The sequence below is a fragment of the Rhea americana genome, unplaced genomic scaffold (genome assembly GCF_003343005.1).
Source record: "Rhea americana isolate MKP2758 unplaced genomic scaffold, rheAme1 scaffold_120, whole genome shotgun sequence".
NCBI lineage: Eukaryota > Metazoa > Chordata > Aves > Rheiformes > Rheidae > Rhea > Rhea americana.
Window position 1 is genome coordinate 2644478 of NW_028185262.1, and position 71828 is coordinate 2716305.

The 71828-nt window shown below is 42.4% G+C and overlaps 1 protein-coding gene across 1 annotated transcript; it reads left to right on the forward strand.

Moving 5' to 3' along the window:
* The first annotated feature begins 21824 nt into the window (after positions 1-21824).
* Positions 21825-41247, forward strand: LOC146600474 (uncharacterized). The gene is made up of 6 exons (XM_085324736.1): positions 21825-21914; positions 27912-27990; positions 34149-34184; positions 39220-39291; positions 39396-39937; positions 41123-41247. Exons 1-6 carry the CDS (start codon positions 21825-21827, stop codon positions 41213-41215), a joined length of 912 nt encoding a protein of 303 aa, XP_085180862.1. The 3' UTR covers positions 41216-41247.
* The last annotated feature ends 30581 nt before the right edge of the window (positions 41248-71828 follow it).

Here is a 71828-nt window from a genome sequence, read left to right on the forward strand (position 1 = left end):
AATTACTGTTTCCTAAATGGGACGTGCTTAGAGCTATTGACAGAGCTGTCTGTGTCCTCCCAAACTGTGTGTACCTCTGTCATCTTTTAGAGTAAATGATGGTCTATGGCAAATGTGATATGGCTTCCAGAAAACTTGTGTTTCCTTTGGCTCTGCCTTTAATATGAAAGATGAGATTTCCGTTTTTCTGCTCATGGTGGTTGGGACTTGAGGATGGTAGCTTCCTTAGTCTTCTCAACACCTGAAATTGTACAACTTTGTTCTCTTTGGATGTCATCCTATATTTTATTGTCCAAAACTCTGGGACAGATGGCCTCTCCAACCCAGCATGCCTCGCTGTAATGCAAAGGCTGTTTACCTAAAGACAACCTCTGAAGAGGGAAAACAGGATGTGCTCTCGGATTATTTGAATGGCGCTGGCTGAGAAATGTAGTCTTTGTGGAAACTGTTTTGAAGAGGGCTATTTTTTCTCCTGTGTCATGACAAGAAGAAAGAAAGTGTCTCTGGAGCACATTTAAAATGATCACTTCTTTTAGGAAAGAAGAATGTGATTCTGAGAGAGAAACAGAGAAAGTACCTTTTTAATGACCCACCAAACTCCCAGTGTTAAAGCTGAGGCACATTTAAATGAGATCTCCAACTCAGTTTGCCATAGTGGTTTCACTCTATCTAAAATGGCATGTGTTGTCTCATTTTGCATGGGTTGCTGAGCAACATCCCAAACACTCACCTAATTCTCTTGGTTCTTCACCTGCACAGATCCATTAATGGAGACAGAAATCTTTTGTTTCCTCAGCCAGGATAGAAGAAGGCAAAAGATTTGTGAAAGGGAAGGGAGAGTTGAGAAAGATTTTGCTGGCGGATGACTGTACAGTGAATCTTATAGCCCCATTTAATATGTCAGTCTCCCAGAGTAGCTGATGGCATATGCGAACTGCAGCAAGTCCTTGAGCTATTGTGTAACTTGGTGGATGCATGCAGCCCCTGTTCATAATTAATCATTTAAGCAACAGAAAAATCAAGTGACTTTACTGACAGTATCCAAACTGCTGACCTCAATGCATTTTAAAAGTTTGCTGGATATTGAACCTCAAATGACCCATGGATGGATCTGGAATAATAATTTTCATAATCCTCAAGTCATTATCTTAAGAGGGAACGTATTGTTCTCCTAATTAAGTCCGTCCACATGCTGTGCATCTTCCCATGCAAATGCACTGTGCATAAACTAATTAAAAGAAACATACAGCCACAAGGACTTAAACTGTCTTTTATGCAATCTCTTTAAATTATAAGGAGTCTCCCTCCTCCCCCCTACTCTCTAACAAGAGATTCAGCACCATATTTAGCAGGGAAAACCACGGAGCAAATTTGGATCAGAAGGTGGATTTCCCCAAAATTTGTTAGAATGTTTTATGACATTTTTGTGAGGGCCCTGGCTGTATAGAAGACCTTAATTAAGAAAGAGTTATGATTGCTTAATAGGAGACAGTCCCTGCCCTGAAGAGCTTACAGTCTAAACAGACAAGACAGCCAAGAGCTGAAAGAGCCTTGTTTTGCTGTTAAACAGCTCAGGCATAGAAGAGCTGAATGACTTTTTCAAGGTCATACATGCAGCACTGGAAATGAGAGCCAGTCCTATGTCAGCACTGTAAGTAGAGGACTCTCTTACCTTCAGCAGTACGCCCAAAAGACCTAATGTGTGGAAAGGTATTAGATGCTATAGCTCAAGAAAGCAGTTTCTCAGTGAAAACCACTGGTACTTGGTTAAATGAGAAGTGACTGTGAAGCTGCTTGATTGTTTTCAGTAGATGTTTCGTTTTCTGTCATTGTCACTTTTAGGTAGAAACAGGATGCAACCATGCCATCTTTTAAAACACACCTTTCCTCTTAGTAAAGTAATAAGTATGTGACAATACATGCTGAACTGGCACCTGGTTTGAGTGCATGCAAGCTCTTCTGAGTTGGGGCTTGTAAACTGAGTTTGAGTGTCTGATTCTGGAGCATCTCACTGTTTTCAGTAGTCTGAATTGTCTTCAGTGGATTTGTAGAGAGTGGCATTTGCAAATCATGGACAGTTGTGGACATGTTCTGCAGAAAGGCTGTCAGTGACAGAACATAACAAATGGGAGAGCCAACAAAGGAATGGTTTGTGAGTAGAATGACCTAAACAAAATAGACAAAGTAGTTTGTATTTGCACTGAGGTGAACAGTCACAGTATGACCATGCCCATCCTTGAGAGAGTACACAAAAGCAATCTTTGTATAAATTGGCTCTTCTGAGGTGGGTGAAAGATTACCATCTAGTAGATGAGATGGGCCTCATAGCCCACAACGGCCCTTCTGAGTTCTGTTAAATACCCATTAGTTGGTTTCTTCAGCTTCTGAAGAAGTGATACCTGCAGTTATTGAGGTAGCATGGGTGCAGATTTCAGAAAGAGCCCGTCAGTTTGCAGGAATGTCATCCACCCTGGGATTAGCTCAGGGGGGAATGGCAAGCAAGTCCTCAATGATCCAGGCGTGGTTGCTAGCTGGGGAGAGATTTGCTCTTCCCTCTGGAATCTGCTGTTGCAGAAATGGGTGCAGATTGAATCTGTAGCATGTTCTGAAGTACACAGCTTTGAGCCCTGTTACAGATGGGATACTAGACAGACCTTTGACATGCTTTGGGTAGGAATTTGTATGTAAATTTTGAGAAGGAGCAGGGGATTTACTTCCTCTGCTCCACAGGCAGTTGGAAATGCAAAATGGAAGATGAATTTCTTTAGGCTGGTTTTGATTGCTGTCTCATTCTTTACAAGTGGCAGGTTTCCCAACAGCATCCATCCCAATGCAGTACTCATTTAAGTGTGCAAAAGGCAGATAGAAAAGGAGGATGAAGAAGAGCCTGACTCTGCTGGGAGGCCCCTGCAGCACAGTATCAGCACCAGAGTGAACAGGCAGTTCTCATCTTATCTGATATAGTCTGCAGAGCAGACAGATAGGACTGCAGTATTCAGTATGATGAGAATGTAGGGGGTGGACTCTACCAAGAGAAAAGAAACCCTCCCCTCTATGGATGAGCCTTCATCTCTGAGATGTTTTCCCCCTCTCCAGCCCTCATTCCAGTAAGAGGGAGGATCTTTTCCCCATCTAGCAAGGAGATGAAAGAGTGCCCCCCATTTGACACTTCATGAGTTGGCTGAACCCTACAAAATGATCTTCATAAAATCCTGATTCCAAAGCATCAAAGCTTTTTCCTGACTGGTAAAAACCCTAAAAATTCCTGGAAGAACTGCCAAAGGGCAATGGGGCTGATTCTGACAACTGCCTTTGGTTAGAGCTGGGTTTGGTTATTTATGGGGGCCGGGGGAGGCAAGAACTTTCCAAATGAGCGGCTGAACCAAATATAACAATGATAAAAATCAATGCAGTTATGYGAAGGGAAAAGAATGCCTGCACTGAAGGCCTGTGTGAGCTTGCACTTCTCTATGCTGAAACACCCTCAGCATGGCGCTGCTCGTGGCATCCCACGCTGCACCGTTTCCCCATACATTTCACAGACACCTCTTCTGTATCTGCTGAAGTRTGTCCTTTGCGGGGGGATTCTGGCTAGGTTTAATAGTACATGACAAGACTATGCACCAGTTGAGGAGAGAGTGAGGAGTAAATACCATTTGCTTCTAAAACCATGGCCGGAGGAGTAGCCACCTGAATGTCGTGAGGTGTGATCTTACCCCAGTGAGCCTACAGCAGGACTGGTGTCTCAGCCCATGAAAGAATCCAACAACTGATCAGCAGCATGCTTTTGTGTTCTCAGAAAGGTAGCAGTATTTTGGCATCCAGGTCATGCTAAGACTCAAAGGAAAATGTGAAATGCTAATATTGTTCCCTGAAGCAGATATATGTCTTGCCAAATACTAGCTCAGACAGAACTGGTGCATGAGAGATGGAGGCTGGAAGATAATGTATCGAATGCATTGCATGGAAGCTCTTGAATGAAACACAAGGTGTAAAGATGAACATTTCCTGGCTGAAAAGCCTGAAGAGATCTACTCCTGTAACATGAGGATATGAAGGGACTGAGTGGGCAGAGCTTTCAAAATCCCATGGGTTCTTAGGTAGTCCTGAAGTGTTATTCTTGTTCACTTGTAGGGGGCTATTGGTGTGCATGGTATTGCACAGTTATGAGTCAGAGCAAAAAACTCTGTCCCTTTTCCAAAGGAAAGGAGCACAAGAGGAGACAGTATAAGAGAAGGCAGAACATATGAGATTGGGACTGATCATTAAATCTTTGCATGCGTCCTGGAATAGAGGAGGAGGATTTGTATTTCCTTTCAGAAGGAAGCTTGCTTTCCATCTACTTTAGGAGGAGGAGGCATGTTGAGTATCTGGTGTAAGAGGGAAGATGGTTAGAAATCAGGACTGAGTGGGAAAGACGAAGTAGCTGGTGAGAAGGGATGTTTGTTGAACAGGATTGGAGATGATRACTGCAGATTGCTTTTGACTGAGTGCATGTTTGGGTTCCTGTATTAATACAATTCTGGRTGCTTGCGCAGGTTGTTAATAACCAATAATTAGCCAAGTCAATATCATCATCTTCCTATCGTTGGCTTGCTGGTTTGTTTTTTTAGGTGTCCTTTGGTGGGAAGCCTTCAGTACTGTGACAGAAAGAACATGAGAAGTATAATTTTTCACTTGAACCACTTGTGTTTTTCCACCAAACTGTCTTGTACTTCTTTCAGCCAGCTGTCTTCTATTCATGCTTAGCCTCACCTGCTGAGGAATATGTATTTACATTCTTGGAAAAGTGATGAGGTTCAGCCTGCTAAGGCTATTGTTCACCACTGCAGCAAATCATAGCTCTAGGTAAGTCTAATGAAACAGGGAATGTCTTCCCCAGCAGACAGTCTTATCCAGTTGAGTTTCTTTGTTCCTGTCAGGTTCTCTATTTGCATTTGTGGTCCCACCACCAGGTTGCCATTCACCACCCAGCTATCTTGTGGAAGTTCAGCCCTGGCCATAGTCACCGAATATGGAGTCTACTTGCTCCCCTCTCCGCTCGTAACTCTCAGGCGGACCTTGCTTGCTGCATTTGAATGATTAGGCAAAGAGAGGGCCAGTCTGAGGTGAGTGATTTGTTTACTCACGAGATGGCAGGACCCTTGGTTCTTGTTAAAGGCACCATGAGATAAGAGCTGCTATTGATGATGTAAGATGTTTTTATCAAGGATCTTTCCCTGAAATGACAGTGTTTATCCACACTTTCTCTCCAGCTTATTAATGAAACCAGAGAATTTTCTCCTGCTGTCTCTTCTTTCTGGAAAGCCCCTAGACAAAAGAGTTTTTCAGACACATCATTTCTTTTGTGAATCAAACTCTAACCCCTTAATGTTCAGCAAATAGTTTGTTCCAAAGGGACTGTGTTGTATGTGATCGTAATTACATTTTGTTTTTAATAATCATAAACACACTTGTTTTCTAAGAACCAGCAAAACTGATTTCCAAATCATTTAATTTGAATGGTGTTTTGTGTTTGTGTAGCATCTTTTCTCCGCCATATGCACTTCTAAAGGAAAACAAACAATGTATTAAAAAAAAAAAAAAGCAAGTACGTGTGGGGGAAAAACCTTGCAGAACTTTAAAAGACTCTAAACCTGAACAGGGAGGGTGGGATCAGCTAATTTGTCCCTCTCTTGTGTGGTTTATTAAGCCTTTTGTTCTGGAACGCACGAGTTCAGTGGGAAGGCGGTTTTTGATATATAATGTATTTACTTTTGCTAATTAATTAAAGCAGTATTCATATGAAAATGCCGACTGATAATGGCTTTCACAGCAACAACTGTGTTTTTTAAAGTAGCAACTTTTAATTACAAATTGACTGGCAGAAATATATAAACCCAAATATTGTTCCACTGATTTCCTTTTAACTGTGTTACTCTTGCTTGATTTATCGGATTAGAGCTTTTCACACATAGTGCGTAGAAGATATTTTTTTTAATGAGAAATTAAAAGATTACCAACAATACCCATAAACCATTAAAAACACAAACTCTAGATGAATAGTAATTAGACAGAATGATTTGAGGCTGATAAATTGAAAGCAATTAATGTATTTGGGATTCTGAAGATAGCTCTGTGTGTTCCGGGATGCATTGAAGGGCTCAGATTTGGTGCTGGATTGTGTGTGGAGATACTTGCACTGCTTCCAGTGCCCAGGGTACCGGCAGAGCGCTGGTGGAGAAAATGCTGCAAGGGATCCTCTGGGCTTTGAAGAGAGGGAGAGATGAGAAGCTATAAGAGGGTTTTATTAAGGAGGCTGAATGGTTGTATCAGAACAGGGCTTTCTTGGACCAAACTGTTTGTTTGTTTGTTTCAAGATTAATTTGGACATAACCAAAGGGAAATGTAAGGGAAAACTAGAGAAGATAAAAAGGGAAAGAGTGCCAAAGAGAAGTAAAAGTTTCTCATCTGTGCTGTGGTTTATCTGTAACGCACCTTCTGCTTAAGCAGTCCAGAGTCAATCAGCCTGCATGAGATGTTCCTCCTTATAGGAGATCAGTAGGAGATTGTATTTTATAGTGTTGGACTGTAACTCGAGCAAGAACCTCTGGATTCTTTCTCTTATTCTTGGCAATGCAAATGTTTCAGGATACTCTTTCAGCAAAAGGGAGCGCTGTCATGTGGAGGTGCCTTTTGATGTCGTGTTCCTTGCACTTGGGTCTAGAACAGAGTTTACCATGATTTCCCATCTTAGGAGAATACTTTAAGAAAAGAAAAATAGCAAAAATGAAGTCTCCTGTATCAGAATTGAAATGGCTCTTCTAAAAAATCTTAAAAGAAAAACACCCTAAAAACCTAAATCTCCATGCAACTGATCTGATTGATTGAAACATCTTATTTCAAGTTTTACCATTTTTATTCTGAAGTCTTTCCAAGTATAAATTAAACAGAATGTTGAAATGAAGAGTCATTGCAAATAAAAACCTGAAACCTTTTTCCAATTTTCCCCCAAGTCAAGATATTCATCAGAATCAACCCTTCCTTACACAATGTTTTGCTTGTGATAATTTGGCATTTCTGATGGGGAGAAGGGTGTTTTTTTCATGAAATAAATTCTTGACATGGAATACTGCAGACGGAACTCCCTTCTTCTCTACCATCAGCTTATCTCTCTATTCCAATCCCTTCTTTAGATGTATTTCTTCCATGAGGCTTTTCAGTGCTTATCCGCTGTAGAAAGAAATGCATTATTTAACAAGGCAAGAGCAAGAACGGTGTATGCCCTTCATGTTTAACCATCAGCAGCTGGTATCTAGTTTAGGGAACTGGTTTTCAAAGGAGCTCAACCTCTTGAAAGCACTTAGCAAAGTGGATGCTGGTGGATGCTGAGTTCTTTTGAAAACCTGACCGTCAACTTTCTGGTGGAAACTGTCAGACTGAGCCACAATTCTTTGAAGCTTTGCCCTGAAAAATAGTGTTCTGTATGGAAACTCTATGGCTTGTCAAATTTAGGGAGCCTAATTCTTTCAATTGCCGACAGCCCAGCACATTGGAATCTAGCAGACGCACTGAAGATTACATTTGCTGGATCAGGAGTCGTGTTTTCCTTTGTTTTAGTGCTTTCTGCCTTGCCTTCATCCCTGTGCAGCACAGGGATGGTCAGTTCACTGCAGCTCTCATGGGGCAATTTATTATGGTGGTTTTCCATCCCACTGGAGTCACAGTTGATTGCAGAGGAAAGCAGTTGTGTCAGTGAAGAGTCTCTTGCTTCCGGAACTGGACAGGTACTGCTTTGTCCAGTGGGCTCACTCTGGGGAACATTTGCTATTTTGTTGAGACTGCTGTAAAATAGTGTTCTGGGCATTTCATAAAGTATTTTTCATTCCTTATACACTGATTCAGCCATCAAATTAACAAATAAGGTTCCTGGAGGAGCCACCTGGGACCTATTGCAGAGGCTGGATGCCAATAAAATTCAGTTGCATGTTGCAAAAGGGAAAAGGCCAATAAGGAAACAATAACAGAAAAGCTCTATTAAAAAGGCATATGGATACAATGTTGCTGGCCCAGTTAATGAACCTGTTATATTCAGTAGTGCAATAAAATCTGAAGTAATTGCAAATGAAACTTAATGCCTTGTAAAAGAGTTCAGCTCCTTTCTTCTGTGGCTACAGCTCTTTTGAAATAAAGGCCTGATCCAGCAGGAGGTGTATGTGTGCTACAGAGCTTAAGTACTGTTTTGGGAAACATTTGATTAACTGTGGACGAAGTTGAGACTGTTTCAAACATTTCAGCTGTTCTGGCCAGCGTAGCCTTCTGCAGGAGAATGTAGAACAGGGAAGTGCATGGAGAATTTGACCAAACCTTGTGCTTGTGGGATCCTGCATGTTCTGGTATTTCCTGCAGGCTCAGGAATCACTTCAGATAAGAGCAGTCAGAAATCTATGGAGGTGATGACTACTTTTCCACTTGTTCTCAAAGGTCCTACTTCCCTCCATCATACTGACTAGACTGGTGGGCTCAAAAGTTCTGGGAGGAGCATGGGAAATGAGTCTTTCTAATGTATCTGATTGTCTTAGTTTGGCCCAGAATGCGTATGCATCTTTATGGACATGAAATTACTGCCTGCTTGAGGCAAACTCCATTTGTTCAAGGAAAACAAAGGAAGAACATCATGATCTGGCTTTCTGTTACAGACTTTGGATAGTAACAATTTCTTTAAGACATAAGATTAAATCCTGAAGTTTATTTGCAGTTTGTTCTTAAGTCAAGTTCCTTTATGTGGATAAGAAATGTATAGAAAGAGGGGATTTGCAGCACCACCATTTTCTGGTGAGGCTAATGATACCTTTGGTTAATGCCCATGATCTAGGGGTTTAAAAAAGAAAATGAAAACCAACAAAAACCTGTTTAAGAACTGTAGCTTCATCTTAAAGACATGTTTTTTTTAGTCCTTATGTTTTTGTAAACTCCCTTCCCTGCTTAATTTGAAGATGTGGCTTGGTTATGCCTGAAAGACTCAGAATCTAGCAGGCAGAGAAATATACCCAAAGCTGATTGTTATTAAAAACACCCTCCCCCCCCCTAAACTGATGGTATTTGAATTCCTGGGTTTTTATTGCAGTTTTTGGGCCAGGGGAGCTGAAGATCTAGTAGGCGACTGACTTGCATAAGTTCAGAAGCTGCATCATGGCAGTTTACTTGAAAATGGCCTGAGCATGTTGAGCCTGATGAATGACCACTTGCATCATGGGGTAAGCAAGGACAGTGTGGTGCTACAGAGGGAAATGGCAGTCCTCAAAGACAAATCCTTTCTAGTTCCATGCATAAACCCCCACTTTTCAGGAGAGCTTTATCAGTTCCTGTAAAGGGGATGCCTTCCATTCCTCCTCCTAGTAAGTTTTTCATTTAATTTGCAGTGCTTTGTTTCCTGACGTGAATTGACTATAATTGATGGATAGAGCTGTGAATGGTCCTTTTAAGTTCAAATGATGGTTCTAGCTGCATTCCTCAGTTAAAAATGCACAGTATCCTTCTTTCCAAGCATGTGCTAGCAGAAGTCACGGGGTGCTCCCTGAGAAATAGCCTGCGTTTTCTTTATTGTGATCCTTCCTTCCTATAATGGCAAGAATTAGGTATCCTATTAGTCTTTGAATTGACAGTGTCTCCATTTTGGCAGTTAGTGTCAGTTAGTTGACAAAAACAGGGCAAATTTCTGAAATTTAAGTGAGATTTCTAGAGAAAGTTCCTTCTCCTTTTCCTTGAAAGAAAGCAACCTCCTGCAAACTCTCCAGCCCAGTTCTTTCTGTATAGGGTTAGGGCTAGACTCCTGGCCCTTATTAGTTTACTGTGTAACTATGGGGTTGACGTGGCTTCTGTCAAGGTTCTTGTTGAAATTGTTTGTACTCTTTATGCTCAGAGCCACCCTTATACATGAATTCCTCACTGTCGTAAGTTGATTAAGATCCATGTAAGTCATGGCATCTGTCTCTTCCTCTCCTTTCCCCAGGTAAAGAGCAGTGTTGGAAATAGAGACAAACAACTTAGTCCTATGGTACTGAGAGCTGATGGCAGCAAAGACACAGTCTCATGGAATGGCGTTAGAAGTTTTCAGTAATTGAAAAAAGACTGTCCCTTAAAGCTGGATGCTAAGTTTGCTGAATTCCGTGGAGAGATTTTGTGATTCCTTGCTCCTTTGAAAGGAGCAAGGGATATGGTCCTAATCAAAYATATACAATTGTGGCTAATTGCTCATGTACTGGCAACTGGATATTCTAGGGACCAAAAGTAGGCCTCTAAATACAGGTTCTTCAAATTTGTTAATTATGAAGGAGACAGGGCTTTTACTCAAAAGGATATTGCAGTATAGGTCAGTGGACGTTGCGTGCTTTGGAAAGTTGGCCTTTTTATATGGGTAMATGAGAACACCATCTGTTTTCAAATCTAGTCCCAGCAGAAAATGTTGAATGCTTGAAAGTCTATCTGGAAGGAGATTTTAGAGACTGCCTCTTCTTCCATTTCAAAGCTGAATTTTGCAGGCTGGCATGTTCCTTCAGCTGCTTTTGRTAGTACTGAAATGATACACCTGTTAGGGCCATATGTATAGATAGTCAAAGACTTTACAGGAATCGTTGTTAAGATGTTTTTAAAAAAGAAAGGATCTGGATGTTTAGATCAAGAATATGAACTTGATTTCCATTTGGAAAGCACAGACCAGCCAGGAATTTCAGATCTAGATTTTGATTTGAAACCATAGCAAAGTGGGGTATATGATCCCAAGCCTGGGGTTGTCTAAACATGGAAATCACTCAGAATTCAAGTCAGCAAAAATGAATGTAAAGGCACTGAATAAATGCAGTGATCATGGGTTGCTAATCTGCTCACCCAGGAGCTCTGCTGTTCTCAGAACACAGCCATTATTGTCTAAAGTACTACCTGTCCCATTGCAGCTTGGATTTGATGTCCCTGCCTGTGGATTAGATGCAAGGAATATAAAACAAAATACATGCACAAAACCTGTATGTTTTCTTTGCAAAATCAGACTGTGCACATAGCTAATTCTTTTCATGTTAATCTAYATTTACAACCTGATAACAAGCTAGAGCTTTCTTCTAACCAGGCTTGATTAAATTTGGAATATTTCTTCCCAACAGGAGAACCCTTTCTGCTTTCATGAGTAAACATGATTTTGTGCTTTCGTATTTCCCTTTTTTATTTTTATTTCAGAAATTCTTTATTATTATTATTATTATTATTATTAAGCTACTTTTAAATCAATTTCAGCAGCTGGAATTAATTTTCCTGTTACTGACTCTTCACTTGGGCCTGTCATAGAGCGGGAGGCTTTCTATTAGCATAAACATAACTGAAGGCTCTGGAATTTGCATTAATGTACTTTTAACAAGTTGACAGTCTTTTGGCACACACTCTGAGATCTGAGAACCAAGGCAAAAAAAGACTGTATTATACCTTACACTGGCTGGATTGTAAGAAGCTGTCAGGTAAAACCTCAGGTTTCTTTTCGTAGTACAAAAATATGGGACAAAATATCCACTCATAAGCAGGTGCATATATCTGACAATTCTGCAAAATCCTTATTGCTTGCCTCCTAGCTTCTCAAAGAACATGCTTACAACTCAAGAGCGAGTTGTTTTATTGTTGTTTAATGGATGTGGAACTTGCATAAGGGCTAGTGGTGCTGAGGTGTGAAGTATTTTACAAAGTTTTTAAAGTGTTTCAGGAAACATATTTCAGTAAGAAGGCCACTGGTCTTTGAAAAATGATTCAAACCCTGCAAAATGAGTTAGAAGATGCACATAGAATAAGAAGCTGGTACTGCAAGTCCATGAGGTAAGAATTTCAAGAGGCCTCAGCATGGCAGTTTTGCCAGCAGATTCTAAAGGTCATGAGTGAAGACAAAAAGACTGAGAGAATGGTTTTATAGATCTGTTTATATCAAATAATTAAAATGTTGAGTCTTTCCATCTACTTTCAGCTCTAAAGGGCAAGTGAGTTGTAGTTTGAACCTTCCTTCCATAGCCACAGGGACCAGAACTTGGCTGTTGGTTAAACAGAAGCTGAAATTCCCACTGAAATACATGGCTTATATTGGCAAAGCCTTAATGGAAGGTGAACGTTAGGAGAGCTGGTGATATCTGACCAAACTCTGCTTGCTTTGCAGTTTATACATCAAAGGAGCTGGGTTACTGCTGCATCAGTGTGGCAACCAATGTGCTTGTCTCTATTGCTACTTCCTTACAGAGAGGACAGTGTAAATGGGCTCTGCTGAGGCTAGAAGCTAAGATTTAATTGACCCCCCACGCTGCTGGCATCAACTGTACAAACAGCAAGCTTTRAGTAGATCTGGATCCCTCGGTTATGTAGATATTTTGCCTGCGTATCAGTGAGCTTGATGTGTGTATTTAAAGAATGAAATAGGTTTTCAACTTAGGTTAAAGGTGTTAAAGTATTTGTGAAAAATGTACAAGTTGACATCAAATTTATATATATATATGCSCACATGTATATAGAGAGAAATATATGCATATAAATGTATGTCATATTATTCCCAGTTATAGTAGAAAAGTAGGCAGGAGAATATACTTGGATTGCAGATCTGACTCATATCAGTTGCCACAGGAAGAAAAAGAATAAGGAGAAATGAGGGAATCCTTTAAACTACAGGATTTTTTAAATTGAGTTCTTATTTGACTGTTTGTTTAGGCTTTACATTAAGACAAAAATGTGTGTTTAGGCATCTCCTCCTGCTGGCTTCAGAGCAACTATTAAAGCTCATTTCCGTAGAGATATTGCTAATACTGGCTCCAGAACAGAGAAGAAAGAGAGGCCTGGAAGAGCTTCTCTGCTTAGTGGGACTAAGATCTGCTACAGATGGGGGCTTAGAGAAAGCTGAACAGTTCCTATAGCTTGGCATATAGGGGCCTTGTTTGCAACTACATGGTTAAACAGCTGCCAGTGGTTTGTGAAGGCTGGAGAGTTTCCCTGCATCAAGCATGGTTCCTGGCATGGTTTGTCTCTTGAGCTGGAGAGACCAAAATGGTATCCGTTTGGTCTGGAAACTATGACATGACATCGTGGCCAGCCCTGGAGTGATATGACACTGCTTACAGTCAATAATATGGTAATAGGGCCTCRGTGCTTGAAAGAGTCACTGAAAGGTGAAGTAGTTGATAGCTGAAACCTGACTGAATTTGTCTGTCAACTCAAGACAGGATGGATCTTTCTACTACTCCTCTTTCTTCCTCTTTGCTCCTGAATCACATTGCCTATTCTGAAGAAGCCTTTTAGGAAGCTTATCTCCTTGCCCATATCACACTTCAACAAGCCCTTGGAAGAAACCAGTCCTAGTGGGATAGGCAGTGCATTGGGCAGAGAATGGGCTGCAAAGGCATTAAAGCTTTACTTTATATTCTTATTTTGATAAAAAGGATACATTTTCCCCCTCGCACAAAAAAGATTTCTCTCCGCTTGCTAGGCTAATCTCTTTGAATCACATGAGCCCAGAAATTGCCTTAAATGCAGGAGTGAGGAAGAGGATAGCTAATGTAAAAAGCAGGGTTCAGCAACTGTGCTTGTGGAGAGTGGTGTGAACCAAAGCCCGAGGCCTTAACTACCTACCTGAACGTTAACTTTGCTACCATCAGTGGTATTGTGTGAGCAAACATTTATGGCTGGGGCTGTAGTCAGGATGTGCGCATCTCTGAGCAGTGGGCAAAGGGTGGGGGCTGGGAGAGCTTTGCGATGATGGGAAGAGGAGTGTGGGAGGGGAAAAGGGAAGGGTAGTTTGGTTTAGAGATACTGTCCGCAGCGCTGATTCACAGTGCTAATCGGATCTTGGTGGCGTTTTTCCTCTGGTATCTGCTTTGGGTGTCTGTCACTGTTTTTGAGAATTTATCTTTCTCATCAGAGCTTGGGTTGTGTTTTCTTTTCTTTTTCTTTTCTTTCCCACCCCCCTTCTGTCTCTTCATTCAGTGCCTGAAAGAGGAAAACATTTAAAAACAAAATGTCCTTTTCTCAGAGCTCTTTCAGTAGGCCTGGACCATGGTGAAGTTTATCCTTGTGCAGATTGCCAAGGAAGTGAGGTGCCTTGAGGGCAGTGGCCAGCCAGTATTACCTACAGCCTTTGCTTAATTTTTCCTTTTTTGATAGGAGTTTTTAGTTACAGCCTCCCCCTCGCCCCATTCTCAAAGCAGTACTTTGGGGGCCTGCAAATGGTTCCTTTTTTTTCTGCAGCAAAGGTTGCAGTATGATCTTTTTGTTGTTGAAAGACTCGCTATGGCAGAGATCCCAGGGGTGGGATCCCAGGCCAGGACCTTTCCTTATGTCTCCCTGTTCTTGACGAGCTTGAGAAATGGCAAATTGTGATTTAAACTGGCAGTCTTACTGCACAACAATTGAGAGAATCTTTGTCTCACCTAGTGGGTCTACGTCCATGTCCTCCCCCCAAAAACCTGGTGAAAAATAGTTCTGAGAAGTTTTTATTAGAGCTTGCTTTCTGGCACTGCTGGAGGCATTTGAGCCACTGTCACGGAGCTCCACTCTGTCCCTTGCAATCTGACCTGCTTGGATTGAGATGAACCCCTGAGCTAAGTGGAGCTTGTGAATGAGTAATACAACCAGCGTGCCAAACCTCCAGACTCTGCAGCAGGGGAAAAAGGGGTTCAAGTGTTAGTTGTTATCTGTCAACTGAAACCTCCAGTCCAACCCCTGTTGTATCCATTAAGTTCAGCCCAGCATGACAGGGGAGCTGTTTGGGGAATGTCTGATAGAGGACGTTAGCTGTATAAAGCTTCATTGGTGAGACCTGCCTGTAAACATCATCTGTTGTTAATTCAGCCTCGCATTCTTAGAAAGAGACATTTCTGTGTTCATTATTTGCATTTTCTAGAGGAGAGATTTTTAAATATGGAAATGAATGGAGATATTTGAACAATTGATTAGCRTCTATTTCATATTATTATTGAACATAGGTATTACAGAAGTGCCTAGAGACCCTAGATTACAGTAGGGCTTCACTGAACAAGGCACAGAATGTGCTTAGGGGAGGTATACCTTGCTGCAAATAGCTTATAACCGTMATAGCCAAGGCAGACAGCAGGGCAGAGGGAAAGCAAGGGGTAAAGTGACTTGCTCAGGGTTACGTGCAGGAACTGGGCTATAAACAGGTCTTCTGACTTTGCCCAGTCCTTAAATATTGCTGTCTTTGCAAGCTTACATGGGCAAATGACAAATAAGAGTACTATGTAACCCTCAGAAAGCAAGTGATAATATTGCTATAACTCTGTCTCTGCAGTGTTTTTACCTTCCTTCTCTTGACAAGTCGTAGACCCTGAGCTTTTGATGGGAGAGGTGTTGGTTTTCTGGTGAATAAAGCATGATGTTAATTATAAGCTTTTTTCTGTATACAAAGTGCTAGAGACCAGAAGAAAGAAATGTACCTGTCATTTATTTAAATGATCTATGAAATCAAAGAATGTTCTCCAAAGTTTATATGTTGGTTTATAGGTCTGTAAAAATCAGGGTATTTGCTTGGCTAAATGTGAGGAATTAGGATGAAGCAATTGAAGGAGATCAAATGTAATTGGAGGCACGGACTGACCTCTTTTAGGCTACTTTGCTTCAGGATTTGTGTGTGAATGAGAATCAGAATCTTCCATCACTGGAGTTGATGTTTTTTACATTTGGATTTCTACCTTTTTGAACATGGAGGTAAGGAGATCAGCTCCTGGGTACAGCCATCGCAACTGCATCCATACCAGAGCTGGTGTGGGACCCAAATCGTTTCTTGCAGACAGAGTCCAAACTAAACAGTCATGCCATAATTTCCTGACACTCGAGATGCAGAAGTGCCAGTTGGCAGTTGTGGAAGCTGTCTGTGTCCTGGTATCATGGGATGGCTTTTAGTAGCTCTGTTCTTGTTGAGTAACACCTCAACCTAAGAAGGATCATGCTCATTTCTTAAGACTTTTAATAGAGGAAAACATAATTTTCTTTGAGTGTCTTTGTCCTGTGTAAGCTATTATTATCATTAAACATAATCCTACTCCATGGTGGCTTTGACCTAATATCTTATATTCTAGAATCAAGCATTTCTGTACTTGTCTTATCTGTCTTTCAGTGAAGTATTTCCTACAGCATTCAGACTTGGCTGAACTCTGCTCCTACTAAAATCRGAAGGTGCTTTGCTTGTGACTTCAGTGGGAGCTGTTAGACCTGTGCTTGGTCCTTTGGAAATCCCATGCCTTGTGATTGTGTRAGTTGAGCAGGCAGGGAAGAGGATCAACAGATCTCCTATATTTCATCTTGAGAACAGTATTTTGGACTGCTGTGGGGAAAACTGTTGTGAAAGGCAATCCTGTGATGTGTTAAGTTACCTTGTATAGGAATATTGTGGCGACTGTAGGACATGCAGAACAATGTAGTTGGAAGGAGTCAGAGGGAATATATGGGGGTATTTGTTCTAGAGAGGAACTTACGCATTTCTTTCTGCCTGGTCTGTAATATGTTTCGTTCCTCTAATTATTTTTTTTAAGTCCTTCAGCCCATATTGATTTTTTTCTCTTAATGCTGCAGTATTCTTTCTCTTGAATATGTTGTCTGTAACTAATTCCCAAAACTCTTAAAGCTTTACCATACAGAGACATGAACAGAAGYGCGCAATGCACAGGGGCGTGTGCCAGTCCATATTTTCTGGAACCAACAGTAGGCCACAGCTAAGAGCCCCTTTCCCCTTTCAGAGTGCAYACCTCTCACTGCCAGAGCCAGTGCACTGGCAGCAGGACCCCAAGTTGAGCTTTGAATTTGTGGGAGAGGCTGTGCAGAGGAACTGAATGGTTAATCTGGTTGCATTGAAACCTGCTGGTAGCATCCCAACATCCCAAACTTCAGAACCTTCCTATGATACTGGATTGGGCATTTGTTGTGGTTATCACAACAGTAAAATTGTCATTGGTTTAAAAAAAAAAAAATCCCRTTGTCCAGAAATGCAAGACAACAGCATTGGCAAAGAGAGCCCATCCTCCACACCCTCCTTCCCCTCGCGACCCTCCACACTCAGGAAGTGGCAAGGCTGTACTGTGTGGCCAAAAACAAGACAGCAAAACTCTAGTGAAAAAGGGAGTTAGAGCTGATCGGTAAGCCAAGCATGGGCACTGAACGTCTCTTAAGAGATAAGTCTCTGACGCTTGATTCTTTGCAGTCCTTTTGGAGTCCGTGATAAGGAGGCGGCAGTTGCTTTGTCAGAGTTGCTTACGCTTTTTTGTGCAGCGTGTTCAGTCACTGAACTTATTCAGATAAGACAAACATCTAAACTCCATTTCCGGAGACATGTACCAGTCTTTGTACTCAGGCGATGGTTATAGCAGGGATGGGCTACTAGAGACAAAACAGATGTTGAAACACTGTGAGAAGGACTTTCCATTGTAGCTTGTGGTTCTGTATCTCATTTCTTCCTCCTGAGCTCCACAACTAGAGTTCTGACTTTCCAAGTGGCCCACTGTGGGGGGTTATTTGGTTAAGGTGCCCACAAGCATCCTGCTGGGAGCAGCAGGAGGTGAAGTACTTCTGAAAACTGACCAAACTTCTGGGTGCTGTAGGATTACCGAAGCTGGGCCCTGCCAAAGTCTGGTTGTATCCAGACTGGTGTGTATCCAGTTCGTAGGATTTGCAAGTCCTCAGCCATCACAAGAAAACTTTTTAGTGAGTACTTCACTCACTGCTGAAAGGTAGCCATGTGAGAATAGAAACGTGATTGATTAAAGCGAGCAATGTCTGGATACAATTGTTTAGGATAGACAGTGAAGGAAAATAATGTAGCCAACTGGAAATCCGCAGAGAATTTAGTAAGGTGTCAGGACATGATAAATGCCTGAGTTAGAAATCAGTCAGACTGTTACTTAGCACCTCTACTGCAAAAAAAAAAAAAAAAAAAAAAAAAAAAAAAAAAAAAAAAAAAAAAAAAAAAAAAAAAAAAAAAAAAAAAAAAATGGGACAGCTCTTGCAATTAGTTAGACTTTCTTTTTAAAATTTCATGCAAAGCAAGAGTATCCTAGAAGGGACAGCTCTTGCAATTAGTTAGACTTTCTTTTTAAAATTTCATGCAAAGCAAGAGTATCCTAGAACAGCTTGTACAGGTCAGCAGTACTGCCTAGAAGGAAGGAATACTCCAAATAACTACCTGTACCAGACTTTTAACCTGTGAGCTCTAAGTATTTGCATGAGTTGATATGGRCAGATATACATCAGATGGCTAGAGCTGTCCCCCTACTTTGGTATAGGAAATAGAGCAGTCAGGATATTTGGACAGTGGGGTTATGAGAAGCTATATCTGAGAGTGTTGCGCTTCTGGTTTTGAGACTCAACATGAAAAGGCTGAAATATAGTTTGGGTAGACACCTGTGAATTCGGAAGTGGTGTAATATATCTGAATACCCCAATTCTTGTATGATTTCTGCCACTTTCCATCAGGCCAGAAGCGCTCAAGTTTTCACTGCCTTCTCGACAGACAGGGAGCTAAATACGTTTAACAGCCTTCAAACCTCAGAGAAGACTCAGTTCTTCAGCAAGAGGATGATTTCTCAAGCTGCCTCTGTTCAAACTGGGTAATGCTTGGCCTGTTCTCACCTAACGCAAGACTGGCTYCTGGCAATCTCTTGAGGCCCAGGCTTGGTGGAGCTGAGAGTACACAGCCACCACTCCAATGCTCATCTAAGGAACAGAAAGAGATGAATTTCCCAGAGCTGTGCAGTGCTCCTGCTGAGATCCTTCACAAAATTGCCATCTCGCATGAGGTCAGTTAAGCACCAGGTTGCCAGTGATTAGACAGGAACAAACTGATATGTGCTTAATTTTGTTCATGATCTGCACTGAAAATGTTRGTACTTTGTTTTCTCGGAGTCCTAGAGGAACAGGGACTATTGAAAAGCAATTTTGCTATTCTGTCTTGCACCACCTCTGACATCCCTGGTAAGAGGTGTTTTTTAATTCTCCTTTCCCCTTTTCCAACAGATTTCACACTGGAAATCACTCCTATGTGTTTGGGGGATCATTCTTCCCTGTGACCCTGCACAGTTGTCAGCTTAAACCTCAAGTGAGCAGCAGTTGTGTYACTTAGGCATCTAATCCCATTTATACCCTGAGATATCAATTATAAGATACAAATAAATTTAAAAAGCCCTGCACTGGAAAGACCTATTATTAGGTCATCTAGCATATGGCTCTGTCAGCGTAGGATTATTCAATTAACTGGAATCAAAGTCATTAGTATGGCAGATTTTTTTGTTAATTGTTTGCTACCAGAGCAATGATTTAAGATACTTTTAAATTTCATTGACATTTCCTCTCACTGCCAGTTGGCCAGGGTCAAATATTGGGCCTAAGGCATTCAGTGTTGTCTTTCTGCTATCTAGATCAATAGAAAATCCTGTCCTGAGAGAAACCTCTTCTCCTTCCTCTTGCTGCATTGCATTCTCTTTTTATAGCCTGTTCGGAATTGCTGTGTAATGGTGTGGATTTCCCAGCTTTTCCTGGGATGTTCTCCCCCCTGGCTGGGAGCTGTTGTGGAAAGCAGTGACCTGTTACAGTGGCAGGCCYGCAGTGAATTCATGACCTTGTGCTTCACAGTTTTTCCTGTGCTCTGTTGATGTGCTGTGGAAATGAGAACATGTTTTGCCTGCAGGCAGAACCTTCCAATCCTGCTGCCCTACAGCAGTGTTTCCCAGACAGTGTTTCTTCTGCTTTATCTTAATATAGTTACTCATATCCCAGGTGGGATGCACCTCCTGCRGCTATCTGCCCCTTGTACTGCTCCGTTCTGGTGCCCTCTACTTCCCCTAACCTTGCTGTTCAGTCTTGCCCTTCCCGTTCCCTAGACCTGCTGCCTACCCTTACGGAAAGGCCGTGCGTGTCGTCCTTGTGGAAGGCCGCTCACTGCGTCAGGGGAACTCGGAGCTGCTCAAGTCATGATTAGTGAAACTTTCTGTTGTTTCAAAGTCACATTGACCTGAGTCCTGCAGCAAATGTGTATAGCGTCTGTTGCCGTTGTTTCGCATGAGGGAGCTGCAGTCAAATATTAAAAAGGCAGCAAGAGCATTAAATTATTCGGTAACGGAACATTGTCATTCCTCCATAAAACTATTTTGACCTGTAGTTTTCTATGGAGTCCATTGCTCTTAAATGTGCAATGAGAAAGGAAATTAAAAATTAATCTTTATTTCCATCTCAGAAGAAAACCTTAATTCTCTGCATTGAAATTATACTCGTAATCCAGGGTAATAAATTATAGTTTTTAATTGCAGCTAGTCACAGCCAATCAAACGGAGACGTGTCTCTTTCTCTCGCCTGCTTTAACTTTGCTATGCAGAAGAACTCATGGAGTGCTGGAAAAAATTCGCATGCATTGACCTAGGCTGTTAGCACCATGTAGAATAAGGCTAGGACACATTACAAGAAGGCTCTGCTTTTCTCTGGCACCTCTRAGCCAATGATTTGAAAGCACCTCATGAACAAGAATTACCCCATACACACACATACAGGGAACTGGGTAAATCCTGCCATTTCCCTCTGGTGAAGGTGAGATATGTAGCATGTTTTTGAAGGTCCTATAGTGAGTCAATGTTGAGCTAGATCCTAGTTCAGCTGATTTGACTGTTGGGCAATACTCCTTCCCTAAGCAGGGAATAGAAGCCAAGATGCCCTGCTCTGGCCCACTGACCAACTTGGCTAACCTTCAGACACTTGAGATGTGATATCATGCCTTTTTCTGACAAAAAGCTGTGCAAAGCAAATACTTGTTTATGCTTGGTGTTTGGTGCAGGTTACCTGTGTGTTCTTTCACTTTAGAGTATGTTGCAGACATGAATTTTTTCTTGGAATTTGACAGTAGCTTTACATATGATGGAAGCTACCTTGGAAATGGCTTTACTAAGGTATCCAATACTTTTAGCTCAGCCAGAGAGGTCTTTCTGTTCCCAAACAACTAATGCTGTTTATCTGCCAGCTCTGTTCTGCCTTTCTCTACTAAGCCACAGTGTTTAGATGGTTACTTGCATACCATCTGTACTGCTAGGTCATCCAGGCTGGCTGTCATCCCACCACTTGAACGGTGGCATTGAGCTGGTGGTTTTCCTCTCTAAGAATAGCCTTAGAGGGTGTTCAAATACCTGTGCAGTGCATCTGAATTTTTAGGTTGCACCTTTCTCTGAGCAGTCAACTTTTTGCACTTTTTTTATCCCCTTACTCCTGAGACTACAAGATAAATCTGCGCTAACAGAATTTTAAAGATTTCTTAGTATTTTCAAGCTCAGCAAGGAAAAGGGAGAGCCACCAGGAATGGAATCCTCTACTGGGGGGGGTGGGGGGGAATGCTATTTGTAGAGATCTATGATTTTGAAAATAACTCCTGGTTTTTTTTTTCCTATTTTTTATTTTAATTGCACCAGTATGTGGAAGAGTGGGCAACAGAAGAACAGAGAATTGGCTGAAATATTGTAGACAGAGATGTTAGGAATGAGATGTAACCCACCTGACATAAAAACCCTTCTGTGGTGGCACAGTATAATGAATGTTGTTATTACCAAGAAGGCTCAGGCATATCAATAGTCATTGATTTGGGAAAGACTGTAAAGTCTTTGCAAGCAGTCTGTGACCATTCCTCTTCCTATTTCATGAGCTCAGTACTATTAAGTGCAATGAGAATGGAGTGCAGTTGAAATCCTTACCCCAGGATGCATAGGAAGGTACGAGAACAGTAAAGCTCACCACATTTCTGATCAAAAGCATTTAGGTTCCTGATGAGTAGTTACTAGATTCCAAATATGAGGACCATGCTAGCAGGAGATGCCTGTGCTGCCGCAGCTGTACCAAAGGGCTGGTCTCCCCGCGGGAAACCTCACAAGGGAACACTAATGGTCCAGGTAGGAATGGCTGCCCCCTTCCATGCCAAAGGGAACTCTCATTCGTGTGTTCTTCTGTCCCAGCCCTAGGGCACGTTCAGAATTGAATTAGATGACTATAAGGGGATAAATCTGATATCCTGAAGTTCTGCCATCTCGGGCCATCCCAGAGCTTTCATATGTTTTGTTATGTGGAGCTCTCAAAGAAACAGCAGTGACCTGAGTGTTGGCAGGGGTTACTTCTGCCTAAAGTCACGGGGATGCATTTGAGCAGCTCACTTGCACTGAAGTATATCTTGCCGCGTCTTTGCTGCTATCAGTGTGCAGGTTAGCTATGTTAGAGGTACTCTGTGCATACTTACATATGGCAGTCACACCTCTGATTTGTTTTGTCTGGGCTGTTTTAAAATACAAGTTCTATCCCTTTCTGTAGCAGACTTAACAAATTGGATTGCTTAAAGGCTGTTTATGGTAGTCTAGTTGAATTTTGCAGTTAACTTCTTATTCTTCTGGTTCTACCAGTTAGATTAGCCCTAAATAATTCTCCTCCTTTTTTTGTAGCATTCAAATATGAGTCAAGGCTGAATAGGTTTCCCCCTCCTTTACTGTATTTCTTCCTAAATCAGTTTCCCCAAGTTCTTGATCATTTTTATTCCATTTTTATTCCTTACTTTATTGCTTCTCAGCTTTCTGCAAAAATAACACAATAGTAAAACAATTATTGAATCTCTTCTAGTTGTTGAAACTGCAGAGTAGCAGTATACTCAGCATACTGCTGAGGTCAATAAAAATATAGCTGCTTGTGGATCATGAAAGAGATTCTTAAATTTTGAATGAGACAAGTTAGTAATGCAAAAAGCAGGGACTGCCAGTAACACACTCGCCCAAACTCTGCTTCCCAGCAGACAGCAGTGAAAATAAGAGAGCACCCAGAGGACTACACTGTGTATGTATACATAAACAAAGCTCCCTCTGGAAGTTAAATGGTTTATCTAAAGTTATCATACTGCTGAATGCTCTTTAAAAGAGGTACCTGAGGGCTGGGGAAAGAGCTGCAGTTTTGATTGTCAAAACCAAAGGAAGAATGACTCTGGAATTTATTGTCTTGTACGTGTGACTTTTGTATTTAGCAAAATATTGAAACAAGGATTTATGAACTAAATAAACAAGTTTCCGGAAGATGATGCAGCTGTATACCTTTAGCAGTAGTGGTGACATGGTGAATATATCTCATCAGAAAATATTTTGTTTTATAGGACAATAAAATTAATGAATGAAAGCAAAAAGGGAGGTATAATGGATCTGGATTTTAACAAGCATGGGAATCAATACCCCATGGGATTTTGCCTGAAACAATTTAATTGTATTGGACTAAGTAAGGACATGCAGAGAAGAAACAGGAAAAAGAAAATGAGGAGAAAGAGGGAGTAATGCTGTGACTATGGTTGGAAATTTGACTGAGAAGATAGGATGGCTTGGTTTTCAGGGCCTCAACCAGTAAGTTTAATTTCAAGCTTTGCTGTGAGTTTCATGAGGGCACTTCACTTTTCTTTGRATCTTGGTATACTGTGCTTAAAATGAAGCTGGTACTATTGCCCTGCTGGCTTGTGAGAATGATGGCTTTGAAACTGAGAGGTTCCATTAACCRTGGGAGTGGATAGTATGTACCAATGTCGGATTTCCTACCCCGTCCCATGACCAATTATAAGAAATTATCCATTTCTCATCATTTCATGCTTCATGTACAAGGAGTGGAGACTGGTTCCCGTTAGAATAGCAGCATTTCATACACAGTTTCTGTCAGTGCTGTTATGAACGCAAGTTGCAGAAACAAGAAAAATTAAGTAAAAAGTTTTTGTGACTGCAGAGCAAACACTTCYCCACATGTAATTATTATATATGTGTTGTGGCCTGTGAATTTCTTTCTTTTTTTTTCTTTAATTTGACTGGGATTGTGTGGGAAGAGGAAGAGGATTTATCTGACTTCTGGAAATTTCCTGTAGTGGATGAGAAGAATTATCTTTGCTTTTTATATATTCTGGGCTTAAAGGAAGCTGGAAATATGTAATAAGAGCTCTTTGGGGCTATGCAATGGTCATTCAGACTTATAGCCACGTCATTTAGTGTTTGCTTTGCTTCCCATGTATTGGGAAGTAAGGGAATTGCCTTCTCTATCCTCCTGCAGCTTGTGGRCGCTGCTGTTCCTGCACTCAGGAGCGTTTACTTTTGTCCACTCCCCCGAACACTTGTGCTATCCAGAGAGATTGTCTCTAGCATGCACTGAGCAGCTCTTCCTCACGCACTCCTGTGTATCAAATACTTCCCACCTTGAGAACTTCCTTGGTTAGCTGCTCATTTCAAAATCATTATTAATATATTTGCACAGGGATTTTGGAATTTAATTAGCCTCTTTTGAACTGCTCTTAGTGTGCTTGTCTAGAGAAACAGAAAATCCCTCCATGACTTGTTTGCTTTCTTCCTTCGTTGGCTTTCRCTAGAAGGGAAAGATACCGTTGGGTTTTGCAGCCCTTCTGATGCAACTGGTGCTGAATTCTGAGGATAAGTGTGGAGTTTTGGGAAGGAGACTGCTGCTTCTGTGGTGCATCAGGGTCTCGCTGCATGCACGGAGGGGGTGTGAGCACTGGCACAGACAGGGCCATTGAGCACAGTAAGACAAGAGTAGCTGGTGGTAGGGATCTGTGCAGTGTCTGAACACACAGCTCGCTCTCGCCTTGCTTCTGATGTGGACACGTTTGCACTGTGGCATCTGCACTGGCTGAACTTGACTCCCAGTTGCCTTTTCATTAGTTTCCCTTGGGGACCGGCTGTGATTTGAATGCCTCCTGTTTCCAGAGGCAGGAGGCCAGTTGGCACAAAATTATTTTAGTTTCACTTCTTCAAACTGTGTGTTCAGAGCAACAGTTCTGCTACGTGAATCAAGCTTGTGTTTACACAAAGCATGTTGCAGGATGTGCATGTACATGCACGCAGATCTGCAGGCACTGTTCTTCATTTGAAGGCTGCTTTTCGTTTTTTCCTTYTACATGATGCTGCTTTGAAAGACAGACTGAGTGAAGCAGAATACTGCTTCTGGTAGTCCCTGCCTCTGCATGAGCACGCACACACGCTCTCTTTCTCTCTTGCAAACCACAGTGGTTATGACCACTGCCTCTGGTACTGTTGTATTGGTCCCAAATTGAGGAAGGATGACTAACTTAATCACTCAAAAGTTTTGATTTCTAAAATTAAACAGCCTGCCATATGTGCAACACTGTTACTATATTTATGCCAGCAGTTAGTAGGCAGCATCAGCCAAACTAAAGGGGCTTCACAGCTGCAGCTTGTGCCTGTGCTGTTGCTGTGCGTACACAGATGTTTCTTCCCCATTTTCCTAAATGCAGCTTGTAGACATTTGTGAAAACAAAAGTACTTTTATTCATAGAGCTTTCTGGACAGACTCTGAGTCATCACTTTGTAAATGTGTCTTAAGGCTTCTTGGTGTGCCTTAGCTCCAAAGGAACACGGGTGGAAGGGTTGAGGTACTGCATCAAGCRCAGGAAAAGAGTGCAGCAAAGGAGAACTGAAAGCTCCATCCCTAAATGCTAATGCAGCTGTTCTCTGAAACGTCAGTGAGAAGAGCGAGTTGCAGAAAGCCGACCCTGGGAGACGGTGGGCACCCTCCCTGCTGAGATACTGCAAGAAGACTGAGCGCGGCCCCGAGGGACCTGTGGCACCACGCTGTCCCGACTGCCTGAGTGGGAGCATAAGTGAACGAGATGCCTTTCTTCCACCTTTTACTTTGTCGGAGCACAGTTAGCATTGTACAGGTTTATTTGGATTTTGTGAGAGGAAATAAGAGGAATAAGCAATGGATAAAAGCCAGGATGAGATGTACTGAAGTGGAAGGAGTGGAGCCTCATTCTTTGGAGGAGGACAGACTGAGGGATGAGATGTTAGTTATTATTTTGGTTCAGGCAACATTCCTCTATAATCTTAGGCAGGKTACTTGACTCGGTTTTCTAGCAGGAAATCTGGCTTGCCTAACAGAAAGGTTAAGAGATGAAACAAATAGCACTAAATATTTTAAAGTATTTGAGTGAAACTGAAATATTTTGACATATTAGATGTGATTTTGCTGAATGACTTGGTGACTTATTCGTGCTTTTGTTAGAGCAAGTGTTACTGCAAAGCAGAGGCAGCCGTGTTTTTTGGTAGGGTTGCATAATGCTTGCTGAGGAGGTGGCAGAAGAGGGTTTGTTTTTCACTTGCTTATGCTTTTTATTTAAAACAATTGGAATCCTTGGAGATTTCTTACACAGAGAATAGGGCTCTGTGGATCTGGCAAGCATATGTAATGGAAGTAGAGACTATCTCTGTCCCTTAATTTGGGCAGTGTCAAATTAAGAAACCCATATAAATTATATCRGACTGTAGAAAACAAACTGTAGAGAAGCCTTGTGTCACCAATTCATTGACCTTCTGCACGCTTTCCTCTAAGAATGCATAGGTGATCCTGGGGTACAGGGACACCCTAGGATAGGCAAGGGTGGCCTGTGCACCCTAAGCTGTTACTTGTGCCTGCAYGCTCCAGAGATCATCTTCAGTACATGAACATCACTTCAGTGTCTATAAACTMTCTGTAGCTAGTTTTTACTTGTGTGGACCAACTTTCATTCTGGAATTTACCCAGAATATGCCAGTTCTTTCAAATTCAGTTAACACACAGAGACAAAATTAAACCCTGACAGGTAGCTGCTTTTTAAAATCTTCCCTCCRATTCATTTTTCTTTTGACTCACTTCCATCTGCTCCTTGTTTATTTGGAGCTGACCAAGAGCTATGCCAGGCTGTTTGCTGTTGTTTGTTAAGCTTCCTTTAGGAGTATTTTCGTGCCCRCTGTGGCCAAGTCAAGGAAAGGCCTTCCCATGGCACAACCTCTGYGTGCTAGGCAGCAGTCTGGGGTATGAAACGAACAAACAAAAAATGGGGAATAATCAGCTCTTAAAAAGAGACAGCTCAGACTGAGCAGACTTGCTGCATTTGAAGTTGCTACTGAAACCAGGAATTGGCATTCCCAACTGCTTCTGTTCCTTGAAACAGCATTTGTATGTACAGGCAAAAAGAGCTTTTATGATTTCTACCAACTATTATTTTGGCTGTGATGGTTCCAGGTAAATTAATTACAATTCCAAGTTGCCTGGAAACCATGAAGCATTGGGAGGGAAGGAAGGATGCTTTAGTGACAAAGGCAGCATGGCAGGAGGCAGGTGAGCTGACTTCTTTCTCTGATGTGACATTGACTTTCTGTGATGTCTTGGGTAGCTCAGCCTCTCTGCTTAGTCTCTGCATCTAAGCAGTACTGTTTGCCAGTATTATTAATAATGATACATAATAAATTATTAGCATTTGAGAAAGGCTTGAATTTATTTGCAGAGAGCTGTTCTAGGAATGCAAGTGTGACTAGTAATATTTCTTGTAGTTACTAACTAACATTGAGTCCATATTTGGACTTATACTTTAAATGGTAAAACTGCAGTGTCAAGGAACTTGCTGTTTATGCCTATATGGCATTTGGCCATCTCCTTTTTGCTGTGCTCTCTTTGCCTGCCATCTAAAAAGGAATGCAAGATGTATTGATCCTAGCTTTTAGGACTCATTCTATTTATGCACTCAAACCACAGTATGAAGGTACAAACAGCATCTGAAAAGGGAAGATCTATATTAGAATGACAAAGAGAATAAACTAAAGCAGCCTCCCCTCTCTAATGGCCCGTCCTGCTGCTGTTACCAGAGGGAATGCCCCAGTGCTGCCTACCTGAATGATGCTTGCAAGCCTCCAGCATCAGGGGATTTTCTGAGCACACTATTGATTTTTGTTGCTACATTAAGCTTTTAGCTTTGCAGATGGTTTTCTTTGAAATCATTAATACTGTGATGCATAGCATAAGAGATGAAATAGCTCTTGCTGCTGTTATATATGTACTGTCTGCAATCACTTTCTCCTTCTCTTCTGTTGAAGCCCCATTCAGCTGAAGTACCTCAAGGAGAGCAAGGAGAAAAGGAAGTAAAATTGCAAGCCATGATGGCCTCTGAACCGGGTGAGGAAAACCAATTTTTCAACAATTTGAATGCAATGGTTAAGGCTTTCTTAGGGGTTGTGAGTCTGCAGCAAGGTAGTCAGAGCACAGCCTAGAGCTGGAGGTTGGGATTCTCTAGAAGGTTATGTGGTTGCATGGRTGTGGAGAGGCTGTAACAGTTCAGTGAGGGATGAGAGTTGTGATCAGCATGTTTATGCCTATTTGATTAATGAATCTTAGAGTTGTCAGGTAAACTAGGACGTTCCCCCTGAGGTGGAAGATAGTTACAAGTAAGTGGTGGCAGTGCAAGAAAAGGAGGGGTGTTACTATCCCTGAACTGAAGTTTAGACCAGGTCCCAGATTTGTGCCCTTTAGAGTGGGAGTTAACACAACTGAAGCATGTATCGGTAAATCTGAAGGGTTGTGGTCATTTCAGATCTATCCAGTTTGACAGGAACTACTTGAAGACTGGAGCCCGTTACTGCAGAGAAGAGAATCTCCCATCCCAAGGGAATGGGAATGATACCGCACTACAGGCAAATGCTATGAAATTGTGCAAGCTCAGCTAACAAGTGCTGAGACACCAGGATGCCTAGGCAGGATATAGTGGGAATGGTCTCATCTTGCAGTTGCATTGGGRTGGGAGGATGTTAGTACCAACTCTTTTATTCTGAAACAGCCAGGGGGGTTGGCTTTCCTCTTGGCTGTTTCTCAGCCCCTGTGCAGGGSGGCTGATATTGAGCAGTTTTGTCCCACGATCTTGAAGGATTTTGGAGACTCCTGGGAGTCAGTTTTTCTTCTTCATGTTGGGAGGGCATAGGTCTTCTCCATTGTCTGAATGGGCAAACTGAGGTTACAAATGTGCCAGGGCAACTGCCCAGCAGCACACATCTTACCTCCATGTTGCTAGGCATGACCTAGATGTTATCTAATGTAAAAGACCACAAGCCCTTATCAAACAGTATCTGCACCCTTTCCTAAACCATCTAAAAGCCTATTTACACAAGACTCCAGGTTTCAAGTTGTTCCTCAGTGACTGGGCAGGGCCCAGCCTCATGCTGTTGGCCCATCCTGCCCATCCATGGTCCTAGGAAGCCCAAYGGCTGCTGAAGGCCCTCCCCTTTCAGATTGTACCCCCTACCTCCACATTGCTGCACAATAGTCGGTACATGTGAAAGCTGATTTGCATCATCTGTATGCTTTATTACAAGGAATGAAGCAATGTTATGGGACAAAAATCCTCTTYCAGCTCCAGAAATAAACTCATGCTTTTCCAGACTGTGACTAAGTCTTTCCAGTCTGACTCCTTGTTTGTCAGGGTCTGAGCCAAATGACCTGGATTCTTTAGATTTAATAATATAGCTTAATTTCTGGACAGTGCAAAGAGCTCTGACCTCTTAACACTCCTGCCTTCAGCTTCTGGGAGACATTGAAGTCTTAGAGGCAAAAATAGCATGTTTCAAAAAGGGAAGAGATGTTGCAATGTGGTCACAGAAATGATAAGTGCAGAATTCCTAGTGACTTCTATGTCATCTGGCCCACACAGTTATTTTACTCCCAATCCTTCAGCTTCATGGGAAGGAGAGCTGGAAGGGACCTAGAGAAATTATTTAGTCCCTCCTGCTGCCCCAAGATGGAGTCAACTTAAGTATTTGTTCTGATGCAGCGTACCTCACACTGCTTTCTGCTTGTATGTCCGGCACTGCCTGTCCCTCTCCCACCAGACCCCTTTGGAAATCCATCTGCTATGCAAGTGGATGCTACTGAGGTGGGAAGCTGCAGTGCCCTCTTCTCTCTGCACTTCACAGTCTTTCCAAAGAACACTGTGCACCTGCAAAGCCAGCGCCCAGTTTATTTGCAGAAGCAATTAAAGGCAACCCATCTTGTTGCTCTAGATCCTTGATGTTTATTCTTCCGTTTTGATATTCTTCTCCTAGAACAGTAATTCATACACGAATTGTGTATGTAATGCTAGAACATTAACAACTCTATCTGTATTGCAATTTACTTTTTAATATTTATTCTCTATCATGTCTCCATCCAGACAGCTCAAATAAGTCCATCTTATCACTAGAAAGTGTTTCTCAGTTTTACTGATGGCATGTATGCTTGGGGAATGATGAGCTTCCTACCTTAATAAGCAGCAAAAAGAGTTTTTCCTCTTCTGCTGTCTTCTCCCCTCCCCCAGTCCACTAGTGTGTCAAAACCTTGAGTTTTGTGTAAAGTTGTTAAATAAGCTTCTAGGCAAAATAAAAGATCAAAAGGGGTCTAATTAGCTGCAGTCTGCTTAGGAATTGTGGATGTTCACCTAGTTTTATAAATTGACACTTTTAACATTAAAACTCAAAGCAAAAAATGATGTAATTATTCCTTTTTTTTTTTGGAGCTTAGGTTTAATATCTTTATTGAAAATTGGGTACTTCTATGGCATCTCAAGATGCTTTATTCTATCAAATCTGGAGCAAGTCATTTTTCTTTTTGGATTGTAATGTGGTATAAATGATAAGGGCCTGATTCAGAAAGCTTTTCTTTCCTCCCCATTGGCAGCCTGATGAGAAAGCCTCATAGTCACATCACAATAACCTTGGAGATAATCTGTGGCTTGAGTTTTTGTGAAAATGCTCACTTTAATGCGAGGGAAAAGAGTGAAATTTTGAGCTCTTAGGGTGCCCAAACCTAGCTTGTTGTCACAAGATTTTTTACCCCCCCTTCTTTTTTTAATTTATTTATTTTTTTGCCAGGTGTAATGTGCCAAGGCAAAAGCAGATTTCTGCTAGGATGTTTCTGTGCTCCTTTCACTGCTCTGGGAGTACTTTACATTATATTTAAATTTCAGAGAAGGCAGCAGGTATTCAAATGGAGAATTTCTGATGCTTAAAGCCAAAGGAGGGGAGAGAGATATATGGATGAGTGTTTTCTATAATTTTTTCAGTTTTGTTCTGATAAGACTTGATCATATGTCTTGTTTCTCAATCTCCAGACATTTGAATGTACCATGTATGATTCATTTTCACGTGTTAAATATTGCTAAATTTGACCTCATTGATCTAGAGTAGTGTGGACAGATGAGGGGAGRGTCATCATGAAGTCATGTGTTAGGGCTAGATGGATTATGAATATTATTTATACTGTGGCTAGAGACACAGGCTCCATTTAGATCTAAAGTTTGATGGTTCTGGCRTTTTACTAATACATAGGAAGTCTTGGTGCCTGCCCTAAAGACCTTACCACCCATAGAGACAAATGGCAAATGCAGGTTTGTTTGAGGGTGATTGCTGAAAAGGGTCAGTCCTTCAGTGAACTTCAGACTTTTTTGATGTTTATCTAAAAGTACATGCAAATGGAGGTGGGTTTCTTTGATCTGGGGTTCTCATGAGAACTGCCTTATGTAATTTCAATTGCTCCCTGGCTTGTATCATAAATACTGTGAGTGAGGTCTCCCCTGGGATTTGGCACAGCCCAGATTTTAGCTGGATTGGAAGGRAAGTGGGGCAAGATTTATGCAGCAAAACAGGGCTTGCAGAAAAGAAATTTTTATTGTTATTTTTTATATTTTTCTAATTCGAAAGTTTCAGTTCTTGATGATCATGCTGGGCACAGGTTCAAGATTTCATGTGCACTTGTCTCAGCTCAAATGCTGGAGGAAGCTTCTGTGATGGGATATGGATCTTTTTCCTTCAAAAACATAATTTCTCATTAGACTGTAGGATTTGGATAAGAACTTTCTTTAAGAATCCAGTGTGGATTGATTGAATAGTTCTGACTCTGCTTCTCTGATCTAGTGTAGAGATTAGAGGAGAGCCTTTCAGGTGTCCCTGGGACAGTGAGAGATCTGGCTACTTGCTTCTGTAGGATTTTCAGTAATTAGAGCTGACTGAATTAAATTCCTAGTACATTTATATATTATTGATTCATTATGAAGGTTTATTGAGAGAATGGTGTTCATTCTTTATTACTCCTCAATTGTTTTATGACCTTAGTAGTAAACAGACACTGCTTTCCACCTCAGTGACAGCACCTTTGTGGAAAGGATTCATTTGTTCTTTTCTTGTGCATACTCCATACGGACTTTGCTGCTATATGGAGTATGTTAGTCCAAGCCTTTTCCCGTTTGCCATTTAGCAAGATGCCCACTGGCTTCAGTGGAAAGAGATGGAGCCCAAAAGCAGCCCTAGAAACTGTTGCAGTTTGTTGCAATGAGTGGCTCAGGCGATTTTGTGGCTGATGCAACATAAGGCTGCTTTTGTTAAGGAATTAATGAAGTAGRGTTTTGGTCCCTCTGTCTCACCCAGAGCAAGCGGAGACTGGTGTTCTCTTTGGCTGTATGTCAGGACGTGGACTTGACCTCCAGTGAACAGACTGATGTTGTGGAGCTGCTCTGAGATGTTGACCATACTGCAGAGAGGGCTTATGTCATATGGAGCATCACTCTTGGGAAGCTGAGCTTGGACAGCACCGAGCAGCTTCCATCTGGCTCTCATATTGCTATAATGGTCATTAAATAGCACTTTAATGTTTTACAGCTCAATGCTTTCATTTAAATATGTAACAAAGATTTTCCGTTAAGGGAATTTAGCTTAATCATCTGGTTGTATGGCTGATTTGAGTAGTGGAATAGAAGTCTGCACAGTTCCCCAAAAGCACCAGAGAATGAAGTCCTTATGATTTAGTAAACTGTACAAGGTGAAGTATCTGGACTAATCAGTGGATCAATGGAACRTGTCACAAATGCGTGCACATGTTAGAGGAAGGGAACTGACACTTCCATCAGACACAGCTGCTATTTAAAATGAAATGAATATGCTTCTTGATTCTTTTGCTTAGTCTTTCCTAAGTTTTCCTTGTGCCAACCTGCATGTTCTAAGTACTTCATTTAGAAACATGTGAATTTTACTTTTGTTCTTGTTCCTCAGGAACATGCAAGTGTTGTAAATCAAACTATATTTTAACCCTTTAGAAAGTCATCTGTGAGTTAGCAGATGTACCGTACAGCTGCCCATCAAATCCAGTAAATTGCCCATAGCTAATGCCTGGTGCTGTAGTGCAAGTCCAAAAATTCCCAGTGTATCTCACCAGTTAGGTAATAAAGAGAGAAACACAATGTCCATAACGCTATGCTACGGAGCTGGATAAAAGGCATTATGATATGTATTATTATTAGACTTTGACGACCTAAAAAATTAGTGGATTAATCATGTAACTGTATAATTTATGATTACCTAAAAGTGCTCCCTCTTAAAAGGCTAGCTGCAGATTTGATTTTCCTGTGCAGAAGTGAGTTCCCAGCTACTCAGTGTGATTTGTTAGATTTATTGCAACTGAGCTGTAATTGTCACTAATTTTACAGAATGCATCCAGAAACAAAGTTAATACTACTTTTCCGCTGAAGCAAGCAGTCAAGCGTGTTTGTATTGTCTTCTCCTGGAGAAATCAAATGAGGGCTTAGTCCTAAAACTCACTTTCGATATTTTGARTTCTTGAAAGTTTCTTTAGAGTTTTCAAAGATAGGAAATCCTCTAGAGAGCCTCTCATCAACATAAAAAGAACTTGAAATTTGTGAAATAATTAACTTCTGTAATTTTTTGGCATTTCTAAAACTCATCCAAATGGCTCTATTTTGACCATTTTGGTTTTAAAAGTGTGTATCAGAGTACTCGCTTTTCATTTCCTTTTGACTGACAGCTGCTGGAATCAGACAAGATACATCCCTTGGATACTGCTGGACAAGGCTTATAGGTAGAAGTAATATGTCTTATTAGACAAGCTGGTACAGCTGGAAAACTTGGGCAAACTTCAAGGCATGTGAGCCCTTCTTTAAGTCCGAAACAGAAGCAACAACTTTCAACACTAAACACATACTGAGTGAACAGTTGCTCRGGGTGTAGTTAGGTATGTGCCAATTAGATCATCTCTGGAAAAGTGGTGGTGGGTACCTGTATMTCTAGGTTGTAACAACTACAACAAAATACTTCCAGATTATTTGTAAGCATCATTTAAGACATAGATGATGGATGACAGATTTTTGCGAGGAAGAGTCTTTGTGTTATACGAGTGGGAAAGCTGAACTGAATTAGTGGCAACATATGAACATGAAAGCTCCTACTTTATGCACAGAAATATGTTTCTTCCAGAAATGACTCAAGTGTGTTTCAACTTTTCTTCCTTTTCAATCTCTACAGGCTCTTATGGGAAACTCAGAAAATGGCTTTCACATTGACAGCCTTTCCTGCCGTGACACAGGCAGAGTARTCTTCAACGTGGAAGGTGAAACCGTGTCCCAGGGGTAGCGAGTCCATGGAGAAGGTCACATGTGACTGACAACGCTGAGCTAGTGAGATCTGCTGTTCTAGTTTTGTCAATGATTACCCTGGTCTGACAAAGGTTCTACCATAAGCATTGTGGTAACTTCTTAAAGTTGATTGGGAGCTATTAAAGAGTGATAAAAATCAAGATATTTCTGACCATGGTGATCAAAGGAGGAATTCAGTGATACTACAATAGGTGCTCAGAGTTCTCTGGGCATTGCCATCGGTATTGTTTAATGACCCAAGTGCTATAGCTATGTTGGGTAAATAGCTTTGGCAGGTATATAGAAAAGAAGTTCTGGGGAAACAGGGATTTCAGAGCAGCAACATAACTCACTGGCCTACAATCCACTCTCCTTGAACACTGGCAGTTGTCATATTGTGCCTGTCAGCCAGCAGGCTGACCCTGCTTCGAGAATCCTGATCTGTTTAGAAACCTGCATATTTCCTCTCTCAGATTTCAAACATGTTACTTGTGGTCTAAATGCAACAGTTCCACCAGCTGAGCTGCTGAAGGTTTCTTTCTGGCTGAGGTTACAGGACACATGTTAAAAGCTGGTGTCAAGTGAATACTGCTTAATAGGGTTCTGAAATTTTCCTCCTCCTTTAAGAATAAGGGTAATTAAATGCTCATGCCCAACCTATATGAATATGCTATTTTGCAAAACAAGTCCTTCACCCTACCATGTTGAAAGATTTAGTGGCCTGTGCTAAGAAGCCAGGAGGCTTGGGGCATGGAAAGCATTAYGTCAAGAGCTGCATGAGCAAAGCCACCAAGTCCCTTGACAACCCAGAATATTTCTTCCTCCATCATCTTCCCCCCTGACATGTGGATATCCCCTCCCTGCAGCTGGCTTGGTGTGTGGAGCAGTGGCTGGAGGGAAGTTGGCTCACTAAATYTTAAGCCTTTCATGCATGAGTCCCCAAATTGCCCAAACCCACCACACTTTGGAACGGTGTGAATCTCCTTCTTGTTCCTGCTGWCCAACAGCCAGCAAAGTTTCCCAGGCATCGACTACGTATGTGTGTAGTAATGAGTCATTTCTTTGGGGCTATTGTTTAAGTCTTCAAACCATGGAAGGAAACTGGGAGCCCATTTAGATGTCATTAAAGGTCACTGGCTATTTTTATAGATTATGTTAGAGAAAACCAACTGCACAAAAAGAATATTCAGGTTGTGAAGTCAGGACTTTGAAAAATATTTTTAGTGGCCAACCTATCGCAAATTTCTATAGAACATATGCAAACTAATTTTTCAGGGGCTCAAAGTTTGGCCAAATATGTGCCGCTCTCCTAAATATTGTAAAATATATATATTCCATGGCACTATTGTGACCTTCCTGCCAAATTTTAAATCAGTGCTCCAAACTATAGCACTGAGGCTTTTCAGCCAAATTCTTGTAAGAAATATCTATATATGTTTTTCAAATGTGGAAAAATTTTCCTCTAGTGGGTGAACTATTTTAGCTGAAATTTTACCCCAAATTCCAACTGGGGCAGATAATCAGCATGGAAAGTTTTARTTCAAAAGATTAATGTCTGGCAAAATTCTAAGCAACCAGAGTCTTATAATAGTGAGTTCTGTGCAGCATAGCCTATCAAAAGGAAATAATTTTTTCTGTCTGTTTTGGTTTCGATGTCATTCCATCAAACATTTAGTTGGGGGAGACAGCATTAGGTTCAAACTCATTTTGATGCAATGAGCATTAGTCAGACATAAACAAATGGGCTGGGGGCAAACTGCACAACTGCCAAGTGGTGGGAGAGATTTTAACAAGGGGCCTTGCAAACTGTTTCCCTAAGTGAATGAAATTGCTTGAGAGCAGAAAACAGACCTCAGCCTGGACTCCRGTGGAACAAAGGGAGTTTGTACAACAAATGGGAGGCACGAAGGTTGCACAATCTTGAGCAAGGTACGTGATTGCTCAGAAGAGGCAGGTCAGGTTGGGAATGCTCTTAGTGTTCAGACCTAGCATCCAAGTGCTCTGAGTAGGAAGGCAGTGGATTTTTAACATTGTAGTGCAGCTGAATGAATGGTTACTTCAACCAAGAGTCTGCCAGCTTGCTTTCTTGGGGAGAGTGGGATAATACTCCAGTGTTTCAGGGGTAATTTATGAGGTTGAATTGGATGTTATGAGATTAAATTGGCTCTGATGCAAACGTGGTTGAAAATGCTAATGTGTACATACACAAAAACTGCAGATACCGAGCTTCGTGAAAAATCAAACTTGTGGTGGCCAAACCTCAGGCAGCGTAAAATAAGGAGTAACCTTTGCTAATTCGCAGTCCTTGCACTGCAGCATGTTATAGGTGAGGGACCCCAAGCCTGCGAGAGAGGTGTGACTTACTTAAGACTGTATCGCAAGTCAGAGTACAGGTGATRTTTTGTTCCCAGGTTTGTGGTCTCATTGCTAGAACAGGGTGAATTACTAGGAAAGTTTACTTTTAATCTTCTCCATTGTTCTAGTTGCTGAGGTGYCTGGAATTTATCTCCAAAATATTTTGGAGGTGAAATGTGATGATAAATCTAGAGCTCTTGGTTGCGCATGCTTTGATTCAGCTTCCTAACACTTTTGAAGGGGCTGAGTTTTACTAACCTGCCTTCTCCTTTGTTTTTTGACAAAGAGGTTAAAATAGCTTTTTAAAATTACTCTCCTATACTGAGTTCATGTCAGCTTTAGCTTAACTTGATGTACGTTTCAGGGTCTTCAGAAGGTAGTGGAATCTTTCTACTTTGATGGAAGTAGATTTTGGTTATTTATTGCCTTTGTGGGGATACCACTAACTGGGACCAGTTAGTAGCCTTGTCATGATTGACATGCACACACAGTGGGGAGGCAAGTCCTGCTGTCAGTGGCATAAATTACAGAACGACACTCAGACCTCGGGTGARGTTTGGCAAGCACACAGTGTGCCCAGGGTTATGCAGAAGGGCTGAGTCTTCAGTTCCTGTCCAGTTCCTTAAACAAAAACCTGCGCTTCCTCTCCTATATCTCTGGAGCCTCATAAGACCCTTCCTCTTCCCAGCATATCAAGTTGCAGCTGTATCAAGCCGACTAGCAGCAAATTGCTGTTCTTAGTTCTGACCTTGTTTTTCCTAAGCAAAAGGAAAAAGGCTGAAAGTCCTGGTTTCTGCGGTCATAGGCTGACCGTGCTAACAGGCTCATATTTGTCCTGTTGAGAGACATCTGCATGCGTCTCGGCTGGGGAGAGCGTGAATGTGACTGAGGAGTGCTGGTGTCAGACAGGCATCGTGCCTTCCTTTTACCTGGCTGATGGGAACAGACAGGGACAAAGGTAAAGCTTGTGGCATGAAAAGGCTGCTTGTTGCAGCGTTTCATGGCCAGTGAGCGTGACCAGCCTTCAGGGCTAATTACCAAAGGAGAGAGAAGTATGTTGTTGTCAGCAGACCTACAGGGTTACTATTTAATGAAGCAGATATGCAGGTAACTTGTTCAGTGGCATAAATGAGTGAGTGACTTGTGTCCACAGGATGTAGATGCGCATGCCAGGGTGCTTCAGGTGGCTGTCGGCCCTTTGGGTCTCCTCTGTGTGCTGTTGAGCACAACTGTCCTTCCCCTAGCAATGAAGAACATTGCACCCCTCTTTCCTCTTCTCCAGATTTTTTTCTCTATATTGTGTTAGCTCTCCTTTTCTCGTTTTTCGCTCCCGTCTTTTTTCCCCTTCTATTGCCAGGCACCTCTTGTTTAGGCCATCTTGTCCTTTTACAGTTTTGCACTTTTTTTGTCTTCAATTAGTTGTTCTTCAGTTACTGATGCTAAATGGCATTGAATAGTGGTGTCATCACTATTTCATAAGGTCTACCTCATGTTCCCTGGCATTGGCTTTTGGAGCATATGTGAGCTGGGAACAGCCAGCACCTCCTGCCTCCCACTGTCCTGAGAGTGTTTGCGTTAGGATCCCCCACAGATCACAGCTGCTTAGCACGTCTGACAAGCGTTACTTGTTTCTTTCTTGAGACTGCCTGTGGAGATGTACCTGGGGTTTGTGAGCTGTGCCAAACCCTGATGCTGTGCTGCCTGTGTTAGGATGCCTCCCATGCTACAATAATCCCTTTGTGTCATTGCATAACTACATGCCYGAAAGTTAGTTGTTGGCTGATCAACTGCCTGTACTGGTCTCCATGGGAAAGAAGAGACAAAACAGAAGGTAATGAATCAAAAGGTGATTCTTTGCCCAGAGTGGTGGGTATGAACAGACCCTCTCTGATGACGGCTCTCTCTGACTCCTGAACTCTATTCATTCAATGTATTTCATCAAGAATCACCTCTCTGGCTTCTCCTGACTTCTGAGGTGGAAGAGCATCTCTACTACAACTTCTCTCAAAGTTTGTTTCTCTAAAGTCTATCTTTTGACCTGAGAGTAGAGGTACATTTGCCAGAGGACCTTTCTAATGAAAAAGTCAATTAATATATGTATATAAGACAGTGTTACAAACATGCTCGAACAGTGTCTTTATGTATTCACCAGAAATGATTATTTAATTGTCAAAATTTCACCTCTCTGGGCTGCTGGAGTTTGCACTGTATTGGGAGGAACATCCTGATTTAGACTTTGTGTGATAGCAACGGTTTTGAAACAGAACAGCCTAGCTGCGTATGAGGATCACAGGACTGCAGCAGCAGTTGCAGGTCAGAAGTGAGATGCATTGGCAGAAATTTTGGGAGAAGATGCACAATGTCTGTTTGACTCAAGCTTGCTATTTCCTGCTTGTGGGGAAGTCCTTTCGATTCTTTTCACTGAAGGTTCACCAGGGCATTATAGTTTAGAAAAAAAACACGTTTAAATTATATGTTTCCTGGAATTCATGCTCTGTTTTCTCTGGTAGAGAAAACATTTTTTTTTCTGGGATGTTAAGCAAACAGATCTTGGAAAAGAGTCAGTCTTCCCTTTATTCTCTTCTTTGTCTCTAAATGCTTCACAGACCACCTGATACGAGGTATTGAAGATGTTTTGGTGTACAGTTGTATTCTTGGCCTCAATTCAGGTCCCAAAAGTAACTGCCACCCACAGGAGAGTATAGGACGGGGATGTGAGAGTCAAAGCTGTGCTACTGAGCAGATGCTCTGAATCCCAGACTCTTGTTCTGCGTCTGTGTAGAAAACATAGATTGTTACGGAGGCAACTGCTGCTGGCTGCCTCATTTCCAGGTCCTCACCAAACTATTTGTAATGATGCTAGGAAATGCACTTGTTTGTGTTTATGCTGCTTATTCTTTGCATCTTCTGCCAACAGGATCCCGACCAGCTCTCAGACGCTGCAGTCCTGTGCCGTCCACTGAGAACAGTTATCCAGCTAAACTGGGCATTGGTGACCTTGCAGGGGAAATGGAAGGCCTAGTTGTCACGGCACCAGAGGGAGCAGCAGAGGGTGAAACAGCATCACAAGCCAAGGTGGAAGCAGAAGAACAGGCAGAAGAAACAAGGGAGATGGAAATCCCAGAGGGAGCAGGCCCATGTGAAGAGACGATCACCCCTGAAAGAGCAGCAGCAGAGCAGGCAGAGGCAGAAGAAGCAGCAGTGGTAGTGATGGAAGTCTCAGAAGATCTGGAAGGAGAAAGAGTTGCCGAAGCATTTGCCAGAGCAGCTGAAAGGATAGCAAAATCAGAAGTAGCTAAGGTGTTGCAATCAGCAATAGCTGAGGTAGAGACCATCACAGCCTCCAGTTGCCTCTTGGGGGAAAACAGGATGTGGATGTAGCTCCTCTTTAGTTAGGTTCACAGATACTCAATGGTATGGGAGGCTGCAGCTCTAGAGCCGATGCTAAAGCTCTAGAAAGGCCAGAGCCTTTCAACCTTGCCCTCTGAATGCCTCGGCTGGATGGGATTATATTCCTGCTTAGCCTTGAGCTATGGACAAAATTTTTATTCTGGAAAATTGGAACGTAATCAAAAAAAAAAAAAAAAAAAAAAATCCTTGAAACTCCTGCTAAGAGTTTGTGTTCTTTTCCCATCTGGTTTCCTGCTGTCGTTCACATGAGTTTGTTTTGTTTTGTTTTTCATGATAAGGGGCGCTTTATCATGCCTGGTATAGTTAAGGATACAAAGCACTCTCCATTACAGCCCCGCTGGCCACATGCTCATCCTATTCTAAAGTATTCATATTTGGGGATCAAAAAAGGTCTACACTTGATGTTTACTGTGACAAGAATTTTTATTTGACGTTTGAGCAATTATGCCTTGTGCTGTTCGTGAGTTTGCTGAGGTTGATAAATGCACTTTTCCCATTTGAAAAACCTGTCTTTTAACATTAATGATGTAGTGACAGATTTTCAGCAGGGCTGGGAGTTAAATTTGCCAGGGCTCAGTGCCCACTCTGAGAGCCGATTTTCAGATGTGCTCGGCACCCAGCAGCTCCCCATGGGGTGCGAGGCCTTTGGTCATATTTGTTCCCATGTGCGGAGCTCATTTGAAAAGCTGGCTGACTGCAGCATCACTAAGCATCCACCTTCTGCATTCAGGACTGCACACAGGAAAACCTGGATCTCATCTCCATAGTCTCTGATTTCATTTTGGGTTTGCAGGTCCAGCTTGCGGCTATCTCTGTTTCCTGGGCTCCAGAGCTGTCCTGAGTATATGTCATTTCTGTAGCATATCTCCTTTTAATGTGTTTTCCAATTTGGGCAAATAGCTTCACTCAGAAAGGGTGCTTCAGTCTGTGTTTAAGTGTGTGTTTAAGCTTTCTGCAGATCAGCTGGATTTAGGCACATACCAAAACAGCTTTTTTTAAGTCAGACTGTGGACAGAGGCCTATATTTTTAAATATTAGCAGCTTATTTTCCAGTGATTTCATAAAATTGCTCATGTGTTTATGCTGTTGACTTTTCAGCTAAAAGAGAAGAGGAGGAACGCATGGCTAAAGCCGAGGAACAGCTCTCAACAGGAGGAGAAGGAATGGGTAGAAGAGGGTGAGGTAAAATGAAATGAAGAAGAGGTGGCATTCAGGATCATATCTAAAGGGGGTGCCATTAACCGCTCCTGGAGTGCAATAGGACTGCCAATTGCATCCCTTTTGTGAGTGCCCATATGGTTGAAAATAAAGATATGCCATATTCCACACTCAACAGTGTCAAAAGTCTTTAGAAAGCTGCTGTTTCATGGCTTTATGAAATTACAGCTCCATACCCCCTCCTTTAAGATGAGAGAGGGTAAAAGTTGATGAGCAAGAGCTGATATTGGAAAACGTGTTGCTGGCCAGAAGTGATATAAAAACAAACACCCCAAACAGGTTCAAGCCCTTGTGTCCATAATCCGTGAGGTGGTTGATGCGAGCACAGCTAATGTGAGTTAGTTTCACATCCAAATGGAGCGAGTGTTTGCTGGCAGTCTATTCAGCTTGCTCCAGCTCTGAAATAAGTCTCTTATGGTGTGGTGGGTGTTGTCGTATTTTCTCTAATTCTGGTTATTCATCTGGAAAAGGGAATGAGAAAGGTCTCTCTCTCCAGATGAGAAAATGAAAAGTAAAGTAGAAAAAAATCCACAAAAAAGTTGAGAATTGAGAAACATCATTTGCAAAATGGTGGCAGATTTGTCAAAGGAAATGTGTCCCCAAGCAGTACAGATTGATCCTGAAATCAGGCTTCGCTATTTGAGAGAAAAAACATGAAGTTTGTTGGAAGATTTTCGCAGTCCATAGGAATAGGTGAACCTGTGCTGTAGTAGGAGTTCGATGATGRGTGAGTCACCATAAGTAGTAAATGGTAATTAAGTGTTAGAGAGAGTAGGGGATTAGAAGAAAGCCAGTCTTCGTGTATGTCTCCGAGATTTTCCTGTGAAGGATGATCACACCTCAGAAGCACTTGATGCCTTCAGTAAATGACTGCTTCATGAATTCCTTCCACATACTTCTAGTTTGCAGCTTCAGTTTTGCAGTTAGCAGCCTTGGGGGAGAGAAGGTCAAATCAGTAGCTGAATAGAAAACTTTTGAGTCAAACTCAGGTGATACTGTGAGTGCCTCTCTGATTTGTTGCTACACTCCAGGTGGGGTAGCTAGTTGATGTCACCAAGTACTCCAGGTGAAAACTTTGCTTCCTGGCCACAGATGGTCATGAAACAAGCCATAGCACTAAGAGATTGCAGTCCTGGATTCTGCCCTGCGATGTGAGAGTAATGACAGCCCAGTTCCCTAAACCCGTGTGTAGCTGCAGCCAGATATGATATTCTCCATATACTTTACCTCCAGCTTACTGCTTCCAGTGGCGTTTCTATGAGAAACTGAGCAGCTATCCCAGTGCACCCCAGAAGTGGCTGCATGTTGGTGGCAGATACGGCATTGTATGGAGCTGTTCTGTCCAYGAGGAGGTGTCAGAAAAGACCCGCTGATATAACCGGAAGGCATCAGGGCTCTGCCACTACCTTGTGTCGAGGTGGCTGGCAGTGAAGTTCTGCCTCTGTGTGTCTGTATTGGGATTCATGCCCTTGTATCACCATGAAGCCAAGGTGTTTCAGTGCTAGGCYTGGGTGTCTGCACCTCTGCAATGACTAGCCACTGCTCTGCTGGTGGTTCTGCACAGCACGGGGATGCACYTCCGCTAGCTCCTCTCTCTGTGTAGTGACAGGCTGGGGTGGAGAGAGGAGGGTMGAACAGCAGCATCTGATTAAAACTCAGCCCCCCTGGCTCTAGATCTGAGGAGACAGAGCCCACTCTCCCCTCTCTTACAATAATTTTATTTTATTACAAAAAGAGCCCATATTAAAAAAGCTCATGATTATGTTTTCTGTTCACCAAGACTTTTCCTGTATTCGACCTTTGGATAACCTCCAAGGCTTGCAAACATTTGAAAGGAGTAAAGGAGCTCGTTTTATTGCAGGGCCTCAGCATACATTCTTTCCAGCCTATCTTTAACATCAGTTGACAAGAATTATATAATTGCAGTCTGTGATCCCTTTAAGGCTAAAACGTATTCGTTTTCCCTCAAAGAACACTTCAGGTTTCAGAGTTAAACGTATACATTTTTTTTCTATCTGGGTTATTCTGTAAAAAAGCCATTTTCTCTTAAACTGGCAAGTCCCATTCTATAAAGTTGTATGGATTTATTTTTTACTGCGGTTTTAAGCTCATATGTTAACAAGTAGAAGAAATAGTCTCCAAATCCCAACCTGTGTTTCCCATTCCATTGGAAAATTAGTGGGCTACAGAGAACACGCAGGGGGAATTATACTCCTTAGGTGGAATCAAATAAAATTTCAACATACTGATTTAATCAAATTAGTGTCTAATGCTAATTGATAGGCAGTCTTGAGATGGACAGGTAGCTGGATTGGATTTGATATTGCATTTCAGAGGCATGACGTAATATGCTGGGTCAGGAAGGAATTTCTGCTTTCCTATCAGAATGGCATCTGCCACCATGCTTTAGGAAGCCATAGAGATCAGATACTTGGGTAGGAGCTGGGGAAGTATGCCAAAAAAAGAGGTCTAAAGATATTACCTGGAATTTTAAAAATGAATTAGCTGGAGCCACAGTGACTTTTTTTTTTTTTTTTTTCCTGCAGTTTAGGTTTTCTGTAGTGTTTGTGCTCCTGGAGAGTACACGAGAGTATTTCTGGAAGCTCTTCATAACAGATAACAGTTGTGTCTGCATGTCTGGTCCAGCAGTGCTTGTATCTGCTGCTGCGGAGGAACGGAAGTGATGCTGCAGTGGTCTCTGATGAGCAYGTTTGCAGTGTTTATGCAGATTTGAGCCTAGAAGTTTAAAGACATCACCAAAAACCCACCCCTCTGAATATTTCCGAACGATTAAAAATGGAGAGAATGGCAATCTGGTCATGGGTATTTACATGCAGGAGGGGAAGTTAAGTTTGTCTGCTAAATTAGCTAATAGGAATGATTTAGCTGGGTGAAGCTGGAGACAGGAGTGGGCTCAATGGGCCAATTGTCTGCCCTGGTAGGGTAAAGGGGGCTGCCTGGGGTCAGAYGTGGGTTGAGCAGCATTGAAATCAAGAGGTTTCAGTGGTTCTCAATTTTGCCAGAGCCTTACCCCAGACCTCGTTTTTCTTACCTGTGGCAGCAGAGGTGTGTTACTTCATGTTCTTATATCTGAGCACTTTAGGAAGTATGCAATTTTATTCCAAATAGCGATGCCAGTAAAAATGGTTCCCTTCAACTCTTCGCTTAATCTAACACTGATTGCCCCCGTTCCCTAAGGGGAGGAGGGGGCAGGGGCAGCATTCCTGGTTTTATAGAGGGGCAGGTTTGAAAGGGCTGTAAATGTATGTCGTGGGGGTTGGTTACAATAACCTACGAGAGAGGAGTTGGTAACAGAATCCTTTTAATGAACTACAAGCCCACAGTTTATAAACTTGGACACAGATTACAGTCCTGCCTACTGTRTAAAAATAACCACATTTGGATGCCTTTGTGTTCAAAGGGTCTTATAACCTGTTAAGTTTTCCCTGCCTGTTTTTCTAACATAGACAGGACCGTAGCGTAATACCCTGTGTTGCACTGAAACGAAAATCTCAGGTCTGTTAAGCTGTTCCCTGCTTTGGTAGCCTCTCTGTATCAGGATTCACATTCTTGTTTCCGTTTCAAACAGGAGACTAGTTTACAAGGCAGGTTCCTCCTTGGAGATCACAAGAGGCTTTCTTTCCCCTTTCTTTTTCTGAGAGGAAGGATTAGGTCACCAGTAATACCGTTCGCTTTTTATTTTTTCTCCTTTGGCTAATCTGCTCTCCAAGATGTCCATGTTACAAGAGAAATAAAAGGCTTTAAGCGAGTGCAGGATTTTTTTTCCCCTCACCTCAGCACTCCATCGGAGAAGGGTGATTTACAGAAATCACCACATGGAAAAGCCTTAAAACAGAATTTGAGATGCTTATAAGACAAAGCAGGAAGATAGCAGAGTGTTCAGGTGCCATCTCCTGCCTCATGGGGTTGTATTCTGTCTGCTCCTAAGGAATTTGGTAGATGGTGATTACAAATAGGTCTGCAGTATATCCGGGTGTATTGTACTTGAAGTTATGGCTTTGTATAGATAGCTTGTGTGGTTGCTCACCTGCAATCAGGAGGCTTATCATTATTTGAAGAGGTTTATTTTCTATTATCTTTGTGCATTTTACATGGTGCAAACATTAATGGTACCACAGCAATTTTTTTAACACATGCTCTTTGACCCTGGCACCCTTCCCAGTAGTGGTATGCGGCACACTGTACATCGGTTGGCTTCACCTAAGATGAGGATGCGTTTTAATGCTGATTCTCATATGTGAAAGTTTGGGGACTCTGTGAGCCCAATGATACTGGAATGCTGAACATGAACAGATTATTGCTTTAGTGAAATCTATATTGTTCTTGTTTAATAGTAAGTGCTGGTGCCAGTTTGTAGTAAGGCATAAACACTGCAGCAATAGAGGAATCTGCATTGAGTAGTCTGTACTAAGCATAGGTACAGCTTGTTCGTACTGGTCACGTTACATTTGGCAAGCTATATTTAAAGGGCCAGGTTCTACCTGATCTCAATCAGCCCAGCTCTGTGCCAGTCCCCACCAACTAAAGTTCTGGCTCTCAAGTGTTTTCAGCTATTTTTTCAATCCTTTCTTTCAAAAGTGTTTTAAAAATACAATTAAATGGACAATAATACTCAGCAGTTATGTATAAAAAGCCTTTTATCAAAGGATATCAAAGTACTTTACAAAGCTGGRTAATTCTCACAGTGCCCTTCTTTGCAGGTTGGGATGCTGGCATGCAGAGACAGTAAGTGGTTTATCTGAGTAACAGAGTCAGCAGAGGTAGTAATTAAAACTCTGGTCTCATGACACCCAACTCTGTACTGTAACCACTAGACAAACTGCCTCCCGGAACTATATCTCATCTCTATCTCCCTACATATGCACAATAAAGCCTTTGTAGTATATGCTGTACACTTGCTATTGATAGTTGTATCAGCTGAAAGATAATGCTTGCTGCTCTAACTGTCTGCAAGTGTGCTCCATACAACCTCAATTATCTAAACATAATAGGGGAGCATTGGAGAATTTTGGATAACCGAGGTTTCAAATGACTCGGAGAGTTTTTGCATTTTCAGTGTAATTAACAGACATAGTGGGACATAGCATGTTTTGGAGAGCAGGCAGGTTTGGATAATTAATGTTGAACTGCRCAGTCAGTAAATAACCAAAATGTTAGCGTTTGGGATATATTTTGCGGGGTTTGGGGRGTTTTGTTTTTTTCTTGGCAGGGGTGTGTTTCTTCTTTGCTTTGTTTCAGAGAAAAAAAACGGACAATCCATTTCAACAACATTTCGTGTTGCTAGTATGTCTTTAAGATTGAGGAAGACCAATAGCAATCTTTTTGCTAATGGAAAACCTCTTGAATACGTGGGCAGTTTRAAAATACAGATCAACAAGCCGTTGATCTGGACCGTGGCTGGGTGTAGGCTGTGTGGGTGGTTCTGAATGTCTACAGAGAAGCAGGACCAGAGATCATCAGAAAAATAATTCCTCCTGCATATGCTGTAAACTGTAGGATTTGGAGTGTGACCCAGCTGTTAATGGACTCTATGCAGGCAAGCAAACGTACAGTTGTTGTAGAGATGCATTCATTTATAAAGATAAAACACAATCCACAGGATCTCGTAACTGCTCACAAACCTGTTTCTTTACACTGAACACGTTTTGACTGAGATTTTTACTAGTAAAACTTAAAATATATTTCACTGTGTCATTTAGGGAAGCTTCACTTCACTGCCAACTATCTGTATGAGCGAATCTATTTATAAAAGCAATGGAGTAAAAAGACAGGATAAAGTTTGCAAAGTATAACACAAAGGTGCTGATTTTGTCCAGCTTTTGTCATGCAGTGTGCCTCTCCCCGCAACCTGCGTCTTAGAACGAATGCTGCTTTGTGCCTCGCACAAGACACAGAAATTAAGAGCAGCCCTTACTCTTGAAGCTCTTATAAACCAACAGATGGATGCAGGTAAGGCCAAAACTCCTTCAGGAGGAGATTAACTTAGTTTGTTTTTATTAAATGTAGTGTTAAGAGTGAGGATGGCTATTCAGCACTGACCAGCCTGGGAGTTCACCCTCAGGCATTGATTCGTTCCGAGCCCATGGCAGTTACATGGCCTCCAACAGACAGACAGACACACACACACACACACACACATATCCTGATTAGTGCTGAGAACATAGTTTGGTTTATTTTCCTCACTTTTACCTGAGAGGCAGGATTCACTGGCATCTGGTAGCTGAGGTCTGGCCTCTTTTTTCGAAAAGATCAGTCCAATATTAGCTGCTTTATGTTCTAATCTTTAACTTTCCCTGTAAGTTTACAGTGCTCATAGTTATGGTTCTCATCAGCTACTTTAAATGTCTGAAAAATAAAAAATATTTCCTTGTGTGCTTCGGTGTTTATCCCAGTATGTATGTTTGTGCAGAGAGGATGTGTGTATTTATTATCTGTAATGCAATCTGGATATACACACGCATGTGTATAATTCTTTCTCTATTTGCACACCAATCTGTATACATACATTTATGAGGGCTTGACATAGACTTCAGTGGAAATAGGACTGACCCCAACATTCATTCATTATTAGGAGGAACAACAGTTCACCCTTTAAAATGACTATATTTGGAAATCTGATTCTAAACCCACGCTGGTTTAACTTAATTTTGTGGCTTTTCTCCAGATTTTTATAATCAGTGGAAGACAGTGAAGACAGGATCAAGAAGAACATTTGTGCGCCTTGAAGGTGAGCGTTCACGTACAGACAAACTCGCGCGTTGGCTGCCGTAAGGGAACGGGTAAGCATGCAGCTTTCATCCGCAGTGTGAGAAAATTACTGCGACGGGGCCACTTCCATTCAGACAGCGCAGCAGTACTGCACTTTGATTTTGTGCCTTCCCTCCTATTAACCTTTTTTTCCACTGCTTTGGTTGCAGCAAGTCCTGAGTCTTGTTATTATTATTATTTATATCTGATCAGCTGCTCTCGCAGGAATCTTGTGCTCCCTCTTCTTTAGCCTCGGTCACTACTTGGGATCGGTTTGTAGCGTATAAAGCGGTGAGATAAAGCACAAAAGGCCCTTGATAAAGTCCAAGTTTTGTTTAACAGTTCAGATAGTGAAAGTTTACAAGAGCTGTGCGGGGAAAGCTGGGCTGTGAATAGAGCTATTATTGCCATTATCGTGCTGTTTAGAGTGGGGGGCCAAAACGCGGGCGGGTCGCGTTTGCTCAGCGGCTCCGTCCCGCTCCGCGCTTGTGCCGTCCCGCGCTGCCGGGGGGCCGCGGGTGACGCGAGAAGCGGCCCCCGCGACTCGCGGGGAATCTGATGTGCAAGACGGCGTTAATTACGGAAGAGCAGAAACGAGGCAGACGGAAGGTTTGGCTTTCCCAAACTCGTGGCGGGCTGCCTGGGTTTTGGGGGCCAATAGAGGGCAGCAGTATCCTGCTGCTTCCCGCGCCGCTCGGCTCGCAGCCGGCGCCGGCCCCGCAGCCGCGGCTCCGCCGGGCGCTCCGCGCTGCACCCGCCGGGGAACGAGGCTCGGGGTTTTCTGCTTAAAAAAAAAAAAAAAAAAAAAAAAAAAAAAAAAAAAAAAAAAAAAATCATTTCCACGTGCAGCCAGAATTGCAGTGCCGCTCATCTGTCCCCTTTAGGGCAGCGGACCGCTCCGGCGGTGGCTTTTGTCCTTGGTGTTGTGCCCGACCGTGGCTACGTAGCGGGGAGAATTTGGGGGGTGGTTCCTGGTTAACTTTCCCCAGAATCGGTAACGAACTGGAAGCAATAGTGTATTGCTTGGACAAAAAATACCCGCTGCATCCAAAGATCATCTGAGTAAATGCATATTGTGTGTGCGTGTATCTATGTACATACACAAACACATATATATATATGCTCCTGTGAAAATAGCTATTTATTTGTGTGTAGATATGTACAAAATTCAAGATGATATGCTATGCTCAGATCTTTGTGYCAAAATATAGCAATGGGTAGACTAAGCGATAGATTGCCATTAAGTTGTTATTTCAGCCCTTCTTATTCTTCTGTTTTCAGTAYGTTCAGTATTAAAGGCCAATGATAGCTACTTTTTCAACTCACTCTTTGCCTGTTAAAAAGCTCTTTTAAACAGGACCCTGTTGGATCCAATGCGGGATCCATTTCTGTAGCCTCAACGCCCTGCTCTGAACTTTGCAGGCGAGTATGAAGGAGATACTTGCCCTGGAGAGTTTGCTGCGGAGACGTATAGAAGCGAACAGTCGAAAGCAGCGAGCAAATGGTTACAAACGAGCGCTGCTGCTTAGTTCCATGATTTTCTGTTTGTCTTAAATGCACTTTATTGCACCTTTTCTGCAGTTTGTTCTGAGGACAGTGGCACTAATAATTCATATCTGACATGCAGCAATCCCCTCTTGGCTCTCAGCTTAAAGCCATGGCTAGCATTGTGCTAATTTGTTGACTTTGATTTTTTTTTAATTATTATTCAATATTCGATACTGTTCAAGTCGCTTCTGCAGCTTACCTCTTACCATAATGTGAGGCTGAGTACCAGTTGTTATAATCTGATTTCAGTGTTTTTCATCACTGTATTTTCAAGGCTTGTGATTTCAGCAGAATATATTGCTTGTCATTTCAGCAGGACTCTCAAACTGTGCGGCGGCAGTGAATTCAAGCTGAAGAATGTATGAGACTGTGTCTGTGTGTGTCGGTCTGGGTGCTAGAGATGGGCATATTCTTTAATGCACTGAAAACGTTATTCTTGATCATTTGTTCTGGAAGCTTTTTATGCTATTTTTTTAGTGATGACTTGAACTGTTCCCCAAACTGAAAGTAGTTGCTTTTCCTATTTTTTGACAGCAGCTTCTAAAACATATTAGTACCTTCTGTATTTAGAGAATCAGCATATTGAATATATTCTGAGTAACARGCATAATTCTTTTTAGGATTCTTCTGCATTGTGAAGTATCAGTGCTTTCTGTTTTAAAAACAAGGCACAGGATTCCTCATGACTAGTACATTCACTTTAAGCAGTGAAGTCTTCACTCGAGAACAGTCCCGCGCTCGTTAAAGAGTAAGTGCAACACTGGCCCCAATGAATAAATGAAGTTTGTTTGTGGCAGGACTGATGTAGCCATTGTAGGAGAGGGGAATCGATCTAAGAATTTGGTACTTGTCCTGCATTTTATTCACTTGCTTTTGGGCAAAATAATGTCAATTACAGCAAGTAATTAATCTTTTTTTTTAAAAAAAAAGGAAAAATCAAAAGGATAAATAAAAAAGATTTAAAAAAATAAAAGCCATGTAACGACACTGGAAGCTTAGCACTGAACCTTGAACTTACATGAGTAATTCCCATCAACTTCACTGACTCTATTCGCAGGAGTAAAGGCCACAGAAGTCCCACACAGAAAAGCTTTCTTTGCCCCGTAAACTTCGCTATTTTATACAGTCCAGGTAGAAACAGTTGGTTCATTCCTAATACACAGAGGATAAAATTCTGTCGTTCTTACTCCAGCAAAATATTGATAGAACAAATTTTCTCCTGCCTCCTGACTTATGCCTTGCTCAGTGCGAGCAAAATTTAGCCCTTTAACTCTTATGGGAGTCTGTTTGATCTATTCATTTACTGTAAAGTGCTATCAGTAAGGGAGCTGATCACAGAAACATGACTACCACTGAGCTGCTATTTGTTGTAGTGCATTATCTGTAGTATCCTTGTTATTCTAGAAACTTTTTTCCTGCCTGGAATATTTTGCTGCAGCAAAATTAAGAAGGGAAAAAAATTGAAGAGACCTTCATTTGGTGGCATAGAAAATTTGCATAAAATATCGCTCTAAGCATTGAAGGATCTTATTACATAGGGTTTTGATGATAATCTTTGTTGAAATAATATTTAACACATGCTGCACTTTTAATTAAGTATCTGAATAATCTCAAATTAATACCAGAGGTTTAAAAATAAGTTTTCATTTTAGTGAACTGTAACATAATAGCAAGTAGCATGGCAACCCCCTCGTTTACCCTTTGATTTAATTAAACGCCCTTCTTTGTGCTTCTTCTCACTTCAGAAATGCATGTAAAGAAATCAGACCCAGACATTTTATTTAGGATTTTGCTGCTTTTATTTTCGCTCTGTCTTATTTATTTGTTCTGCTTCCTGTAGGGCTTTGATTAAGGTGTTTCTTCGGGGATCAACTAGTCTGGGGCTTCGCAACTGGCCTTGCRTTTGAAAAGGGCAATTACAACGTGTCACATTTGTGTTCATGTTTCGGTGTCTTGGTGCTGACACAAAAGTCACTGTTTGGAAGCAGCAGTCTGTGGCGGCAAAGTGTTCGGTTTTGTACAGTTTGTATGTATGTGCGGAAAGGAGGACGCAGACTGTTAAATCCTGGGGCAGCTTGCACAGCACAGTTACACTCTGAAGAGTGTTATGCGCTTGGAGTTTGATTATAAGGTAAAAGGGGCTTAACAGTGTAATGGTTTCAGAGAGCCATCAAACCATTGCAAATAAATTCACGTTTATTCTATTTATTTTTTCAAATTAAAAAGGCCTGATCCAGCCAATTTGTTTGCCTTCCAGTTAGGCGTGTTTGACAATCACTGCTTCATTATTCCATCTTAAGAAATTCCATTAACCAAAGAAGAAAAAAGACCTCACTTAGATCCATGTCAGTGAAATTGTTTCGCCGAAGCTCCTTGCTCTGCAAGCATGTGTGCTGAGACAGAGTGTGTGTGAGAGCCGCGAGGAGGCTATTTRCTGTGTTTATGAAAACATACTCACAATTTGGGAGCGAGAGGATGTGAAGCAGGCTGGCTTTGAAGGTTTTCGGTTAGATTTCCCCTTTATCCCTTGCCATCGATCATCGTAAAGGAGACGTGTATAACTGCTGCACTTTGTATATTAAGGGGAGCTACCTGCTTTTTCCCTTTGCTGAGATAATGACGCTGAGGGTTGTTGACTGCTGTTATCTCTGATGACAGCCTTATCTGCATGGCTCTGATTCTCGCTCCCGGAGTCAGAGATATCCAGTACTTGGGAAACTGACCACTGCTCCAATTATARCTGGGCACAAAACTCGGCTCCGGCAGTTTGGAAAGCAAATATTCGTGCGCAATATAGTTTTTTAATCAATTGTGATGTTTGCTACTTTTTTTTCTCCCCAAAGCAAAGTGTTGAAGGGAGATGCTGCGATAAAGAGAAACAAGTACCTCAAAGGAGGTCAGATAGCAGGCAAATGTCCCCCTACCCCTCACCAACAGCCTCTGATGGAGAGAAAAAGGCGATAACCAATTGTTGAACGGTGTTGGTGCATGTCTCAACTCCTCCGCGGCATGACTACCGCTCATTAATGGACCTAGGAACGATATTTGCACAGTGGAGGGACCATTACACCCTCCTGCCTGCACAAAGTAAGAATGCAGGAGTTTATTTTAATTCCTCTAAGCATAATAATCTGCAGTTAATTGGCTAGCATTTCCCTGTGCCTTGGAGGTGTACAGCACTATAGTTGTTTGGCGTTCTGAATTCCTGTCCCTCAGAGATCTCAAAGCGAATTTCAAATATTTATGAATTTAGCCTCTTAACACTTTTGTGAAATAGTCTTGTTTTACTGTTACAGAAAGCGAGATACAGAGATAGTGTGTCCACTTGGCTTGGATCACACAGAGAGCCTGGAGCAAAGTGAGCCAAGAAGCTGAAGTCTCCCAGCCCAGCACCCTGATCATTGTATCCCTCCAGTCACCCGTGTTTCGTGGTTACAATCCCTAATAGGAATCCACCTAATAGTGAGTAGCTGAAGCCGTTTCCCACAACACGGCTTTCTGCAAATTTCACTGTATTAAAAGCACATCTCAGCATGGAAAAACTACCAGATAATTCTATCTTAAAGCAATGGTGAGAGCGAGATTGCAGATTTAATTGCTCGAAAGACAAGAGATGCAGAAGTTAAGGTTGCCCGTGGACCCTTTGTTCGGTACTCTGTGTGCACAGCGTGTGCTTTCCTTGTGAGATGGTCTGCTCTTTCTCCAATATAGAGTGCTATTAGGAGCTTTTCTTCTTCCTGTCATATCTTAAAATATGTTTCAATCCAAACACTTAGACCAATTTTATTGATATATGATCCAGCCTATCTTTACTGAGTTACACCTCCTATGTAAGTTCTCTTCAATCTGAGCTTGTCTTCATTGCAGCTCAAGGCTAGCAAGGTTAACTACAAAGAAAGCATTACTGGAAATATGCATCACTAAAGTATGCAGACTTTTTTCTCCCTTTTCTAAAAAGTGTTTTACTGGACATTGGTGGAGGTGGGGGGGGGGGGGAAGACGGTGAGTTTTCTGTAAAAACTTAAAGGGCTATTATTTTTCCAATGTTTCAGAAAAGGGCAAAGACAGGCACTTTTTTATATAGATATTGAAGAACAATTTTTGATTAAAGGGTTTTGAAACCTGAATTTGTACTGAAAAAATCACTCTAAATTTTGTTTTCCTTTTTTTTTGGTTAAAAAGGCAGCAGTCTGTAAATGAAATGTTTCTGTTAAGAAAAAACATTTTGATTTGAAAAGCTATGTTTTGTCACGTATAARTCTTTTGCCTGGTCCCATTAGGGTCTTATGCAGTGTAACGTRTAGACACTAAGGGCTCGTTCTGCACTTTTTTTGTGGCTAACTTGTGAGGCTCTTTGCCTCATACACATAAAACAGTGCTGATCTGCTATGAGTGCTCAATTAAGAAAACAGAAAATCTGTTTAGGATATTATTGAAGCATTAGAAAATTCAGTTGAAGTCCACAATACAGAATATTACATATATGATTTGAAGAAGAACTTGACTATTAATAAATTTTCTGTTTTTTCCTTTGAGCTCTTCCAGTTGGTCTAACAAAAGTGAATACCTCACCCTGTAAATTCTCTCACTTTTATACATGAAGACAGAATATGTCATGTGCATAATTCTCACTTTTGAAAGTTGTGGGGGACTGAAAAAGGTTAAGCTGGGAAGTATTACCTAGTCTTGCTGGGGCTATAGCACTCCTGTAGCATCTTCCATCCCAGATTTTCAAAGCGCAGAAGGAATGTTAATGCCTTGTGATGTCCCCTTGGGCGCAGTTATTCCCCAGCCTGGCAGGCAGGGAAGCTTAGACACAAGAGAATTAGCCAAACTAATAGCAAATTAGTGGCAAAATTGGGATTACAAATTTCAATGTAATGTTTCTTTTCATCTGGGTCTGTCTAGGACTCTGGGCCAAACTATTGGCTTGGGGGAGCTATAGAGACTGACCCCAGTGGAGGATCTGGCCACTGTTATCTTGACTCCTTTCTCATGTCACCAAAGGTGTTTCCTTCCTTGTCAAGGTCTTATCAATGCTGAAGGGAGGCAGGAGCATAGCTGCATTGGCAGTACCTGCTTGAGCTGAACAACTCCAGAGGTGCTACAAAACTTTGTGCTAAAGCTAGACACCATCTCTGTCAGGTTGTGTAATCTCAGCTAACAAACAGAGCAACAACTTGATTGTTCGTGTTGTTACACAGGGTGTAGTGAGGGTTGTTAAACTCCTGCCGTTGCAGGATGGAAACTTCTTCCCTGATGGTTTCACTGTCATGATCCCTGCTGTCCAGCATATGCCCTCCCTGGCCACAAATGTGGTTGTCCTTTAGTATCCTTTTCAAGTGCCCACTGCAGTGCCACTGCAGCATCGGGTGCTCCTTTTCCACGGCATAGCGATGGGAGGACGTGGAGGGCGGCAGTGGGAATGGGTTGTGTGCTGCAGCGAGACTTATCTCAGGCTGCGGGAGCGTGTTCTGCCTGAAGCCAGCGTCTCCTGAGCATTAATTACACAACCCCATGTGCTCCTCTGTTCCCAGCTGTAAAATGGAGATACACTTCTTAACCCACACCATCGCTTTAGTTACTGCAGCTCGTAAAGTGCTTCTGGATCCACAGATGGGAGGCAATAGAGAAGTGACAGAGATGATTAATAAGAAGGTTATTAATAAATACCACAGGTCAAATTCTGCCTTGGTTCCCAAGTTTGTGCTTGACATGGAGGTCAGTGTCATGAATGACTCCAGATTTGCTGCCATGTGGCTTAGAGCTGGCTGTGGCACTTGGATGTAAAGCCAGGATAGGCAAAAATTAGAGTAAATAGATTTGACCTGCACCTGATAGGAATGTTTCTGAGGGAAAAGGATGTTTTCTGTAGTATTACAGAAGTATAAAATCGTCTCCCAGGTGAGTTGTGAATGATCCCGCAGACTGATACTTTGCAGACCCATTTGTCTAAATTTTCTGTTTTGTTACGTGAGATGCTCTTGCCGCCCTTAGTAAAAATCTCCAAATCTGTAAATGGTCTTGGGCAGGCAATAAAATGCAGGCTTACTATGGAAAAAAGCAACTCTCTTCTGAAACATGGTTTCCATTTAAACTTTCAGAGGGCTCCTAGCTCTGGCCTGCCTGTGTTTATCTGTGCTCAGTGTGAATGGGAATTGGAAAAGGAAAGAGAGAATGGCTGCTTTTTAAAAAGCTAATTTAAAAGCAGGCGCAGTCTTCTGTAAAGATGATTCCGATTGTCCAGGGCTCTTTTAAAGGGACAAGGTTAAATGCATTTGTATTGAGAATGTGGGATTAGACACACACACACACGCACAAAATGAACAACATCATCTTTATTTATTTCATACTTAAATGGCCAAGAGTGTAAGTCAGTCAATTCCTGGTGATTCGGGAATGCAAGGGGATTTTCTGCATTGTTTTTTTTTATTATTATTATTTCATAAAGCTCTTTATCTCTGGCTTTGTATATTAGCTGTTTCTATATTCCCACCAACCTTCTCCTGGCCAGTATGCTTGGGTAACTGAAAGGGGAAGACATGCATTGTCTGTAAATGGCACAATCAGTTTGAAGCTACAGGTAAAATACTTGTGATTCTATTCCCATGTGCCCTGATTTAATAGCATAAAACTGCCTCACATGGGWAACGCTGATATTCATACCATTATTCTATACAAGATCTACACAAGAAATGGCCAAGAGTTTAAAACAACTCTATGAAGCAGGGAATTGCAGTATTATTTACAAAGTGCTGACGCTTTGGCAAAAAACATGAGTAGACTCAGTCCAAACTGATTACAGTCTACAGTCTATGCTCTGTCTGGAGCAGAACTGCCTTTTCTTGTATATTTTTACTGTGTGATTTTAATCTTGACTGGGTCTGTTCATTGCCAGTGTAAAAGGAAGAAATCATAATAATTTGGGGGAGAGGAAGGGAAAGTCTAAGGAGGTTTCTTTTGTGTCAGCTTTGTAGCCAGGGGAGACCGAGGTGCAGAGAGGACTTGGAGGTTTGCAGGTGAAGAGAGCTGCAAAGCAGTGCGAGAGCAGGGGAAGAAAGCCCGAGACTCCACATTGCAGCGCCAGCAGGGAGACGTTCCTTGTGCATGAACATCATAAAGCTTGTCTTGAGAGAGCAGCCAAAAAGATCTTCAACTGACAGAGTTTGCCCACATGCATCAGCAGCACTGTTGGCCCAGGGAGCTAAGGGCTGGAAAAAGACCGTGTGCCTTGCGAGCTACGATTTGGTAGCTTGGTCTCTGGTGAAGCAGGACGCAGTGAGGCTGATTGTGTTTATTTCTCAGAAAAACTGGCTGGAAGAAACTCAGCTTAGAACTCCCTTTGGATGAACGCAGCCAAAAGATTTCAAGGGCATTCCACTTGGATTCTGTGAAAGGCAACTCTGGCCTCAGACTGCACACCAACGTCTAGAAAGATAATTCTCATTAGTGGAGTCTCTTCCTCTAAAAATAATAATCCCCACTTGTCATGCTCTGTCTGTCTTGTCTCAGCTGTCTGGTTTTACCCTCTCACCCTTACTTTGGTAGTGTCCTCTCTTTAGATACYATCTTACCTTTCTAGAGCAAAAGCAATCTCCTGCTTATGCAGATTGGGCCAGGATCTCTGCTGCGGGAAAGCAGTGTAGCGCTATGTGAGTTTAAATGAGCTATGTTGAGTCACATCAGCTGTGGATCCTACTGATGGGATTTATTGCTGAGAAAAAACCCAAGAGTGAGTACCCAGCACAAGAAACGGTCTGTCATATGCACCCCATAGGCTTAATTAGAATATAATTTTTGTTCACTGATATTTCTTAAAACCTAAATTGCCAGCAAATAAATAGTGTAAAGGAAAAGGGAAGAAATATTATGTTAATYGCTTTTTAAAAGTTGTGTAGCACTGAAGTTGGGTAAGGCGCTTACCTATGGCTCTTTAGGCTTGCTGGTTAAATACTTATTCATACTGATGGAAATATCATAAAACTACTACAAGGATCTACATTTTCAGTATATTCCTACTCATCTCTTTGTTCAAGGTTTGTTCTTGTCAGTGAGTGTTTACAGATTCCTGTACAGAAGAAAGTGCTTTCCCCAAGTTTTCAGGCTGAGTCACAGAAAAAAATGTTATTTCCTTTCTATTGTATTGTCCAGGATTTCAAGATCGTGATCCAACACATCAGACAAATCCATGACCTTGGCTTGAAAACAGGGAGATTGAAAGGTTGACTGAATTGTTGGAGATTTTGTCCTGCTTTCTGAATTTGAAGAGGATACCATGAGGATATCTAGAAATTACATTTCCAAGCTTTCTCCCATGGCTGTGAAGGCCAGAGGCTCACTTTTTCAGCCGAGGAACACAGGAATATTCATACTGCCCACCTTAAGACACCTGTCTTAGATGCCCAATGGATGAAGCTTCTCTTCCTAATTTGTTTATACRGCTAGTGGAGAGAAAGGGACTCCTTCAAGTAGAATCCAAACACCTTGATTAGGTCCCTGCATTGATGAACCTCWGGTAGGGGCTTTTAGAGACCAACTTCCCAAAGTTAAGCAGCTGAAGGATAGGTTACATGAGCACCCCTCAGCTCCATTTTCATCTTACTTGCCTTTAGGAGCTAAAACTAAAGCTGTAGGAAGAACCTTGTATATTAGAAGCTTTGTGATAACAGGAGACCTGGCAACACTGCAATCCTGTGCGCTCAAGCCGCTATTAAAACCTAGGTGTGAGAGTGAGGGCCTAACAGAGCTGTTTCCTGCAACATGGAAAATACTGCAGCAAATGTTCTAGGACTGGAAATTTAATTTTTACACCAGCCCCTTTGGCCGCATTCTTGTYTTTATCTGGTTTGAATATGTGTTTCTGCCAGTACATTTCACTGACATTTATTGTTTGTGCTAAGTAGATTTGACATGGGTGAGTATTCACCCCTTCCCCCAAAACTGAGAGTGAGTTCTTATTATCCGGACGAGAAGCCACTTTGCAATAGCCATAGAAAGAGTGAGAATAGCAAATAGCCTTAAATAAATCTGAAGGAATCACAATTTGCTCACAGATGCTCCATAGCCATAAAAGGTGGTGAGAGCTGTTGGATCACTTATTTCTCCCAAGCTATGTAATCAGTTTTTCCATGTCATGACCAAAAAGAACATTCTCACTAATTTTTGAGACTGCAGATCCATTACTGCAGGCTCCTGCATTATGTACTTATGTGGTGAATGCTACAGACTGGACTAACTCTTGAAGTGAGATCCAAATAATTTTTTTCCCAAATGCAGAGAAGCCCTAGAACACTAGGGCATAGTAAAAACATTGCCAAAAAGACCAGCAAGTTGGAAGAAGCATTTTTTTTATTTTGCAAAGCTGTTTGTCTAAAGACTCTGGTTTATACCTCTCACATAACCACTCAAGCTATTTTGTTGTGTCATCTTCTCTGTATGTATTCTGTCTCATTATTTGCTGAAGTCTCATCTCATACTCAATAAGACCTGTGGGGTGGGATTGGGAAAAGCCTAATGGCTAAATTTTACAGTGCCCAAATCCCACCTTAATATTTCAACATAAACATAACATTTCTGGCTACTCCTTTTCCTTTCTAGAATTGAAAGACCATCTCACGGAGTGCAGTGACATGCCCTGGAGGTCCCTCTTTGACCTGTGGTTTCATGCTCTACAATCTCATCCAAGACAACTGCATTTGGGGTTTTGCTTCTAGCCTTTCTCCCACAGAGCGCTTTGGAGTGGGTATGTTTTTGTAATGCAGGACAGAGCCTGGGGAGGACTGCACAGCATGTGTTGGAAGATATCCTGTGTAAAGACTGCCCTTTGTGAGCAACCATTCTGGTGGTGTGTGATGTGTTATATTTGCCTCTTGGACATAAAAAGATCTCGAGCAATTATGTTTGCATTACTGTGTCTTTTTCTCCAGGGAAGCAGTGCAGGCACCATGGATCCTGTTGCACAGCATGTCAACGTTTTGAATATGCTCCTGCCTATATCCTAAGTAAGTTGCTCCTTCTCCAGCCCTCTTCAGCACCTTCTGGAGATGCAGTTCTGGAATTCTGTCTTGTTTTTTTGGGAGATCATTACATGATCTCAAGTAGAACTGACATGCTAAGATGGGACACATCTCAGAGCCTTTCTGCTCTGAGGATTCCTCCTGCTTCTTTACAGATGATGCATGCTTTTATAGAGCATCTTATAGCAGATGGGGCAATGCAGATGGGAACACTGTGCTGTTTGTGGTAAGCCACTGTCTGTCTGAGAYTGTGGGATCCACTGTGCTTTCTGCTATGAGTGTGTTGAGTGTGTGCTGAGATGAACCCTAGCAGAGACCACTGATGCCTTTAGTATCAGGTTGCCCAGGCCATCTGTGTGTGTGATATTTTTCATCTATGCGATGTGAATCTTTCTTGAAAGAGAAGTGATAGTCTGACTTGCTGAACACGGCAGAACATTTTAGCCCTTTAAGCATTTGGGTTTGAAGAGGTGATGTTCACACAAGGAGGAGTTGTGTGGAAGGTAGAGTTGYCAGGTGTAAAGGGCATTGCTGAACCTCTGTTCTGCCTCCAGGGCTTCCACATTTCATTAGGAGAACTTTTCCAAATTTCCTTGCCTTTTTGAGCATGAGGGTTTGTAGTCATTGCCCAGCTTAGTTAATTTGGTTGAGGACCTTTTGTACACCATCTTACCTTTGCTTATATTGACTTTCTTGGAACAGTAAGGTACCTGCTTAGCATGGAGAGGGGGGAAGTTGCATTTTGACCACATTCAGATTGTCTGCATATGGCTTAGGACACATTTAACAGAGTCAATTCCCAAAATACCTTTAAAGAAACCAGCRCAGTTTTGCATATGTATTAACGCTGGGTTACAGTATGAGATGTATGGCCTGGGAGAACCCTGGTTGGGTTTAGTCTTCCCTGCATGCAGTCATACTCAGGCTTTCATAAATGCAGTCCTGATGTGCCATGGTGTGAGGGGAGCCCTAGTTCCTGGCTGAGCCTGTCTATGAATATGTGGCCTGGGAGAACCCTGGTTGGGTTTAGTCTTCCTTGCATGCAGTCGTACTCAGACTTTCATAAATGCAGTCCTGGTATGCCATGGTGTGAGGGGAGCCCTAGTTCTTGGCTGAGCCTGTCTACATGGAAGACAGCAGTTCAGTGCATGAGCTTCAATATAACTTTCTGCAGGAGCGTCAGTATGAATCAAATGCTTTACACAAGTAGCAGAAATTCCTGCACAGAAAGGAGAGACAGCTCAAATACATGCACTCGCAGCTTACAGGCCCTGATGCAGGGCTTAGTCCCATAGCAAATGCTGGTGCTATCCTTTCTATGCATCATTAACAGTTGCATAAATAGCATCTCTTAGGAGTCATGAAAGGGATCATGAGTGCCCTGCCTTTGGGATCTTGCTCTCAATTTACYATGATACATAGTAGTAGCTGTGTCTGGAGCAGGTATAGAGAGCATTCAAGCATGCATACAAGAGCGCTGTCACCTTCCCAGCTGGTTTGTGAGGTTTCTGCAAGTTTGAGCCTAAATTCTGGGAGGAAACCCACAGGATATCTGCTTTGGATCTAACTCAGAAATCAAACAGTTTGTTAGTARGGATGTTTTTTCATGTGAAGATTGGGAAATATAGTTGTTTGTGTTGCGCTGGATGTGAGATCCTGTTTGGACTCAGAGCTCAAAGGACCGGAGAGCTCTGCCTTTGGTGACAAGGGTATTAGGTCCACCTTGGCCCATCTGGACAGAGATGAGCAGACCAGGAGAGCACAAGGGCAGTGAGCTGTGCCCAAAGGCACAAAGCCAGCCTTTGTCTTGGGAATCAGGRTCAGGGCTCTGCTCCTGGCTCTGCTGTTGTCTCACAGGAGTATCCCCTGACAGTGCACAGCCGGAAAGGTCTCTGCTGTCCCCTCCATCRAGGTGGTCAGCACTGAAATGTCTTGTGGGCATGTGAGAAAGCTTGCAAATTCCGTTCGGCCACTTTCAAGGGATTTGGGAGAAGACTTTCTCCATCTCTATGGGATTTCGCTTCTCAGCAGGGAGAGAACAGGGCAGCTGGGCATTTGCTGAGGCGTTTTAGGAGACTGGGAAGGACCTGAAAGGAGGGGATCTGTGTGGTGGTTCCTCAGGATGAGGAACGTGGTGCTCAGTGCTCGTTCACTTCTCATTGTACYGGGAGAATAAAGCAGAGTGACTGCGGGGACTCAGGGCTGGGGATCCGGATGGCACCAGGCTGGAAGGAGTCCTGCCACAGCAGGAACCCTGCCACCGTGAATAGCAAGACCCGGCTGCCTCACAGGGCTCCTGGCCCCCAAACGCACACGCGCATCCCTCCTCACTTTGAAGCCATGGTGCTATGAGAAGGGTGCTTTCTGTGGCTCTTGTTTGCTGATGATCCCTAAATTAAGAAATGCAAATCTATTCAGGGACTATTCCTTTTCGAAAGGCAACTTGCCTCAGTTGCTAATTCCCTGCATGACTTCTATACAGACCCCTCACAAACACCTGCAGCTTTTTGTTTTTTCTCTCTCCCTTTTTCCAGAGAGGGGGTGGCAATGGGGCATTTATTGAAAATCTTTGTTTTCTCTGGTGCGATGAAACTTGCTTTGCTCTTTTGCTTCCTTTTCTTTCTCCCTTTCACAGAATAAATACAGCTGATCCATCTCCAGCCTCTCTGCACGTGCCAGAAGAATAAATCGTACGCCTCGCCCCCAGCCCCCTCCTTTAATTCTTCCCCCTGCTGCTGTGTTTGCTTATTCTCACTGCAGCTGTAGTGCTGGTCGCAAGTGTGAGTTGACCTATTGCTGGTTTGTTTGGCATTGGCTCCGCAGAGCCATCCCCCAGACTGCCTCTCCTTTACACTTGCTCTCCCCCCCAAAAAAAGACTTTGAAATCAACTGTTAGAGCCCTCACTAGGCTTATTCCCCCCACCTTTTTACTGTAGCACTTGCCTTTTGTTGTCAGTGCAAAAACACACACACACACACACACACACACACACACACACACACACACACGTGCAAGCGCTCAAAGCAAAGCGGAGGGGAACATAGCCCCTGAAATATTGCACTGTCCAAAGTCCATGGGTTAAAACAAACATCAACACTGCGTCAAATAGTTTGCCCGTAAGAGTCTTTTGTTATGAAGATAAGCTTGTTATCTCTTTCATTCAGATTTTAATCTGACAGGTCATTTGCATACTGCCAGCCGACTTCAGGGTGTGCATTAGATCCACTTTGCATTTAAATCCTCTGTCACTCAGGAAAATAAAAAAGGGAGGGGAGGTGGTGGGGAGGCAGCAAAGAACCTCTTTCAGATCCTCCCAGTTATTGCTATTAAGTTTTTTTGTTGATTGTTGGTGCAATTGATGACAGGAAAGTTGTCCTGGCTTTTGGGTGTCTGCTCGTTTTCAGGGCAGCCTGGAGATTCCCAAGCAGTGAGCTGCATGTCCAGGGTCTTCCCAGAGAGTCCACTGTGACCCCTGCRCTCCTTCCTCATTCAAATCCTTCTTTGAACCCTACTTGTGCTGACTCTTGTCCCAAACTGACTCTGTCCTAGGCTAAAACCTAGACTCGGTCAGTGCTTGCTCCTGCCTGCCTTCTAGTTAAGCCTGCTGTGAACTTGCATGAGATGGAGCCAAGCCCTTGGTATCTGTGGGAACCAAGGAACAGTATTCTGGCTACAATGCAGCTAAAAAGTCACCTATTTAGCAACAACTTCCATGTAAGCATGCCATTATCCCTTAGGTTCTCCACTTGTCTGATGTGTCTGTGTATCTCTTCTCCTCTCCCTGAAGCCTGATCCTGCACACTGTACTYCTTGAGCTACATTGGACATGCTGGAGGGATCACAGGGCAAGGCTGCTCATGAAGGTAATGGAGATATTTTGTGTGACTGTGAAAGATGGGAGCTGTGGGCTAAAAGTTACATGAGGTGCAAATGCAGATTGATTGTGTTGTGTTCCACTAGAGTTTCTGGTGAGTGTGAGGCACTGTGTGCATTAAAAAAATAGTAATAAAAAAAATGATGTAAGCATTACCAAAATGAATGACTGCTGTGTATTCTCGGTTTTTGTTCCCACCTTGCAGTCTTGCACTTGCCCTTTCTGACCTCTGTTATATGGCAGGGAAAGGTAGCAGATCCTGGCTGGTAATAGCCTGYGACTAGTTGATGGCCTCCTCTGGGGTCCTAGCTCCCTGCAGGGTTGTTGCGCTGGTCTGGAGGGAGCAAAATCAGGGATTTCAGTTTCTGGATTTGTTCCCTTGTACAACTCCCATGTTTGGACATATTGCCCATGCTTGCTTTTTCTTTCTGAGGCTGGTATAAATAGTGTTGAGATTCTTATGTTTCTTGGAGTGCTGGGATCTGCCTCCCAGCTTGCTTGGCCGTTGGAAGAGCTGTTATTTGGCTGTCCCCACCAGCCTGCCATGGAGTGCTGAGACTTGCTTGCTCCTGCCAGTGCCTCCCTTGGGTAGCAATATTTCCTGCACCTCCTCTGAGGTGCTGAAACAATGAACTAGGGACAAGATGAAAGCTGGTGCAATTCTCCTGTGCACACAGGTGTAAAAATGGCTCCACTGAAGACCACAGGAATTACACTGGGGTAAATGAAAGGTGAAACTGTGAGTCTCCTTTACGAAATACAATGGAGAACCCGTGAGATAAGGCCGTAGTCCCCCTACAGAGAAAGGAATGGAGTCCCTGGGGACTGTTGTATCCCCAGACACGTAGCAGAGCCACAGAGAGAACATTTCCTTCAGCCCCAATGGGGTTAAAGATTGGATCTGGTGCAATTAGTGTATCCAAAAGCAGGGCAGTGAATAGTTGCAGAGCATTTATTCAGCTCTAATGTGACAAGTTTAATTCTTCTGTTCAGAGCCAGTAATTTTCTTACATATATTAATTATTTGAAATAATTCTCTGAATAACATCTAGAAATAATTCAAGCAATATATCTTGATAATGAACCCGTTGCTACTGAATGTTTGAAATCTCAGCTGTGCTGGTGACTTTGGCTTGGGAGAATGTTCACACGACATTGTTTCTTCTCTTAAATACTAGTACGTGACTTTCAGAACCAGATTCTAGTCTGAATCACTGTGTTTATGAGGTCTCTATTATTTGCCATTTCTGTAAGTGTTCCTGACAGTAAATGCCTTTGTTAGAATATTAGTGGTAAAGCAAACATAAAAAGCGTGTGAATAGAGGCAGAGCAAATTTCAACCAAATATTTGAATGGATAGTAAAAAAAAAAAAAAAAAAAAAAAAAAAAAAAAAAAAGTTTGAGGTATGTACCCAGCTCCCAGTCTGAAATGAATCTACTGCGGAGAAGGGTCTCTTTCAAACTGACATCAGATTTGCTCTTTTCCAATTCCTTGTCAGGATTTTTCAGGGAATTAAAAATTATTATTTTTTGCTTGCAATCCACAGTAGCATATCTTAATAAGCAAAATCCCACATAATAGCACAGTATTGCAAATGCGGCAGCATTCCCAGTCCTCTTTCTTTTCATGCTGTAGCATTCATCATGATAGACTGCTTTTASTCTGTGGTGTTTTCTGTGGGGCAGTAATGTCCCCAAGCACAGTGTGTGGTATGGGCAGTGAAAGGCGTGGGCTCATCCCGCTGGACTTGTCATCTTTGGAGATTATTGGGAGAGGCTGATTGAGATGTCCAGTACGTGCTGGGGTTCTGTGGCTCTTGCGAGCAAGCAGCACTTTCAGTTATTTATAATCCAGTGGTGCTGCCAGTATTACCAAAAGCGCAGAATAACACAACAGAGAACAGAGTCCAGCATAGCTGGCAGTAGCAGAAGAATTTGCCTTTATGATGCTCTTTTACAAAGAGGAGCTGCAGTGAAGCAGCTGCCAGCCAGAAGCYGTAAGAGCTGGCCAGTCGCTGCAGGTATAACTGAGCTCTTAGAGCAGAGCTGGCCAGGACTGCATTCCCTGCTCAAGCCAGCCAGGCCCATGAATGCTCAGAAGTGTGCGGGCACTGGAGTTCTGGAGGAATTTCCTATCCAAATTCCAGATCAGTTGGCCAAGGATAAAGTAGAAGAGAAACACAGAGAGGCTTGTATGCAAATAGGGAAGATCTCATTTTGCAATCCAGTTTCTTGCTCATGCCCTAAGACTTGACAGCACTTAAGACCCCTGAACTAAGGGCAAAGAATGCAAAATGAGCTATGCAAAGTCCCTTGGTTCCAGGACAGCTTTCTGGCTCTGCTTTGCTGTTCCTTGGCATCAGTCTTTCAGCCAAGTGAGCAAGTCAATGGCTAGATTCATTGCCAAAATATCTTCCTAGCAGTTTCCCATACAGATAATGAGAATGCAAATGTGTTAGTTTTCCAGGTTTGTTTACAACCTCTGCTGCTTCCTTTCTGTGCATGCTACCTAAGTGCCCTACTTCTAACCATGAGGTCTAAGCAGTGTGCTCGCTTGTATAGTTGTCCTCACATTCCCAATAAGGAACTGAGTGCTTTGCCTGACAGAGATAGGAAGGTTGTAGCAAAGCAAAGAACCAGAATTTCTCGAACACCTGCTCTGCACAGTCTTTCCTTGTATTCTCCTTGGAGCATTAAAGAAATTCAGTTTAGAATTAGAAAACTAGACAAGAAGCAGGTCTGTCTTTGCAAGTCAGATACAACGTCAGAACCCAAGTTGTGCATCCCTCCCTCTGCATACTACCCATGAAGCAGCACTCATGAATGCTGCTGGACCGGGCCAGGGAAGGTTTCTTTGCTGGACTCTTCTTGAGAGCTTTCTTTATGCTCAGCAATGTTCTTAGCTCTTGTGTTCCAGACTTAAAGCAATAGTGATGCTTCTCTAAACCCCAGAAAGTATCCTCAGTGGATCTGCAACATGATATCACTTCCAATTCTGAGCCCTTCTACAGAAACGCAGTAGTAACTCTACTTCCACCTTTGACTATGCTTGAAGAGGAGAGCCCCTATTGACTAAAACCTCCTGCTACAGCTCTGTCTGCATTCTTCCTCTGTCTGCATCACCATTATAAAAACAGTCCTGGGGGCTTTCCAGCTAGCCAAGTCTGCACAGAGTCCAACCAGTGTCCCCAGCCCTGGCTCTCTGGGAYGCATTTCTGGCCCCTTTTCTGGGATCTGAGAAGAGAGCTTAGAAGCGTATGGGCATTGTTGCCTTGTCTGTCCTGATGGGCACTCTGGACTCTTTGGGGACCATGGGACAATTCAATAAAGGGATACAGCATCCGCATAGGATTTTTTTCCACAGACACGCGCACTTCATCCTTAGACAATGCATGAGTGTCACAGAGCAAGGCAAAAAAACTACCTCTTGTGCATTGCCCTTTTCTCTGGTCTCCCATCTGGTGTATGTCTCTAGACCTGCCTTAAGTCTTTAAGGGAGTCCAGGTTCCTTTTGCTGAGTCCTCTGACTCTGGCAATGAAAGGGCTTCCTCTGCTCAGAGAACATGTCCCTTTCAAAAGTGCTCTGACATCTTTTCTTTGTTCCTGGCTTTCCACTAGGATTTTCCATGATGCAATCCCGTATGGGGTTACTGGCAAAGAGCTGTTAAAAGTCAGTAGCTGTGCCTGGAGCAAGCCCATTGTTCTGCCAGAGAAGAGCCTTCACTGCTGTTGACTCCTTGATGGCCTCCTTTCTGCTCTCCAGACACTACCAGCTTTCAGCTGCAAAAGAGAAGTTCTAATCCACACTGGGAGTAGCAGTCATAAATGCTGTTCACAGAACAAAGAGGAATTCATAATTTGATCCAGACGCAGCCCCCAAACTGTCATACCTACCAGTAGCACTAGACTCTGCCATGATTGTGGACGGGGCTGTGACTCACCAAATTTGTCTCACTTTTTCTTGTGGGCAAAAGCAGTGTTCCTGAGGAAGTCTGCAGGCTGCTGCTCCAACAGAGAAGGGTTATTTTAGTGTGGAAAGTGAGAAGCTGTAGCTTTCATCCTTTTGGAGGAGCAATTTATAAGGAAAACAATGCAGGATTCTCTGGAATAAGGAGCATTAGCTGCATCATCTTTCAAAAATAATTTAATCAGGTGAATGTTGTCCAGGGATTAGCACCCTTGCAGGCATTTGGGTTGCAGTGGGGGCATGTTTAGTGAGATATATTGATGTTGGAGATTGCTTCAAATGCATAGGTAACTGCTAATGCCCAAGCAGCTCTCCAACTCACTAATGAGATAAGTCAAAGGCTCTGCAAAGATTTCAGCAGCATAGCCATTAACCCTGACATTATGATATCCTTTGTGTTTTTCCAGCATGTTCTGCCAAGTTTTGGCCTTAATCAGAGGAAGGATGAAAAATGTAGGGCCAGGAATTCTCTTATGGCTGAAAACTGTTGTCTGTGTTGTTCCCTGAGATGCATAAGAGTCCTTGTGTGATCAGCACTGAGCAGAAATACAGCTTTACCATCCAGCATAGTCATTTTTGTTTTCAGTGTGGGACTAGTAGAAAAAAGTCAGTGAGAATCATGGAGAATAGTCTGATCTGGGGAGATCTAGTCTTATACCTTCCACCCTTCTCTGCGTTTGATGGTTGGACATATAAAAATGATAAACTTCAGAAAGACTTTCTAGATAGTTACACTAGACACATCTATTTCATCCTAGTAGTATATGGGAATTGTTTTCTGTGGTAGTAACGAGGGATTTTCATCTATGCTGTAAGTATCTGATTTTAGGACAAAGTTTTCAGTCTTACCTTTGGTTTTGTATGGCAATAATGTGATAGGCTGGTGATTTCAAGATTTGCTAAAGTGTCATTGTGTGTTCTCCTGGTCTCTCAGTTTAGCTAAAGATTGCACACCAAACAGAGAGAGGCTGCAAGTGAATTCCAGTGTTATTTCTCCAGGATTGGAGATGTTAAAAATTCCTCAGACTATAATTTGTAAATAAAAAAAAAAAGAGAGAGAGAGAGAAAATAAAAAGAAAAAGAAGAATTGAAGGCTATTGAGGTTGCAGTATTATGGCTAGGTGCAGTGGGATTACTGTCTAAATTTCACTTGGAGAGTCAAGAGAACCAAGAAGTTGAATCAGTTATGAGCTAATGAATTACTTCCAACCTTCAAGAAACAAAACCCAGTAACTGTGATAACAAGATAACGTCCACTATGATATTGCTAGAAGCATGCTTCAATCTCATCTATATGCTGAATTTGGCCTCTTTACGGTGATAGAAACATTTTGTGTCACCTGCTCTCCTAGGAAARAGACTCCACAGACCATTTGTAAGTTTTTCTTGGGGATGTTATTACAGTGTGGACCTCAATCCTATCTCAATGGTAAGTAATGCCGATTTCCCTGTATGCAGTTGTTCCACATCCCTCTGCAGTGGTTGAGACAGGAGCAGCTAACCTGCCTTGCCAAAGCTCTGGAAGAGGCAAAATGGTCAGCAAGATCGTGACTGTTACAGTGTTCCCAGTATTTTACCCCTTCAGACCACAGCCAGCTTTGTCCGTGTCCAGGGCCGACTTTGAGWTGGCAGATTTGCAGAGTCGCTGTTCTCAAAATACACATGCTCTGTGGCCCATAATGAGTCATAGGGATGCTGTTAGCAGTGGTGTGCTGGGTGGTACAAGTTGGTCCTTGTTTGTGAGAGTCCATGAGCAGTTAAAGGAGGAAAATTGCAATTAATGCCAATCAGCATGAGTTCATGGGAAACAGAATGTGATGTCTCTGATATAGTTGATAAAAATGATAGTAGTGTAGAAGACTTCTGTAAGACATTTGACTTGGTACCACATGACATTTTGATTAAGGATCTAGAGCAGTATAAAATCAAGAGGGTGTGCATTAAATGGATTAAAACCTGGCTCCCTGACAGGTCTCCAAATGTAACTGTAAATCATTCACCAGCTGTGTTTGTAGCAAAGTCCCTCCAGTATTCTTGCATTTAATATCTTTATCAATGACATGGAAGAAAATGTAAAATCACCACTGATGTGGTCTGATGATGGTGTAACAAGCTAGGAAGTGGTAAATAATGAAGAGAAGCCCTTGATAGAAAGGAATATAGATAGCTGGGAGAGCTAGAAACAACAGATATGGTGATGCAGTTGAATGCAAGGGACATAGAATAAAGGCCACATGTAAAGGACAGGGGACTCTAAGAAGCAACTAAATGGGTGGTCCTGACACTGTGCTATGTCTAAGGGGGATACTGGAAGGTAGAAAGGGCAGAATCATAGCATCAGTAAGGTTGGAAGGGACCTCTGGAGATCATCTAGTCCAACCTCCCTGCTCAAGCAGGGTCACCTAGAGCATGTTAGACAAGGTTGCATCCAGGCAGGCCTTGAAGATCTCCAGTGAAGGAGACTCCAGAACCTCCCTGGGCAACCTGGTCCAGTGCTCTGTCACTCTCACAGTGAAGAAATTCCTCCTCACGTTCAGGTGTAACTTCCTGTGGTTCACTTTCTGCCCATTGCCTCTTGTCCTGTCACATGGGACAGCTGAAAAGAGTTTGTCCCCATCCCCTTGACACCCTTCCTTCAGGTACTTGTACACATTGATAAGATCCCCCCTCAGTCTTCTCTTCCCCAGGCTGAAGAGGCCCAGCTCTCGCAGCCGTTCCTCATAGGGCAGATGCTCCAGCCCTCTGATCATCTTTGTAGCCCTATGCTGGACTCTCTTGAATACCTCCATGTCTCTGTTGTACTGGGGAGCCCAGAACTGGACACAGTACTCGAGATGAGGTACCAGGGCTGAGTAGAGGGGCAGGATCACCTCCCTCGACCTGCAGGCAACAGTCTTCCTAAGGCACCCCAGGATACCATTGGCCTTCTTGGCCACAAGGGCACCTTGCTGGCTCATGGTCAACTTATCATCCACTAGCACTCCCAGGTCCTTCTCTGCAGAGCCGCTCTCCAGCAGGTCAGCCCCCAGCTTGTACTGGTGCCGAGGGTTATTTTTCCCTAGGTGCAGAACTCTGCACTTGCCCTTGTTGAACCTCATGAGGTTCCTCTCCACCCAACTCTCCAGCCGATCCAGGTCTCTCTGAATGGCAGCACAACCCCTGTGTTGTCTGGGGCTTAGGCCAGGCTCAGTAACGCAGCGAGCACCTACTTACAGAATATCAGCATCTCAGCAGGATAAAAACAGCATCACTACAATGGCATAGCTGGATTGTGACTGATATATACATGTAAGTAAAAGCTGAAGACCTGCTCACATGAAGTCAGTAAAAAAATCCTGGTGGTTTGGAGGAGGCAGAAGTTCCCCTAGAGTTTTTGGCTATCTGTTAGCCTGGTCGACATACACGGTTAAAATAAACCAAAAGTGGTTTTTAAACCAAAGTAGTACAACTTCCCTGATAAACATTTCAAATTTCATTTAAAACTTCTGCAGGGAGTGTTGGTTGCAGTTCTAAGGCTCTAGGCAGACATTCACTCCGCAGGTAGCTGCACTAGCTGAAATGTTACCTTATCCATTGTCTTCCTAGCCAAGTGGTTCTTGCCAGGCAGGATTTTATGTTTTGACTTGAAAAGACTATATCCATCATTGGAGTTGTGAGGTGGCTGCCTTCCCAAGAACGTGATGGTCATAGCATCAGTTAGCTCAGTAAGACCAACAAGAGATGAATGTCCACAACAACCTATATTCCCGGGGTAAACCAGCACTTAGAGCTGTTTTAAGTCTGTTTGCACTTGTATTTCTATTGGTTTAAGTTGTTTGTTAAGCCAGATTTAAAGAAGTGAAAGAAGTTCTGTTTACAATTATTGGCAGTTTCCAATGATGGCTTTATGCAGCTTGAAGGTAGCTTAGGCTAATACATCTTATTTTTGCAACATCAGGCTAGAAGAATGCATTGTTTGACAAGGGATAGCTCAGTCATTGCCAGCTGTTTATATCCTGTGCGTAGAGGAACTCCTTGGACAGGTGCATTTTGATGTTTTTGTACCAGTGAAATGAAGTACAAGGAAGTCTACAACTGACATAATTTACACACCATAGAGTCAGAAGACAATGAACACTGTAACCAAGAGGGACATCTTCTAACTTATATTTTCTTACAAGGCCCTGGGGGCAATTTCACATTTAGTTTAAGCCATCTAGCTGTGCATTGCATCCGTAAAGGACAGCATTGCCCTTCCTATCTCATCTTGTCTCTTGTGTTGGTTGCAATGATCATGCAAGCAGTTGGGGAGCTGGATTAGCTTGGTGCTGGAGCAGAGCCAGTTTTGGTGAGCTAGATTCTTCTTGGATCAGTGAAACAATATGACTTGCCAGGAGAATGCCCAATAACTACAGTCTCAGAGAGAGCAGGAC

Bases quoted from the DNA above. Each gene is read 5' to 3' on its own strand.
- LOC146600474 (XM_085324736.1), top strand. From the start codon at position 21,825: ATGCTAGCAGGAGATGCCTGTGCTGCCGCAGCTGTACCAAAGGGCTGG. The intron at 34,185-39,219 runs GACAGCCTTTCC...AATGCTTCACAG, and splicing joins CAGAAAATGGCTTTCACATT to ACCACCTGATACGAGGTATT. The intron at 39,292-39,395 runs GTAACTGCCACC...GCGTCTGTGTAG, and splicing joins CCTCAATTCAGGTCCCAAAA to AAAACATAGATTGTTACGGA.